We start from the raw sequence: 72,089 nt of genomic DNA on the forward strand, positions 1-72,089 counted from the left end.
GTCTGAAGAGGTTCATCGTATTATCACAACAGTGATGTCATCAGTAATGTCATTTGAGATGTCATCAGTGATGTCATCAGTGATGTCATTTGAGATGTCATCAGTGATGTCATCAGTGATGTCATTTGAGATGTCATCAGTGATGTCATCAGTGATGTCACTGACCATGTCATGAATGATGTAATATGTGACATCATCAGCAGTGGATTGCGGGTGCGTGATATATAGTTAGTACAACTAACTATATATGGAATTTCAATGGTTTTGTGTGAGTAAAATAAGGTTTTTTAAATGCTAATCCCTAACTATATATGGTCTATAACCTATGGTTTTTTCAGTGAATTTTTAAGGTTTTGTAAATGCTAATTCCTAACTATATATGGTCTATAACCTATGGTTTTTTCAGTGAATTTCATTGGTTTTTTAATAGCTAATATCAAAACCTTTACAATGTATTATTCTTTAAAAAGAAAAATATTTTTTACATGTTTTTTATACAATTTTTTTTGTATTTTTTTTGTTTCGCTCCCAGTACGCGTACCGGTTAGCTTCCCGTTAGCTCAATCCGGAGGCGCGACCCGGTACGCGAACTGGTAAACGTTCCTTTAGCGCACCTCTCGCGTTACAAAACAACATCGCGACGCTTCGCGTCAGCATGACGTTTCGCGTTCTCGCGTAATACGTCATATTACGTGCTACGTTCGCGTACCCGGAAGCGCAGCGGTACGCGAACCGGAAGCGATCCGCGGCGCGGCGCCGACCGCGTAATGTAAACATAGCAGGTCATGTGACTCGATAATAACACTTTTCATTGGTTCATTTCACTTTTGGTTTCCTAATGATGTAATACAAGGTCATGTGATCTAAAATGGACACTTTTCATTGGTTTAGAACTTTTGTTTTTCCCAAATGATGAAAACCCCTCCTTCTTTCATCACTCTGACTTTCATCTTGGTGAGAGAAAGACCCTTTATTGAGACTTTGTGATGGCTTCATTAGTAGCTTCAGCTGGTGCTAGCCCACCACCTCCACCAAATCCAAGAAAGAGAGGACCACCTGCAGAAGTAATTCTGCAAGAAGAGGAAGAACAGGAAGAGGAGGAAGAGGAGGAAGAGCATGAGTTTTTGCCAGAGGAGCCCAGGAGGTACAATCGACAGGAGAATTATATCTGGCAATTCTACAGAATTCCTGAGGGGCAAAAGAAAGTGAATGCTCGTTACGTGTTTTGCCGCATATGCGGTGACAGATTGTCAAGGGGCACTGATAAAAAATATAGTTATGGCAATCATACTATGCATCGGCATATGAGTAGGTGGCACCCAAATAACTATAGTGCTGCCCAGCTACGTGACCAACAACAAAATCCCCTCCAAATGGCAAGAAGATCGGTGGTTCCAGAGGTGTCGGGACCAGAGGCGAGGGAGGTGATTGCAAACATCCAAATGTTGTTTGGGCACGTAAAACAAGTGTGCGTGGAATGTGGCGCTTTCATCTGCTACAGAGAAAGTAGCATCACTTTGATTTTGCGAGCAATTCAAAATCATATTAATGTTTGCACAAGACGCACCAAAAAATAAATTCTTTTTTTTTTTTGCTCCTGTTGAGCCCTTTATAATGGATCGTTTTTGTTTCCCCCCCCCCCAAAAAAACCAAAAAATTTTTAAAAACGTTCAGAAAATACAAAAAAAGTAAAAAAATGTTCAAAAAATACTAAAAAAAATATAAAACAACAAAAACATTAAAAAAAAAGTTCTTTTCAGAACTAACTCCCCATTATAAAAAAATTGGTAGAATATTTGGAACTCTGCCAACCTGTATTTCTCTTAGTTCGCTCCCGGAGCGCTACCCGGTACGCGTACCGGAAGCTAACCAAAAAAATATTTTTTTAAAAAGAACAGTAACTATAAGGGAAGGAAATACACAGTTATGTTAAAAGAAAGACAGCTCTAGGGAGTAAACTAAGGATACTGTTACCTACAATCCACTGTTGATGATGTCACATATTACATCATTCATGACATGGTCAGTAACATCAACAGCAGTGGATTGTAGGTAACAGTATCGTTAGTTTACTCCCTATAGCTGTCTTTCTTTTAACATAACTGTCTATTTCCTTCCCTTATAGTTACTGTTCTTTTTTAAAAAACATTTTTTTGATCAGTCATAAACAGTGACATTAATAGAAACAGAGAGAGTGAACAAGAGTGAAGAACTATGGTCCTCCTCAGCCACCCTCAGAAAACCAAGGGGGTCAAGATACATCTACCGTGCCCCCTTCTACCTATTCTGAACATTATTTGCCCTCCATCTTGTATCTTGATTCGAACGAAACACAAAATGGTGGACTGCCATAACGCTGCTGGTTTGCGAACCGGGCAACTTCCCAGGAAGCGGTCCCCAAAAAAAAAAAGTTGGGAAAGTAATTCACAGACACTAAGAGTAATAGAGATGGAGTGAGTGAACAAGACTGAGGAACTATGAGAACAGAGGGACTGAGAAAAAGAGTGGAAGGAGTTGAGTAAATAGGTAATAGAGAAAGGAATGAGGAAAGTAGCAAAGGCAGGAAACTGAGGATTAAAGAAGTGAAGCAGTGGATCTAATAGTAGGTGAATGTGATAGAAATGTAACGAAAAGAGTACAACTATTTACCTTGTAATTGCCGTTAAATTAATCACATTTTATTTCTATACTTTCAATCTGTGAAAGAGAGAACCAACATTTGAAAAAAATTAAAATATGTATTTAAAAATTACAAACGACAAGGGAAAATATTGAAGGACAAATAGTTTTTCAACAACTTTGACACTGACAGAAGCTTCTGCTTCTCCAGGTCCTCTACACAATGCTAAAGATATACATTTTAAACTAACAGTATCTTGATGCAGATGAAGTGAGGCCTATCTTAAAACATGGTGCATCTTTTGCATTGCTCTTGTTTCAGAAAAGTGTCGCTTCAGTATGCCAATAACATGTCTCCTATCCAGAGATTTGTTTGAGGTGAGGCCTACTCAGAGTTCAAGATGAGATTTACACTTGTTGAAGTGTACAGAGGAGATAATATCTGTGAAAGTCTACTAATGAAGTGAGTCATGTCCACTGCACTCTTCAACAAAGTAGAAACCTCCTATGTTTCCCTGGACAGACCTAAACTTGATCTGCACAATGTGATTCGTAATGATAGGAAACTCAGGTGATGTAATTGAAATATGTGCAATTTATTTTGCTCATTTCACAATCACATCACTTGTGTTTCCTTTGCTTAGGTATCTCATTGTGCAGATGTAGTCCAGCATATGAAAGAATACGTAGAAGTGCAGCACTGCATACAATAAATTTAACACTTACAGAAAACTCACCTTCTCCATGCCTCCTACACAGTTCTACATATACATCATAAATGCAAACAGTACAGAATTAATTATACATGTTAAATGGTTTATTTTTGCTGTTCTCAGAATGTATCAAAATTCACTAAAAACAGTGACTTGAAGGTATTCATCATGTAACAGCGGGGAAAAAAAAACACAATCAAAATGATTGTGTTTAAAAAACCCATACAACATCAGAAAATAAAATTCAGAACTCCTTAAAGTTAACTTACTTTCCATGACGTCCAAGGATGTCCTATGAACAGCTTACACTCTTTTGTGCTGTTATTACTTTCAGCCCGCCACTTTCTGAAAGAAAACCTCCATCGTTTTTAAAAACACGTTACATGCAATAAATGACTTCTTGCTCTCTACCACTATTTTCCACAAGGCCAAATCTAGTCAGAGATATTTATAACTCTTGGATTTCTTGTAAGCCAATCCCATCATTTGGCATTTCCGCAACTTTCAGAATTAAAATGTTGAAGATCATTTTCACAATCCTGGAATAGTAATATCTTCCCCTTCTTGGTCAGTCATGTTCTACATTTCCTATGACACTGATACTGCTTAATATGAAGCAGACTTACACTACCTCTATGAGTACTACAATTATTTAATTCTCTACATCACTTTTAATCACAAAGCAATGTAAAACAGTAGACAGCATTGCAGACTTACATTCCCTCTACTCCATGTTTTGATTGGCTGCTTCAATTAGCTTATGAAAAGAAACAGTTTTTCTGAACTCATTTAAAGTGCACATACATCTCCATGATGTCCAATCCTTTGATTAGAAGTTATGTCTCTGAACTACACTTATCCTCAAGGCCAAATTGTGTAGGAGCCATTAGAACTTCTTGAAATTCCACAGATCATATCCCGAGATTATTTTCCTAAAATTTTGGTTTTAAAAACACCAGGTAAGAGTTTTTAAGGTCATACGGCAATTTTTTTTTGAAAATTAAAACAGAATCATTGCAGAATGACCAGCCATTTCTAGACTTTAAATAAGCTGTGTAATGTCCTGATGATATTGAAGGGCCGTCATGATATATAATTGCTGTAGTTACAAAAGTCCTTCCTGATATTGACAACTGCGAAGCTACAAAATTTTTTATTAAAGTTGTCAATTTTGTTCCATCAGGCCTACATCGTTGGAACATTAAAATGACGTACTGGCCATATGTTCGTATAAATAATGTGGACATCATTTCAGATTTACATTGGCTACACTCCATGCTGTGATTAGCAGCTTTTACTAGCTTATTAAAGGAGACTGATTTACTGTCTGGCAAAGTTAAATATATAAATCTTTCTGAGTCTACACTAGTAGTACTTGATACCATACAGTTCTCGCAGTCATGCTGCCATTGATAAGAAAGCCCAAACAGCTGATCTACATCTACACCTTCAGCATGTAATACATCAAGCATATACATTAAAAACTCCTGACAATCTTGCTGAATATTTTGAGAGAATTGTGTTTACCCTGAACATCTGTCTAACAGGTTTCGAATTTCAGACACACTTTCTATTTTTGTTCTATCTGTGCTACATTTCTCTAACACAGAATTCAACAAACTGCAAAATCTTTGATCAGAATTGACCACAATCTCTTCTTTTACATTTTTTAGAGAAAACAAAACATTAATTACTACATTAGCATAGCAGTTGACACCAGAACTGTTTTCAAACTGAAAACCAACAACATCTTCAACAGAATCCTCTTTGTTTCTGCTTGTAATTTTAGGTTCATTCACTTTTTGTCTTTTTGCTACAACCTCCCCAGTATTGTTCTCATTTCTTCGTTTCCGGCCTACCAGACGTTTCTCAAACAAAGGAAACTGAGGCAAATGTGGCGCATACTCTCTTCTTAACCTATTGTATTCCTTAACACAATCTAGATCTGCACAAATGTTTCTGACATCACACTCAATCAAGTACAATCCCGATAAAGTTCTAACTCGTGACAATGCCACATATGCCATACCCTCCTTGAACACAGAACTGCCAATATTCACCAATGCAGTGTCTACACTTAAACCTTGCGATTTATGAATTGTCACCGCATATGCCAAGCAAACAGGGAACTGCTTACGGCGAACATATAAGTCTTTTACAAGCAAAAATCTAGCAGAACAACGAGCAATTAGCTGTACTTCCTCAATGCCATCAAATTTAATTTTTAAAAATTCAATTCCATCTCTATTTCTGTATTTCACAAAATCAACAACATTACCCATTGATCCATTTACCAGACCTCTTTCAACATGTAAATTCCTTCTTAAAATTATACGGCAGTTCAAGCACACATTCAGAGTCTTTTCAAAACCTGCAGTTTTAGATATAGTCTTCTCTAATGAATCCAATTTTGATTTCAGATTCTCAGACAAAATAATTGTTGATCCCATATGCTCTACTCTATCAATAGCTTCCACTTTCACAATCTCTTGCTTTTCTAAATGCAACATTTTGTTGTTAAATTTGGCACATTCTGCAAGAGTTGGCATCAAACATATTCCAGATTTCTTATCAGTAATTTTCTGAAAAATATTCTCAGGCACAACATCTTGTTCTGGATATAAATTTGACAGTAATCGTGCATGTAAAGCTTCTTTCCCATGCTCGGTCACTTTTCCAATTCTAACATCTTGTAGAATAGTCTTGTAAACTTCATCCTTTGCCTGACGCATATTTTCATGCAGTTCAGCATAATTGAAGTTTAACCATATATTGACGTTGCCAATGCTGCCTAGGCACTTCCTGGTATCTTCATGCGTGAGCATTTTGAACACAGGTTGCCCTTTCACTGGTGTCAGCTGCAGAAGATCTCCGAAAACAATGATGTGTTTGCCACCAAATAACACATCATACTCTGTTTTGAGAACTTCTTGCATCCTCAAATGCACAAAGGCAAGCATGACATTGGAAACCATGCTTACTTCGTCAATGATAAGAAGTTTCATTTTCCTCAAGATTCTTGAAACTTCAAAACAAGCATCTCCAGATAGCTTGTGATATTCTAATTTGTTGTCATGCTCCACTGGCAGCATCAGTAAACGATGTAAAGTAATCCCTTTAATATTATGTGCTGCCAGTCCAGTTGGAGCAGTGACAACACAAGACAGCGATGACTCTGTCCTTTCCTGCAAATAGCATGAAATTGCTTTAATGAGGAAACTTTTTCCAGTTCCCGCTTCTCCACTCACGTACAGTCGGACAGGCTTCAACGACGTACATGAGCACTCTTTCTTATCATGACTTAATCCATGATCAATTTGCATGGTAACTTCGTCATATATTTTCCTCTGCTCAACGTTGAGTTGCCTTTCCAACTCTTCTAAGTTAACCGCATCCTCTTGAGCATGTGCCATGGCTCTTTCCACCTCATTCATAGCAGTGGCAGCTTCATTTTCAATAAGAGGTCCTCCTAGTGGATCCTGACTCAATGAAGCAGAACTCTGACTGTCCTGAGAACTGTCTCTGGCAATCTCGGCTGCAATCGTTGCTTCCTGCTCAATTTCCGCATTCAACATTTCTACATATTTGGGAAAAGCAGGACATTCTATGGTCTCCTTGGCGGCATTGAAAGAGTCTTCATAACAGAGGAAATCTCCAAGCAGTTCCTCTTCTGCACGCCAAGGCTTGAAAAGTTGCAAAAGTGCTAAATAGAAAAACTCCTTTTTTTCAGGAGATTCGCCACTCAATTTTCGATGGTTTATCAAGTGGCATTTTCTTTGCTTCACCAGACATCCCTCACTTCCTATTACAGCATACACTCCTTTCTCAGTATCTTCTTTGATGTTCCTCTTGAACATGTAATTTTGCAGAACCTCATACAGACAAACATTCTCTAGGTGACTGCTTCGATTTGGATAATATGTATCCAACATGTTTGTCTTCAAAATGTCGGTACTGTTTGGCTCCTTTTCCGCCAAATACTCAATTTCCCGCACAGGTTTGAGAACTCGATTACGCGTTGCAGCAAGACCAAGACTCGCCCAAACGATACTCCTGGACTTGGCATAGAGACTTGCTGAAGACAACCGGTCAGAACATTCGTACGCTCCGATTTCTCGATGCGACAACATCTTCAGACTGAAACTGTACAACTTCTTGCTGAGGCTCTTTTCATGGGAAATGTCCTCCCACATATCCTTCAATTCTGTCTTCTCTTTTTTGGTGATGTAAGACGTCACATACCGAGCCACAGCCATACAGTTATCAGCCACAAACTGTATATCCATGTTAGCATTCCACATGGACAAAATCACCGGGTTGTAGTCGTTGATGTACTTGGACTCTTCGTTCCTCTTCAAATTGTAAGTGTTTTTAGGTGATTTCTTCATGACATTGTGTCGCAGCGAAGACATCAAACTGTTTACTCTTCCTTTAGAAATCACCGGTCGTGGAAAGCCGAAACGACATTTAGTGTAGAACTTGTCCTTGTTTCGGAATTTACGACGGCAGTACTTTCCACATCGATGGCTTTGGAAACGCAGAACTTTTTCTCTTAGGCTTTTCTTCTCCTTTGCGTTTGGAACAGCACACGTAGAATACTGTTGGATGAAACTCATCACTGAGTCATCTGGATCCGTTCCAAATTTAGGTGCATCCTTGATCCACAGCAACATATGTATATGAGGAGCACCTCTTGCTTGGTACTCCTTTCTCCAGAAGAAATCCAACACCTCTCCAAGAGGTGGATTCTTCTTATTCATGATGAAAGACATCATAGCTTCAAATCTATGATTGAAGTACCTACATACATTGACTGGATCCAAAGAGCACAGTTCTCCGGGTGTCTTGAATTCGATGTTTTCTACGTTAGCATTTGCCTCTCGTAGAAATTCAAGTAAGTCTTCCCAGCCATACTCGGCACAGCTCAGAGTGAGGAACCATGTGGGAGTACCTAAGTTCCTCAGCATACATTTTAAATCACCATGACGACGGTACCAGTACTCATTAGTACCACGCTGACACGCCATGAGATTAATCAGGTGAGAATCCAAAATACTATCTTGGACATTCACTTTATCCATAAAATCACTTGCCGAGATGTTTTGCATGTGTATACCACTTTTCAAGATGTGGTTCACTGCATATGACAGTCCAGACAGATCGCTTTCAAACAGGAGATGAAACAAATAAGGAATGCATTGTCGAAACCTAGCATCTCCTGCATACAATCGCAAAGTCCGGTATTCAGAAGCAGGAATTTGATGAGGTCGCTCATCATATCTTCCTCCCTGACCTGTTGGAAAAAGCTGTGGGAAACACCGAGCTTCCAAACTTTCCTCCCAAACACTAATGGGACTCCCTTTGGCTTGTTTCATTTGAAACAACTCAATAGCATTCCCCATGACTTCCTTTGAATGCAAAGGATGAACACTATAATGTTCATATATTTCCTCACTAGTAGAGGGTTCTACTTTCTCAATTTGACCAGCACACAAATCGCTATCCTCTTCCTCACTTACTTCCTCTTCTGCAACATATACATTCTTATAGTATTTATTATTTTTTTTCAAATACAATGTTGCCTTTTTAACTTTCCTAACATCTACTAAATCTTGCCATATTTTCTTATTCTTTGTCGGAACCCCATTAACTAAGATAACCAGAGGTTCCTCTTCCACTTTTTCAACTCCAATTGTGTTAATGTTTTTCTTCAAATCTAGAGGCAAATAAACAACTCTTCCCTTTAATCCTCTCTGTAAATCTGATGGAGGCAATTTCCCTGTCTTTGGCTCCATTCTTACAATAGCCTGAAAGGGATGGATACTTTGAATCAAAATAGATTCATAAGTATTTAAATCCTTCAATTCAGAAGGAATCTCAACCAATTCCAGATTATTATGAACTGCTCTAGCAGGCATCTGGTTTTGTTTTAATTTGTTACAACAATAAGTACACACACGTTGATCCAATCCCAAATCAAAACAATTTTCTACCATCAAGTATGTTGCAAAATCCTTCCATTCACTATTATTTTCCCTTTCACTTTTTGCATATAAATCCACTAACTTAGTCTGATTCTTATAATAAGTGCGTCGACAACACACACAAGTGAAATTAGGCCTCTCACTTGATTTCATGTCAAACGTCGCAATTTCCCTCTGGAAATTATCTGTACTGGAAACATGTACAGTATCTTCCAAATGACCCTCTATTTCTTGCTCAATTTCAACATTCTCCTCTTTACTTCCAAAGTAACAAAACTCAATTTCTTCACATATATTCCTCACATCTATTTCAGAACCATGCAAAAGAGCAGCGCATAATTGTTTCAGCATAATTGCTGGACTCTTAGCATAATACAACAGTCTAACTAACTTCCTCACTTTGTTATGATGCACTGCTAGCATCCTGAAATGATGAAAAACACTCTGGCATACTCTCCTGGAAAGACAAGCCAGTGAATGACCATGCAAACCTATCACTTCTCTCACTCTGCAAGGATCTAATTCTTGCAACAACTTCATTTTCTGCTTCAAACTTTTCTTACTAAATGACCGTATAAAATCACAAAGCAAATTGATGGAATCCTGTCGTACACTGCAAATACTACTACACTTCCAGGTGTACACAGGACCCTTAGGACGTCTCCCTAAAACCTCATTACCTAACACCTCTTCTATCTCTGTTCTCACAAGTTTTTCTTTTTCAACTGGACAACCATCTTTCACTTTATAAGCTCGACCACTGGTGTCAACTGCATGCACCAAATCATTATCCTGGAAATAACTCTCCTCATTAAAAAATGCCTCAGAGCTTGAACTATGCATCCATTCTCCAGAAAAAACTTCACAAAAATTACTACGATTAACTATTCTCTTCCATCTACTATTTCTTTTGAAATCATAAATTACCTTGTTTAGCTTCCTAATTCTATTGATTGTCAAAATAAATAACTTACGTTTAATTTCAAATGCCTGATCAATAACTTTCTCAACTATTTTTTTTCTCTTATAAAAAACCACTTTCTGCTGACCTTTCTTAATATTTTTTAACAAATTCCCAATTATCCTGTTGCCGAACATTCGTTTACGAATATCCCTAAACTGTTGTTTCCTTCTACTTTCATGCATAGAGTTATCTCTTACTCTAGCAGTAACATTTCTCATTGGCCTTTCCTTACCATTTGAATTCTTTCTCCTTTTCTGGACTGAAACATTTTCTGTAGTAATAATTTTTTTTACTACACATATTTCTTATGACTGTTTTTCGACTCTTACCCGGTGCTTTCTTGGTGACTTGACAAATCTTTTTGTTAGAGGACTGCTGCATTATTCCATGGTCCTGCTGTCTTTGACGTTTTGCAGCCTTTCTCACTCTTTCTTTGCTAGGCATCCTAAAATCTTGAAATAATCTGCAGTTGAATCTGTGGTAAAATATAATAAAAAATGTTATTAACCACTATTACCCAACAGTAAATTAATAACAGTCATCAAAAACTTAACACACTACTTAAGTATATAATATACTGAAGCCTATCTCCAATTTTTCACTGAACAGGACTCATCTCTTCTTAACCTTAACCTGCGCGTTTCTTTTCTTTTTCCGACGCGTTTCAGGGCATCAAGCCCCTTCTTCCTGGGCAGGTTGAACAACACACACGAGCCCCACAGGTTCTTTTTCTGGTTTTATTTAGCCATATCCGCCCCCCATGGGTGTGTGGGTTTTACTCTTTCCCTTGAATAATTTTAACGCGGCTGTCCTAGCCGTGGGAGGTAGCATCATCGACAGTTGGGACTTACAAATGTACCAGCAGATCGAGGCCGGTATTCTGAACTCATCAGGATTAAAAGCGGCACGATGTTCTATATGCGAATTGAGCAAGCTTTGAAATGTGTGACTCACTCAGAGTTTTAATGGACATGAAACGTGAACAAACGCACAAACTTACTAAAAGATAATTTTTTGTACCCACAGGTAGGACACCATGTCCCATAATGCACCAAGGGAAAGAGTAAAACCCACACGCCCATGGTGGGTGGATATGGCTAAATAAAACCGGAAAAGAATCTGTGGGGCTCGTGTGTGTTGTTCAACCTGCCCAGGAAGAAGGGGCTTGATGCCCTGAAACGCGTTGGCAAAAAGAAAAGAAACGCGCATGGACAAGCAGGCTGCATCTACAGGCCGGATGGTCGAACATCGTTGAGTGCGCCTCCAATGCTTTAGGGCGATTTGTGGAATAATATATATATATATATATATATATATATATATATATATATATATATATATATATATATATATATATATATATATATATATATATATATATTACCTACTGGCGGTCGCCAGTAGGTATATATAGTTAGGATTTTTTCCCTATGGGATTTTTGAAAATTCTATGTCTAATAACTTTGGCGTTTGTGGACGGAATTGGCTGAAATTTTCTGGAAAATGGAACATTTTGTTTCTGAGCAGCCACTGGAAATTTGGGGGGAGTTGGTCCAGGGGGGGCCGAGAAAAAAGGGGGGTCCCAAAACGTGTTTTTAACATTGAGTTTTCCATAGGGCGGTTAGCCTCACTTTTAGCCCGAACGGCTGAATGGATTTGCACGAAACTTGGCAAAATTGTAGGGACTGGTAGCCCGATGTGCCTTTTGTAGGTCTCAATATATGTGCTGCAGTGGATTTTGAGAAAATAACGTTCAAAAAAAGATATATATCTGTAAGCGCGGACCAGGCAGCGCCCCGGTACGCGTACTTGACGCGTAACGGAACTTCGCGTAGCGAAGTTGATTGGCTCTCCGGTGTCTGTCAACATTCTAAACAGTCCGGAGCGGCCGCCATCTTGTCTCTCGGTAGGATCGAGAGACAAGAGGAGGTCAAAAGCGAAGGGGCAAATGACCTTAAGGGGGCATAGTAGATACTCCCTGACCCCCTAGGTTTGATGTGGAGGCTTTAAAGGGGCCCCGCTAAGCAAAAAAAAAAAAAAATGTTTTTTGTTTTTTTTCGTGGTTAGCGCCCGGTACGCGAACCGGGAAGCGTACTGGGGAGCGTATCACAATAAAAAATGAATGATAGACTTTTCAAATGCTGTATGTTAATTGATTGTTGGTTTTGTTGATTATTTATTTTTTTTTTAAAACTTTTTTTATTGTGTTTCATAATTTATTAAACTTTCTAACATTTCATTGTCAGAAATTTCATAATCATGGAATATAGATTGTAGTCTCTGAGGTTGTAAAATGTCCTCATTTGCAAGGAGGTTATCTACTGCTTGCACACATTGCAGTAGTTCTTGGTCCCATGTTTCATCCATAAATTCAATCTCATTTGGATCAATGATTTCTGTGTTGGACTCTGGAAGGACAATTTCAAATGAAATGTTTTGTTCACTTTCCATTTTTCCTGAAATTTGCATAAAAAAAATATATATTAGTAGAGGTAGGGCACTGTTGGGATTAATTTTAGATAGGCAGTTTTTATCAGAGAATTTATCTTTGGGCAGTGTATAGTATCAGAGTGGAAGTAGGAATATAAAAAAGTGTATCTAAATTTATAAGTACTACAGAGGGATAGTATATAACTAACAGAAAAAGTTTGCCATATTAACTTAAAGTGCACAATATACTTCAGTTTTAAAAATAACAACTTACCTTTAAAAAGAAGTTGAAGTTATTAATGAAAATCCAAATGAAATGTACACCAGGAAGTAGTAGTCAAAATGGCTGTGTTTCCTTCTCTTCCTTTATATATATTCGGGTACATAACCAATCAAATGTCAGGTAAAAAAAGTAGAAAATGAAAGTAACATTTTAATTGGTTGTCAATTCCAACACTTCAGATGTGTTTTGTGAAGTAATTTACCTCACGGTATTTAGAGAGGACTACAGGCTAAATTGCTAAATGGAATTCCAATCAAATTTGTGAAAATGGTAGGGATTGGTATGTAGTATGAGCTATTCTATATTTGGTGAAATTGTCTCCAGTGGCTTTTCTGTGAACTATTTTCCCACCTTTTTTGATGGTGCGCTTCCCAGGAAGCGACCCGGTACGCGAACCGGTGAGCGCCCTGGTACGCGAACCTTAAGCGTAACGGGAGTCCACCATTTTGTGTTTCGGTCGAATTATGATACAAGATGGAGGGCAAATAATGTTCAGAATGGGTAGAAGGGGGCACGGTAGACTTATCTTGACCCCCTAGGTTTTGTGAGGGTGGCTGAGGAGGCCCATATGTGCGGAAAAAAAAACATTTTTTTTAAAAATTTCGCGAGGTTAGCTCCCGGTACGCGTACCGGGTAGCGCACCAGGGAGCGTATTTTGTTGAAAATTAGTGAAAATAGTTAGAGTAAAAAAATAATTGTGAGTGATTAGATGTAGGGTAGCTCTGAGAAGAGCTTTTGGGTTTATGGTACATTTAGGTACTTATAAGTAGGTACCAATGCACATTTTTAAATTCAGAGTGAAAACTCTGTTGCCCTCATCTGAGAAGTGAACTCCATCTCCTCTGTAGATATCTTGCATGTAGTAACGCAAGTTATTGTTGTACAGGGAGCCCATTCCATGGTCTCTCATGTAAGCTGAAACAGATTTGTTTACATGCTTCCTCGACTTCTCAATTTGTGGACAAAATTGGTTTGACCACCTCCATTTCTGTCTTTGGCATATATTTGAATATACCAAGGCAGTCTGAGGAAAAAGTGCCATTAATTGCTCAAAGGTGTCCTTTAAAAGCATTTCCAGACCTACACCAGTCAAAGTGCCCAAGTCATTACCTCCACAGTGCACAATTAACAGGTCAGGTTTTGGCAAATGCATAAAGGTTTTCACCAATGGTATCAATTGGTGACATTTTAATCCTCTCTGGCCAAACCACTTAATTTCCACATCTTGTAAATTGAGGTTAGGTAAATTCCTGCTTTCAACGTACCTTTGAGCCCAGTGAATATAACTATGACCAACAATCCAGACAGAAAACATGGTGAGAGAAGGTTCTCCTGCAGTCAGATGAAGTGTGGCAATGAAATGGCAGTTGAAAAAATGTGAGTTTGAAATGAAAAAAACTGTGGAGTTTCTGTGTTCATGAAGTAGTAACAGTGATTGGTGGATTTTGATTGATGAAAACAGAAAGTTAGGGTGTAGAGATGTGTTCTTTGAAAGATGTATTTTGAGTGGTCAATAAAAATCATTAAATGAAAGAAAGCACTGGATATGCAGGTGCACTGAGAGTTCAGAGTTCAATTGCAACATTGTTGTGTGAATTTGCAAACACCAGAGTTTCTCCAAGAGGTGGTTGCTATGGAAAATAGGCAGAAAGGGCAGAGGGGGAAGGGTTTTCATTTGAAAAAAAGTGAGGGAAGAGTTTTGATTGGGTGACATGAGAAATATGTGTGAAGAATTACACCATTTCTGTGCTTTTGATAGCTGCAGACTCTGGAGTGCATACCTTTTGCTCTGCTGAAGACAAATTGGTGTGTTTCTTAGACTGTTTTCAAACTCAAAGTATTTGCTAAGGTGAGAAAATATTTCTTTACTTTAGATAGAGAATAGTGTGCTTTAAGGAGAAAATTATGATTTATGTGGCGCAATTTGCTAGTAAATATGCTCTCACATGTGCATGGAAATTTTTGATTTTGAATGTTTTTGTTATATAGCCATGTTAAAAGTGACGCAACCATGCTGGAAAGCCAATCAAAAAATGCTTTCATGTGTTTTAATGACATTTTAAGTCATTTTCTGATGTGCAGTGTTTAGAAATTATGATTTGAAAATCGTTTTTGTGGAAAAGGAATTGTTTTTAAATTCATGACAAGGATATAATGGTGTATGGTTATTTATAAGGCAATTGACTGTCCTTGATGTTATTTTTCTCATTTTAGTGTAAGACCTTTCTCTGTGGCGCAAATTGCTTGTAAATATGCTCTTACATGTGCATGAAAATTTTAATTATCAATGTTTGTGTTACATAGCCATGATAAAAGTGAACCAACCATGCAGGAAAGCCAATAAAAAAACGCTTTCATGTGTTTCAATGACATTTTAAGTCATTTTCTCATGTGCAGTTTTTTGAAATTATGATCTGAAAATCGTTTTTGGGAAAAAGGAATTGTTTTTAAATTCATGAGAAGGACATAATGGTGTATGGTTCTTTATAAGGCAATTGACTGTCCCTGATGTTATTTTTCCCATTTTAATGTCAGACCTTTCTTTGTGGCGCAAATTGCTTGTAAATATGCTCCCACCTGTACATTGAAAATTTTGATTTTGAATGTTTATGTTACATAGCCATGTTAAAAGTGACCCTACCATGCAGGAAAGCCAATCAAAATACGCTTTTATGTGTCTTAAGGACAATTTAAGTAATTTTCCCATGTGTAGTGTTTTGAAGTTATGATTTGAAAATCGTTTTTGAGGTAAAGGAATGTTGTTAAAATTTATGTTCGCCATATGCCCCCAAATTTCTTTCTCAGGGTTGCAGCAGGGTGTTCTTGAGACACCCCTGCACTTTTGGAATAAATTCCTAATTTGTGATGAGCAAATTGTTAATCGCAAATTGCACCTTCATTTATATGAGCCTCCTAGCCCATGGAAATGAATGGGTAATTTGCAATTAGCAATTTTCTCATCGCAAATTTGGAATGGTAAAGAATCGCTATTTATTCCTTAAAATTCGCTTTTTTGGAAATGCAAAATAGTTATATGATACATATGGCGGTTGATGTCTAACAAGATAAGAAGCTTATGGATACATTTATGATGACTGGTGCAATGAAGTAGAAATCACTTACTTCATTGGTAGGCCTTTACAATAAATTATCTCCTCTGTATTCTTCATCAAGCATAACTTTAATCTGCAATCCTGAGTAGGCCTCACCTTAAACAAACCTCTGGATAGGCCACATCTTATTGTCATCCTGATTTAATCATTTATAATTCTAGGGACAGATTTATGATAGGTGTATACCTCTTTTGTGCCACTTAGAAAACATTGTCCATGGGGAAATGACTTAAAATGTCATTAAGACACATGAATGTTTTTTTTTAAAACGTTTGCAATTTTTTTGGGTCACTTTCAACATGGCTATGTGTCTGAAACAGTCAAAATCTAAATTTGCAATGCACTGGTGGGAGCATATTTACAAGGAATGTGCTTCATGGGGAAAGGTCTTATAATGTAATATGGGAAAAATGACATTAGAGATACTGAAATGCCTTATAGAGAAGCATACACCATTATGTCCTTGTCATAAATTTGCAAACCATTACTTTTCCCCAAAAACGATTTTCAAATTATATTTAGAAAACAGTGCACATGTGGAAATTACTTAAAATGTCAATAATTCAAAATTTGTGATTCCTTAAATGCAATGTATAAAAAAAAAATATGTAAAAAATGATATTAAGGATTTGGAAACTACCACCAACTTGTAGTTTGTGGTAATTTGCGAATTCTTTTCAAAAAGCATTTTTTTTAAAAAAAAAAAAAGGTCCCATATGACGCCCATACATGCCATTAGGGCATGTAGGTGTGCCATGTGCTCCCAAATTTCTTTTTCAGGGGTGCAGCAGGGTGTTCTTGAGATACCCCTGCACGCTTGAAAAAAATCCTATTTTGTGATGAGCTAATTGCTAATCACAACTTGCAACATTAATTCCTATGAGCCTCCTAGCCTATGGAAATGAATGGGTAATTTGCAATTAGCAATTTGCTCATTGCAAATTAGGAATAGTAAAGAATCGCTATTTATTCCTTAAAATTTGCTATTTATAATATGTAAAATATTTTGATGATACATATGGCAGTTCATCTGTAACAAGATAAGAAGCTTAGGGATAGATTTATGATGAGTGGCGCATCCCCAGGGATGTGACAGTCATCCTGCGCCACTGTTCCGCCACCCATGGTGTGCTGCATTTACAATGCGGCGCAGCATGGGGCAAAAAAGGCACAGATGCGTGACGCATCTGTGCTGTAAAGGTGGCGCATTGCTGGAGTTGTATCGTAAGTGCGATGCAGCTCCAGCAAGGATCAGGGGTGCCCCATCTATACAATGCTGCGTCAAGACCTATGCCAGCTTCAAGCAGGCGCAGGGTTTTGAAGCAGCTTTCTCCTATCTGATTGTAAATGCGGCACACCATGGGTGGTAAAGCAGTGGTGCACATTAACTGGTGCATGCCTGGGGATGTGCCATTTAATATAAATCTGCACTTTAACATTTGAGTATGTGCAGGGGACACAGAGTCGTTGAGGCTTATCCAAGGTTAAGAACAGATGAGTCCTGTTCAGTGAAAAATTAGACATAGGCTTCACCTGCTCAGCATCGCTGGACATGGCTAAATAATAGCTGCAAAATGTTACTCTTGTTAAATAATTTTACTATTATAATCTGTGAGATTTGTCTCTTACTCTGCAACATCTCATTGTTGTTGTCTTTCTTTAAAGATAAAGACAACCTCAACATGAGCGACAATCTGCAATCAGTTGATTTTGACCTCATCATTGAACTTGTAATTGAAACATCAGTGGATGTTGATCCATTGGATGATTTAAATCCTGAGGATGAAGAAGAGCGTGATGAGGATGCAGATTTGTCCGAATTATATGATATAGGATGGGAAGCTGACCTGCTTGAGCCTTTGGAATTATAAACATTTATTTTTAAAATTTATAATCAATAAAAAGTAAAAAGGTAAACCGTTTAATTTAAAAATAAAGACACCTTCAAAAACAGGTTATGTGTAGTGTCTTCAATAAAATATTAAAATATGCTCATAAAATTAGATCAGATTCACATATAAAATAGCATAGGTAACATAAATATAAATCTCATTTCTTTTCTGCTATTTCTGTATTGTAAATTTGCAAGGACTAAAAAATCTTCTATTTAAAATGTCAAGTAGTGTGTTATGTTTTTGATCACTATTACTGATTTACTGTTTGATAATAATGTTTAATAACATTTTTATTATATTTTTCCTCAGATTCAACTATGCCTACAAAAATAAGAGAGATGAAGGCTGCAAAACGTCAAAGACAGCAGGAGAAAAAAAAAATGCAGCAGTCCTCTAACAAAAAGATTTCTCAAGCGATGAAGAAAGCACCGGGTAAGAGCTCTAAATATTTCATAAAAAATATTTCTAATAAAAAAAATATTAGTACAGAAAATGTTTCAATCCATAACAACACAAGTAAATCAAATGGAAAGAAAAGGACAAATGAAAATGTTACTGCTAGAGCAAGAGATAAATCTGTGCATGATAGTAGAAGGAAACAACAGTTTACGGAGATTCGTAAACGAATGTTCCGTAACAGGATAATTGGCAATTTGTTAAAAAATATTAAGAAAGGTCAACAGAAATTAGTTTTTTATAGGAGAAAAAAAAAAGTTGAGAAAGTTATTGATCAGGCTTTTGAAATTAAACGTAAGTTATTTATTTTGATAATCAATAGAATTAGGAAGCTAAACAAGGCAATTTTTGATTTCAAAAGAAATAGTAGATGGAAGAGAATAGTTAATCGTAGTAATTTTTGTGAAGTTTTTTCTGGAGAATGGATACATAGTTCAAGCTGTGAGGCATTTTTTAATGAAGAGAGTTATTTCCAGGATAATGATTTGGTGCATGCAGTTGACATCAGTGGTCGTGCTTATGAAGTGAAAGATGGTTGTCCAGTTGAAAAAGAAAAACTTGTGACAACAGAGGCAGAAGAGTTGTTAGGTAATGAGGTTTTAGGAAGACGTGCTAAGGGTCCTGTGTACACCTGGAAGTGTAGTAGTATTTGCAGTGTGCGACAGGATTCCATCAATTTGCTTTGTGATTTTGTACGGTCATTTAACAAGAAAAGTTTGAAGCAGAAAATGAGGTTGTTGCAAGAATTAGATCCTTGCAGAGTGAGAGAAGGGACAGGTTTGCATGGTCATTCACTGGCTTGTCTTTCCAGGAGAGTATGCCAGAGTGTTTTTCATCATTTCAGGATGCTAGCAGTGCATCATAACAAAGTGAGGAAGTTAGTTAGACTGTTGTATTATGCTAAGAGTCCAGCAATTATGCTGAAACAATTATGCGCTGCTCTTTTGCATGGTTCTGAAATAGATGTGAGGAATATATGTGAAGAAATTGAGTTTTGTTACTTTGGAAGTAAAGAGGAGAATGTTGAAATTGAGCAAGAAATAGAGGGTCATTTGGAAGATACTGTACATGTTTCCAGTACAGATAATTTCCAGAGGGAAATTGCGACGTTTGACATGAAATCAAGTGAGAGGCCTAATTTCACTTGTGTGTGTTGTCGACGCACTTATTATAAGAATCAGACTAAGTTAGTGGATTTATATGCAAAAAGTGAAAGGGAAAATAATAGTGAATGGAAGGATTTTGCAACATACTTGATGGTAGAAAATTGTTTTGATTTGGGATTGGATCAACGTGTGTGTACTTATTGTTGTAACAAATTAAAACAAAACCAGATGCCTGCTAGAGCAGTTCATAATAATCTGGAATTGGTTGAGATTCCTTCTGAATTGAAGGATTTAAATACTTATGAATCTATTTTGATTCAAAGTATCCATCCCTTTCAGGCTATTGTAAGAATGGAGCCAAAGACAGGGAAATTGCCTCCATCAGATTTACAGAGAGGATTAAAGGGAAGAGTTGTTTATTTGCCTCTAGATTTGAAGAAAAACATTAACACAATTGGAGTTGAAAAAGTGGAAGAGGAACCTCTGGTTATCTTAGTTAATGGGGTTCCGACAAAGAATAAGAAAATATGGCAAGATTTAGTAGATGTTAGGAAAGTTAAAAAGGCAACATTGTATTTGAAAAAAAATAATAAATACTATAAGAATGTATATGTTGCAGAAGAGGAAGTAAGTGAGGAAGAGGATAGCGATTTGTGTGCTGGTCAAATTGAGAAAGTAGAACCCTCTACTAGTGAGGAAATATATGAACATTATAGTGTTCATCCTTTGCATTCAAAGGAAGTCATGGGGAATGCTATTGAGTTGTTTCAAATGAAACAAGCCAAAGGGAGTCCCATTAGTGTTTGGGAGGAAAGTTTGGAAGCTCGGTGTTTCCCACAGCTTTTTCCAACAGGTCAGGGAGGAAGATATGATGAGCGACCTCATCAAATTCCTGCTTCTGAATACCGGACTTTGCGATTGTATGCAGGAGATGCTAGGTTTCGACAATGCATTCCTTATTTGTTTCATCTCCTGTTTGAAAGCGATCTGTCTGGACTGTCATATGCAGTGAACCACATCTTGAAAAGTGGTATACACATGCAAAACATCTCGGCAAGTGATTTTATGGATAAAGTGAATGTCCAAGATAGTATTTTGGATTCTCACCTGATTAATCTCATGGCGTGTCAGCGTGGTACTAATGAGTACTGGTACCGTCGTCATGGTGATTTAAAATGTATGCTGAGGAACTTAGGTACTCCCACATGGTTCCTCACTCTGAGCTGTGCCGAGTATGGCTGGGAAGACTTACTTGAATTTCTACGAGAGGCAAATGCTAACGTAGAAAACATCGAATTCAAGACACCCGGAGAACTGTGCTCTTTGGATCCAGTCAATGTATGTAGGTACTTCAATCATAGATTTGAAGCTATGATGTCTTTCATCATGAATAAGAAGAATCCACCTCTTGGAGAGGTGTTGGATTTCTTCTGGAGAAAGGAGTACCAAGCAAGAGGTGCTCCTCATATACATATGTTGCTGTGGATCAAGGATGCACCTAAATTTGGAACGGATCCAGATGACTCAGTGATGAGTTTCATCCAACAGTATTCTACGTGTGCTGTTCCTAACGCAAAGGAGAAGAAAAGCCTAAGAGAAAAAGTTCTGCGTTTCCAAAGCCATCGATGTGGAAAGTACTGCCGTCGTAAATTCCGAAACAAGGACAAGTTCTACACTAAATGTCGTTTCGGCTTTCCACGACCGGTGATTTCTAAAGGAAGAGTAAACAGTTTGATGTCTTCGCTGCGACACAATGTCATGAAGAAATCACCTAAAAACACTTACAATTTGAAGAGGAACGAAGAGTCCAAGTACATCAACGACTACAACCCGGTGATTTTGTCCATGTGGAATGCTAACATGGATATACAGTTTGTGGCTGATAACTGTATGGCTGTGGCTCGGTATGTGACGTCTTACATCACCAAAAAAGAGAAGACAGAATTGAAGGATATGTGGGAGGACATTTCCCATGAAAAGAGCCTCAGCAAGAAGTTGTACAGTTTCAGTCTGAAGATGTTGTCGCATCGAGAAATCGGAGCGTACGAATGTTCTGACCGGTTGTCTTCAGCAAGTCTCTATGCCAAGTCCAGGAGTATCGTTTGGGCGAGTCTTGGTCTTGCTGCAACGCGTAATCGAGTTCTCAAACCTGTGCGGGAAATTGAGTATTTGGCGGAAAAGGAGCTAAACAGTACCGACATTTTGAAGACAAACATGTTGGATACATATTATCCAAATCGAAGCAGTCACCTAGAGAATGTTTGTCTGTATGAGGTTCTGCAAAATTACATGTTCAAGAGGAACATCAAAGAAGATACTGAGAAAGGAGTGTATGCTGTAATAGGAAGTGAGGGATGTCTGGTGAAGCAAAGAAAATGCCACTTGATAAACCATCGAAAATTGAGTGGCGAATCTCCTGAAAAAAAGGAGTTTTTCTATTTAGCACTTTTGCAACTTTTCAAGCCTTGGCGTGCAGAAGAGGAACTGCTTGGAGATTTCCTCTGTTATGAAGACTCTTTCAATGCCGCCAAGGAGACCATAGAATGTCCTGCTTTTCCCAAATATGTAGAAATGTTGAATGCGGAAATTGAGCAGGAAGCAACGATTGCAGCCGAGATTGCCAGAGACAGTTCTCAGGACAGTCAGAGTTCTGCTTCATTGAGTCAGGATCCACTAGGAGGACCTCTTATTGAAAATGAAGCTGCCACTGCTATGAATGAGGTGGAAAGAGCCATGGCACATGCTCAAGAGGATGCGGTTAACTTAGAAGAGTTGGAAAGGCAACTCAACGTTGAGCAGAGGAAAATATATGACGAAGTTACCATGCAAATTGATCATGGATTAAGTCATGATAAGAAAGAGTGCTCATGTACGTCGTTGAAGCCTGTCCGACTGTACGTGAGTGGAGAAGCGGGAACTGGAAAAAGTTTCCTCATTAAAGCAATTTCATGCTATTTGCAGGAAAGGACAGAGTCATCGCTGTCTTGTGTTGTCACTGCTCCAACTGGACTGGCAGCACATAATATTAAAGGGATTACTTTACATCGTTTACTGATGCTGCCAGTGGAGCATGACAACAAATTAGAATATCACAAGCTATCTGGAGATGCTTGTTTTGAAGTTTCAAGAATCTTGAGGAAAATGAAACTTCTTATCATTGACGAAGTAAGCATGGTTTCCAATGTCATGCTTGCCTTTGTGCATTTGAGGATGCAAGAAGTTCTCAAAACAGAGTATGATGTGTTATTTGGTGGCAAACACATCATTGTTTTCGGAGATCTTCTGCAGCTGACACCAGTGAAAGGGCAACCTGTGTTCAAAATGCTCACGCATGAAGATACCAGGAAGTGCCTAGGCAGCATTGGCAACGTCAATATATGGTTAAACTTCAATTATGCTGAACTGCATGAAAATATGCGTCAGGCAAAGGATGAAGTTTACAAGACTATTCTACAAGATGTTAGAATTGGAAAAGTGACCGAGCATGGGAAAGAAGCTTTACATGCACGATTACTGTCAAATTTATATCCAGAACAAGATGTTGTGCCTGAGAATATTTTTCAGAAAATTACTGATAAGAAATCTGGAATATGTTTGATGCCAACTCTTGCAGAATGTGCCAAATTTAACAACAAAATGTTGCATTTAGAAAAGCAAGAGATTGTGAAAGTGGAAGCTATTGATAGAGTAGAGCATATGGGATCAACAATTATTTTGTCTGAGAATCTGAAATCAAAATTGGATTCATTAGAGAAGACTATATCTAAAACTGCAGGTTTTGAAAAGACTCTGAATGTGTGCTTGAACTGCCGTATAATTTTAAGAAGGAATTTACATGTTGAAAGAGGTCTGGTAAATGGATCAATGGGTAATGTTGTTGATTTTGTGAAATACAGAAATAGAGATGGAATTGAATTTTTAAAAATTAAATTTGATGGCATTGAGGAAGTACAGCTAATTGCTCGTTGTTCTGCTAGATTTTTGCTTGTAAAAGACTTATATGTTCGCCGTAAGCAGTTCCCTGTTTGCTTGGCATATGCGGTGACAATTCATAAATCGCAAGGTTTAAGTGTAGACACTGCATTGGTGAATATTGGCAGTTCTGTGTTCAAGGAGGGTATGGCATATGTGGCATTGTCACGAGTTAGAACTTTATCGGGATTGTACTTGATTGAGTGTGATGTCAGAAACATTTGTGCAGATCTAGATTGTGTTAAGGAATACAATAGGTTAAGAAGAGAGTATGCGCCACATTTGCCTCAGTTTCCTTTGTTTGAGAAACGTCTGGTAGGCCGGAAACGAAGAAATGAGAACAATACTGGGGAGGTTGTAGCAAAAAGACAAAAAGTGAATGAACCTAAAATTACAAGCAGAAACAAAGAGGATTCTGTTGAAGATGTTGTTGGTTTTCAGTTTGAAAACAGTTCTGGTGTCAACTGCTATGCTAATGTAGTAATTAATGTTTTGTTTTCTCTAAAAAATGTAAAAGAAGAGATTGTGGTCAATTCTGATCAAAGATTTTGCAGTTTGTTGAATTCTGTGTTAGAGAAATGTAGCACAGATAGAACAAAAATAGAAAGTGTGTCTGAAATTCGAAACCTGTTAGACAGATGTTCAGGGCAAACACAATTCTCTCAAAATATTCAGCAAGATTGTCAGGAGTTTTTAATGTATATGCTTGATGTATTACATGCTGAAGGTGTAGATGTAGATCAGCTGTTTGGGCTTTCTTATCAATGGCAGCATGACTGCGAGAACTGTATGGTATCAAGTACTACTAGTGTAGACTCAGAAAGATTTATATATTTAACTTTGCCAGACAGTAAATCAGTCTCCTTTAATAAGCTAGTAAAAGCTGCTAATCACAGCATGGAGTGTAGCCAATGTAAATCTGAAATGATGTCCACATTATTTATACGAACATATGGCCAGTACGTCATTTTAATGTTCCAACGATGTAGGCCTGATGGAACAAAATTGACAACTTTAATAAAAAATTTTGTAGCTTCGCAGTTGTCAATATCAGGAAGGACTTTTGTAACTACAGCAATTATATATCATGACGGCCCTTCAATATCATCAGGACATTACACAGCTTATTTAAAGTCTAGAAATGGCTGGTCATTCTGCAATGATTCTGTTTTAATTTTCAAAAAAAAATTGCCGTATGACCTTAAAAACTCTTACCTGGTGTTTTTAAAACCAAAATTTTAGGAAAATAATCTCGGGATATGATCTGTGGAATTTCAAGAAGTTCTAATGGCTCCTACACAATTTGGCCTTGAGGATAAGTGTAGTTCAGAGACATAACTTCTAATCAAAGGATTGGACATCATGGAGATGTATGTGCACTTTAAATGAGTTCAGAAAAACTGTTTCTTTTCATAAGCTAATTGAAGCAGCCAATCAAAACATGGAGTAGAGGGAATGTAAGTCTGCAATGCTGTCTACTGTTTTACATTGCTTTGTGATTAAAAGTGATGTAGAGAATTAAATAATTGTAGTACTCATAGAGGTAGTGTAAGTCTGCTTCATATTAAGCAGTATCAGTGTCATAGGAAATGTAGAACATGACTGACCAAGAAGGGGAAGATATTACTATTCCAGGATTGTGAAAATGATCTTCAACATTTTAATTCTGAAAGTTGCGGAAATGCCAAATGATGGGATTGGCTTACAAGAAATCCAAGAGTTATAAATATCTCTGACTAGATTTGGCCTTGTGGAAAATAGTGGTAGAGAGCAAGAAGTCATTTATTGCATGTAACGTGTTTTTAAAAACGATGGAGGTTTTCTTTCAGAAAGTGGCGGGCTGAAAGTAATAACAGCACAAAAGAGTGTAAGCTGTTCATAGGACATCCTTGGACGTCATGGAAAGTAAGTTAACTTTAAGGAGTTCTGAATTTTATTTTCTGATGTTGTATGGGTTTTTTAAACACAATCATTTTGATTGTGTTTTTTTTTCCCCGCTGTTACATGATGAATACCTTCAAGTCACTGTTTTTAGTGAATTTTGATACATTCTGAGAACAGCAAAAATAAACCATTTAACATGTATAATTAATTCTGTACTGTTTGCATTTATGATGTATATGTAGAACTGTGTAGGAGGCATGGAGAAGGTGAGTTTTCTGTAAGTGTTAAATTTATTGTATGCAGTGCTGCACTTCTACGTATTCTTTCATATGCTGGACTACATCTGCACAATGAGATACCTAAGCAAAGGAAACACAAGTGATGTGATTGTGAAATGAGCAAAATAAATTGCACATATTTCAATTACATCACCTGAGTTTCCTATCATTACGAATCACATTGTGCAGATCAAGTTTAGGTCTGTCCAGGGAAACATAGGAGGTTTCTACTTTGTTGAAGAGTGCAGTGGACATGACTCACTTCATTAGTAGACTTTCACAGATATTATCTCCTCTGTACACTTCAACAAGTGTAAATCTCATCTTGAACTCTGAGTAGGCCTCACCTCAAACAAATCTCTGGATAGGAGACATGTTATTGGCATACTGAAGCGACACTTTTCTGAAACAAGAGCAATGCAAAAGATGCACCATGTTTTAAGATAGGCCTCACTTCATCTGCATCAAGATACTGTTAGTTTAAAATGTATATCTTTAGCATTGTGTAGAGGACCTGGAGAAGCAGAAGCTTCTGTCAGTGTCAAAGTTGTTGAAAAACTATTTGTCCTTCAATATTTTCCCTTGTCGTTTGTAATTTTTAAATACATATTTTAATTTTTTTCAAATGTTGGTTCTCTCTTTCACAGATTGAAAGTATAGAAATAAAATGTGATTAATTTAACGGCAATTACAAGGTAAATAGTTGTACTCTTTTCGTTACATTTCTATCACATTCACCTACTATTAGATCCACTGCTTCACTTCTTTAATCCTCAGTTTCCTGCCTTTGCTACTTTCCTCATTCCTTTCTCTATTACCTATTTACTCAACTCCTTCCACTCTTTTTCTCAGTCCCTCTGTTCTCATAGTTCCTCAGTCTTGTTCACTCACTCCATCTCTATTACTCTTAGTGTCTGTGAATTACTTTCCCAACTTTTTTTTTTTGGGGACCGCTTCCTGGGAAGTTGCCCGGTTCGCAAACCAGCAGCGTTATGGCAGTCCACCATTTTGTGTTTCGTTCGAATCAAGATACAAGATGGAGGGCAAATAATGTTCAGAATAGGTAGAAGGGGGCACGGTAGATGTATCTTGACCCCCTTGGTTTTCTGAGGGTGGCTGAGGAGGACCATAGTTCTTCACTCTTGTTCACTCTCTCTGTTTCTATTAATGTCACTGTTTATGACTGATCAAAAAAATGTTTTTTAAAAAAGAACAGTAACTATAAGGGAAGGAAATAGACAGTTATGTTAAAAGAAAGACAGCTATAGGGAGTAAACTAACGATACTGTTACCTACAATCCACTGCTGTTGATGTTACTGACCATGTCATGAATGATGTAATATGTGACATCATCAACAGTGGATTGTAGGTAACAGTATCCTTAGTTTACTCCCTAGAGCTGTCTTTCTTTTAACATAACTGTGTATTTCCTTCCCTTATAGTTACTGTTCTTTTTTAAAAAATATTTTTTTGGTTAGCTTCCGGTACGCGTACCGGGTAGCGCTCCGGGAGCGAACTAAGAGAAATACAGGTTGGCAGAGTTCCAAATATTCTACCAATTTTTTTATAATGGGGAGTTAGTTCTGAAAAGAACTTTTTTTTTATGTTTTTGTTGTTTTATATTTTTTTTAGTATTTTTTGAACATTTTTTTACTTTTTTTGTATTTTCTGAACGTTTTTAAAAAATTTTTGGTTTTTTTGGGGGGGGGGGAAACAAAAACGATCCATTATAAAGGGCTCAACAGGAGCAAAAAAAAAAAAGAATTTATTTTTTGGTGCGTCTTGTGCAAACATTAATATGATTTTGAATTGCTCGCAAAATCAAAGTGATGCTACTTTCTCTGTAGCAGATGAAAGCGCCACATTCCACGCACACTTGTTTTACGTGCCCAAACAACATTTGGATGTTTGCAATCACCTCCCTCGCCTCTGGTCCCGACACCTCTGGAACCACCGATCTTCTTGCCATTTGGAGGGGATTTTGTTGTTGGTCACGTAGCTGGGCAGCACTATAGTTATTTGGGTGCCACCTACTCATATGCCGATGCATAGTATGATTGCCATAACTATATTTTTTATCAGTGCCCCTTGACAATCTGTCACCGCATATGCGGCAAAACACGTAACGAGCATTCACTTTCTTTTGCCCCTCAGGAATTCTGTAGAATTGCCAGATATAATTCTCCTGTCGATTGTACCTCCTGGGCTCCTCTGGCAAAAACTCATGCTCTTCCTCCTCTTCCTCCTCTTCCTGTTCTTCCTCTTCTTGCAGAATTACTTCTGCAGGTGGTCCTCTCTTTCTTGGATTTGGTGGAGGTGGTGGGCTAACACCAGCTGAAGCTACTAATGAAGCCATCACAAAGTCTCAATAAAGGGTCTTTCTCTCACCAAGATGAAAGTCAGAGTGATGAAAGAAGGAGGGGTTTTCATCATTTGGGAAAAACAAAAGTTCTAAACCAATGAAAAGTGTCCATTTTAGATCACATGACCTTGTATTACATCATTAGGAAACCAAAAGTGAAATGAACCAATGAAAAGTGTTATTATCGAGTCACATGACCTGCTGTGTTTACATTACGCGGTCGGCGCCGCGCCGCGGATCGCTTCCGGTTCGCGTACCGCTGCGCTTCCGGGTACGCGAACGTAGCACGTAATATGACGTATTACGCGAGAACGCGAAACGTCATGCTGACGCGAAGCGTCGCGATGTTGTTTTGTAACGCGAGAGGTGCGCTAAAGGAACGTTTACCAGTTCGCGTACCGGGTCGCGCCTCCGGATTGAGCTAACGGGAAGCTAACCGGTACGCGTACTGGGAGCGAAACAAAAAAAATACAAAAAAAATTGTATAAAAAACATGTAAAAAATATTTTTCTTTTTAAAGAATAATACATTGTAAAGGTTTTGATATTAGCTATTAAAAAACCAATGAAATTCACTGAAAAAACCATAGGTTATAGACCATATATAGTTAGGAATTAGCATTTACAAAACCTTAAAAATTCACTGAAAAAACCATAGGTTATAGACCATATATAGTTAGGGATTAGCATTTAAAAAACCTTATTTTACTCACACAAAACCATTGAAATTCCATATATAGTTAGTTGTACTAACTATATATCACGCACCCGCAATCCACTGCTGATGATGTCACATATTACATCATTCATGACATGGTCAGTGACATCACTGATGACATCACTGATGACATCTCAAATGACATCACTGATGACATCACTGATGACATCTCAAATGACATCACTGATGACATCACTGATGACATCTCAAATGACATTACTGATGACATCACTGTTGTGATAATACGATGAACCTCTTCAGACTCTAATATAACCTTAGATACACTCAGTGTAAACACAGACTCACAGATTGTCACTCATCCATGAAGTTACACACACACCTAGACAGTCATGCAAACAATCAATCACACCTCCATTTCCTTAACTATACAGTTAAACACACCTTACTTACTTATTCAAACAAATACTAAAACATATTTACTCACTTATACAATCCTGGATACAAGTTCACAATGATCCATACAGCCACTCACACATTCACTGGCTCTTATGCACAGTTATTTATATATGTCAACTCTCACATGTACTGTATTTTACATATGTACTTAATTTGACATGTAGCACTGAGATATCTATTCACTCACCAATACAGTCATGCACACAGTCAACCGCCCATACAGCTGTTTCCAACATGCACTTTTGAACCCATACATCTATGCACAGAGTCATACACTTCCCAGCCACTCACACACACACTCAGTCTCCCATACAAATGCTTGGGCAACCAATCAATAACCTATATAGTTACTCATATAGCTACTGATCAACACATGCAGCAGTTTACAGAACAACAGACATAATGATGCACAAATTAAGACAGTTTAGTCACTAACCCATGCACTCAGTGAGACACATTTAATCACTCACTCATACAGTCAGTCACGCACCTACTAAATCCTTCATCCAGACACTTCTACATCTACTCATTCTTCAATATGTAAAACATATTTAAACTTTACAGAAACACACAGTCACTGGATGATGTCATCAGTGATGTCATCAGTGATGTCATTTGAGATGTCATCAGTGATGTCACTGACCATGTCATGAATGATGTAATATGTGACATCATCAGCAGTGGATTGCGGGTGCGTGATATATAGTTAGTACAACTAACTATATATGGAATTTCAATGGTTTTGTGTGAGTAAAATAAGGTTTTTTAAATGCTAATCCCTAACTATATATGGTCTATAACCTATGGTTTTTTCAGTGAATATATATATATATATATATATATATATATATATATATATATATATATATATATACATACATATATATATATATCACCAAACCTCTCCAAAAGGAAAGAAGTGAGCCGCACACATCGCGGTAAGTTTACAACCTTTATTTCATTTCTTTTGCGCTCCAATTGGCTTATGCATTTCAGCCCCATTTAGGCTTTCATCAGAGAAGGAGCACGGCCAACATCACGAAGCTGCAATTGGATTTCCAGGTTCCAAGTAACTGCTCATTTAAGTATCCATAGTTACCCTCCAGTGGGTGTGGCAATGTCTTTCAATAACAAGCCTTCTGGTACCTGTAGTCAAAGCAACCTCACAGTAATATCCCTTCAGTGGGCGATGTTGAATTCTGCCGATTTTCTTTATTTGCCGCGAATTCCTTGCAAACCATTTTCATGTTTGCTCGAGTCCATACCTGGGAACAGTCCCTGGCGGCAGCTGCTGCTCTTCTTACTTTTCGGCAGATATTTTCACGAGGTCCTTTTCGAGCAGCTGTGGCGCTCATTAGTTGGTGGTGCGTTGCTCCACGGTCGGACCAGACGGTCATAAATCACCAAACCTCTCCAAAAGGAAAGAAGTGAGCCGCACACATCGCGGTAAGTTTACAACCTTTATTTCATTTCCTTTGCGCTCCAATTGTCCTTATGCATTTCAGCCCCACTTAGGCTTTCATCAGAGGAGGAGCACGGCCAACATCACGAAGCTGCAATTGGATTTCCAGGTTCCAAGTAACTGCTCATTTAAGTATCCATAGTTACCCTCCAGTGGGTGTGGCAATGTCTTTCAATAACAAGCTTTCTGGTACCTGTAGTTAAAGCAACCTCACAGTAATATCCCTTCAGTGGGCGATGTTGAATTCTGCCGATTTTCTTTATTTGCCGCGAATTCCTTGCAAACCATTTTCATGTTTGCTCGAGTCCATACCTGGGAACAGTCCCTGGCGGCAGCCGCTGCTCTTCTTACTTTTCGGCAGATATTTTCACGAGGTCCTTTTCGAGCAGCTGTGGCGCTCATTAGTTGGTGGTGCGTTGCTCCACGGTCGGACCAGACGGTCATAAATCACCAAACCTCTCCAAAAGTAAAGAAGTGAGTCGCACACATCGCGGTAAGTTTACAACCTTTATTTCATTTCTTTTGCGCTCCAATTGTCCTTATGCATTTCAGCCCCACTTAGGCTTTCATCAGAGAAGGAGCACGGCCAACATCACGAAGCTGCAATTGGATTTCCAGGTTCCAAGTAACTGCTCATTTAAGTATCCATAGTTACCCTCCAGTGGGTGTGGCAATGTCTTTCAATAACAAGCCTTTTGGTACCTGTAGTCAAAGCAACCTCACAGTAATATCCCTTCAGTGGGCGATGTTATAATATATATTATATATATATATATATATATATATATATATATATATATAGATTATACCTTTTAAAAAACCTAGATATTCATGGAAAAAAACTAATATTATAGGAATGTTATACTTAGGCTGATAATTCACTGTTACATAACTGTCAAGAGGACTGTACCTGAACTCTGATATTCTGTGGGGACGACTTGGAGAGGGTCTTCAGAAGATTATTTCCCAACTCCCCGTCACCCCTGCTCCCAGAGGACTCTGAGCTCAGGAATGAAAGGGAAAGGGGAAGTGGATAACAAACAAGAGAGACTGCCACACCCAGGTGCCTTCACGGTTAGTTGCTGCTTTGAAGACCTGTAAGAATTAGCACATCATTAATACATTCCCACAAGAACTGGCGTGCTTCACTAATTTTAAACCACTCAATGAATACCTGCATTGGGTAAGGATTTAGCCTCTCTCTGTATAGCTGGTAATAAGCTATTTTGGTATTTAGTTGAAAACACAATTCCAGAGATGAAATAGTCTGTTGAAGTTCTATTTTCATACCACCATTAATGAATAGAGATATAAACTATATGCGCATATATTATACCCCTAGACAATACAAATAAGGTATGCCAGGCAATTGAATCGAAGGAGGAACTGAACTTCAATTATATATATATCACTGGACTCTTGGTTTGCTGAATTCCAACTGTTAATTCTCACACAAGAATGTTTGTAGATACTGTTGACTGAGCAGCTCGCCTTCTCTTGAATAGTCCCTTGAAATGACTTGTGTGCTCAGAGTTCGTAATTTAAGGGAACAATGTCTTTAGTTCAAGAAGGACAATAGCAGTCACTCTGAAATTACTTCAAAATATCAGATAACCTTTTTATTCTCCAAGAGAGTTGTACCTTCAGACTCAGTTCAGACTCAGGAACCAAAATGGATATCTGCAACAGGTTCCCCAGCTAAAATGTCTATTTACGATTAGACATCTTAGTGAAGCAACTTCACAGTTCAAGCGCAGATAAAGAATACACTCTGAAGACCTCTGCTGCAGCTGCTGAAAAAGCTCGATAGGGAATTCGTGCTCAGGAACTTCTTACCTCGACTCCGGAAAGAAAACTAACACCGGAGGAGATTCACAACAATGCCGAAAATACCTCTCGCTGCTACCAGGACGCTGATACAGATTCAGAACTCTTCTTAAGACGAAGATGAAGAACCAAGCTGATACGGTTGACTGGAATTGAGACGTCTCAACGGAGACTCCCAGGAACAACCGCTATCTCCGAAATCGGCAGTTGAAGTGCGCAGCGCTCAGGAAGCGCGCGCACGAAATGGCCGCTGCAAACTCAAAAGACTAGAACGCCAACTTCCATGCTAGCGTGGAACAAAATACGGAAGGTCTTTTCCTATATAGTTTATGCCAACAACTTCTTTCTCAAAGGATGAGAACAGTGAAACCAGGGAAACTTCTTCAGTCTTATACCTGGTAGAGGGGCAAAAGGTGATGGCACCAGGGTGGACTTGACAATAACCAGAGAAATTCAGCTGTTGTAGTTACCTCCGCTAACTATAACTCATGCCCCGCAATATACTGCTTGTGACCTCACATATTACATCACTCCTGACATGGTCAGTAACATCACTGATGACATCTAAAAGGACATTTCAAATGACATCTCAAATGACATCAGTGATGACATCATCCAGTAAATGTTTATCAGTGTTAAATATATGTACCTAGGTGTATTAGTGAATCAGTGGGTGTATGAGTGACTGTGTGGATGACCAAGTGGGTGCATGATTGACTGTATAAGTGAGTGATTAGGTGTCTCAGTGAATGTATGGGTGAGTGACTGGTTGTGTGAATGTGTGTATCTATCAGTTAATGTCTAAGTGGGTGTACAAGTGTGTTTGCGGGTACATGAAGGGCTATATGAGTGATTGATTGGTTATCTGACTACAGCTATGGTTGTCAGTGTTTGTGGTGTGATGTATTCCTATAGGTTCTGTATCGATCCCCCTATTCCTGACCCTATTCTGGTTAACAAACTAACAAGTTAACTAGCAGCCATCCCATGAGGCAGAAAACCCCCATGATGCAGGAACCGTTATCTGATAAAGCCACACTACGGCACAGGAACGTGTTATCTGATTAGGTCATAACGCTTGCCATCTAATTAGACAAGCGATATTCCTCCAGCCCCTGATAAGGCATACGGAGTTCTCAAAACAAATCAAACCTATGACAGACCTGGGAAAAACCCTGCGGCCATTGTTTTGATTTCACCGAGAACTTCAGCAAAAGAATGTGCTAACGACCTGGTCGTATAACATCCTTATTGACGTATCTATGTCCATCCTTACGTCAATCTCGGCACCTTAAAGGTATAAATATTACCGATATTGCCCTATGCAAAAACACGCGGTGGTGACGAGGACGGAGCAGCCAGACTTGCCGAAGCCCAGAGCAGACCCCGCTGGCGCAGCCCCGCCTTCTTGACGCGCTGAGAACGAGCAGCTGCCCATTTCTCCTGCCGAGAAATCCAGCTCCGGCGCTTCCGGGTAGCCCTCGCAGGCAGCCTGGAATATCGAGACCAGAGACGAGAGATACCATCCCTCATCTATCCTAAATTCCAGGTACAGAACTGAATAACCCCTTGCAGAGAATTCTTTAGTCAGTCACTTGGCAAAAACAAACTTAACTTAAACTGTAACTTTCTATTCCCGCCCACGTATTAGGCTTAGGTCAGGTACACGGGGTAGGCGTAGCTAGAAACACCAGTTGAGTACGATTAGTCAAATGTATATGTGTATGTAATATATTTTATTCATTTTAAAACCTTCATATGGCTTAGAAACCATATCAATGTTTTTACAGTATTATTTTATACTTCTGCTTTTAATGTATGCACTTTACTTAACCATAAGTATTGCAATAATATCGATCCATTTCTCTTGTATGAGAAAAGAGACTGATCAATAAATAACATCTTTTATTGAACACGCCCGTCTCTTCCTTTTCTCTACAATCTGATGAGACTAAGAATGCACGTACTGACTGAGTAAAATAAATTGCCTTTTGTTCACACGACTCTCGAGATACACTCTTGATTAGGGGAGAGCAAAGTTGTCATGTTCTATGGTTGTCAGAAACTAAATCCCTTCTTGTCTATCCAGGGAGGTTCAACTCCTCCTTGCCTATTCGAGAAAGTTTCTAGTGAACTCTGAGCTAGCTGGCAAACCCAAAACTTTAAGTCTAATATCGACAGTAGTAGACCTAGTTAACGTCCTGTCTAGGCCTATACTATTGAAGGTATTATTCCAATGCGCAGAGCCTATTGGGATAATAGGAACTACACTACATGGCGCCCAACGCGTTTGGAAGGGCGATAAAACTAACGTAAGACATTTAGAGTAACTCAGTCGTGCTTTCTCACTCAGACCCCTTTTCCCCATAATACTCCAAAGACGTCTGGAGTGGGTAAAAGGTAATATCCGCCAAACCTCACAGGAGGAAACTCCTATGTATGGTACTTGGTTTAGTCAACGTTGAAGGATACACCGTTCCAAAATATTGTGCATCTAATCTTTGTTTCCATAAGAAACCTGATCTGCAAACAAACAAAGTAACCATCCTGTCGGTAAAATGGTAGACAGTGATGATGAAAGAGAGGCAGTTAGATTAGCAGCTGAAATAGCAGAAGCTGATACTGCACTACAAGAAGCAGACCAGGATATAATACTCATCCCGGTCATCAAAAGGAAATCTATAACTTTAAAACTTATAGAAAATGGACTGACACCTAGAGGTGGCACAGTCATATTCGTAATAGAGGCACACGAATATCGGCAGACAGAGGTATACTATTCATGGATACATTTTCCAGCAGCAAATGCTGTAACAAAGTACTTCCACTATTACAAAATAGAGGAACCTCCTGAAATGTACACTCCTTTCGAGGAGGTGGAAGTACCACTTAAATTTCAAGAGCATTTGCTCTTATTTAATGGCGCCCTAAAACATAATAATCACATCACCAGGCTCGGTCCTTTAGGTAGACCAGGAGCAACGTGGCCGGTCCTAGCCGGATACACACCACATCCAGACATCAATGGGATGTCTGGAGCAGATCTTTTAGTACAACTAAAACAATTAATAAAAATACATAGACAATTAGTCCAGTATGTGATGCGGACTTCAACAATTCAGCCAGCAATTAAAATTCCACAGCTGACCCCTCACCAGGGGAACACAAATAAAATTACACCACAGAACATACAATCCTGCCTAGGTAAAGTACCAGCTAAACGGGAACAAATACCATTCTGGTTAGCACAAAAAAATCACCCAAATAGAGGCTGTGTTTCCAGATACCACCCCGTTAGAAAAACACAGGATTCTGACTATCTGTCTTCCAACGGGAATCGCACCACACATTGAGGACTGTGACACTTGGGGTACAGTCTTTGCTTCCATCTACACAAAAACGCACGGTGTTCCATCCATTTCAGTAATACCAGATGTGCTAAAACAAATTCAAGACGAATACGGTCCAGAACCCGCTTTAACTCTTGGTATGAAATTACTAAAAGACTTCAAGCAGGTCTCGGCTATATTATTAGCCAACATAAAGGGAGAAGCAGCAAACGTGGCGATCCGCCAGAGGTTAAAGGAGACAGATATAGCAGACCAACCAGCTGAGATTGCCAGAATCATAGAAAAATCCTATGAGGAACTAGGCAGAGATAGTTTAGGTGGAATACCAGTAAAACCACAACTGATTGAAAGTCCTGAAAAAATATTTTTTAATAATAATTCAACATCACAAAAAAAGAGCTGGGATGGAAACAAACAATCCAATCCTAAAGAAAAGAAATTCCAGTCCAGAGGAAGGTATCCTAGGCGAAGTGAAAAATCTCCGAACCAAAGACACAGGTCACCTCAGAGTGACCCGTCTGGGAAAAGATATAACCTTAGAAATAGGGATAATATAAAGAAGCCTGATAGATATCAAGACATTGATACACGTCCCTCTCAATCTTTTCAGACTTCTTCGCAGAAATCGGAAAGAAGAGGACGATCAGAACAAAGAGAAGAGCACGCCAAGTCCAAAGACAAGGAACCTGCTCATCTAAAAAAGAAACTACAATTTCAAAAAAAGAAGGTAGCCAGTATCAAGGTAGTTAACAATGCCGAGAATACTGAGGACACAACTGAAAAACGGAGAATGGGCTCAGACAATGCTAGACAGCGCAGCAGAAGTGAGCATAGCTCGCAAAGTCCTTATGAATCATCTGGAGACAGTGGACACGAATGAATATCTTCAAGTGGAAACTGCTGACACCAGAGTTAGCAAACCTCACAAAATATATGAAATAACTTTACGTATAGAGGGGGATAAGACTAGAAAAATAAGGGGACTATTTTGGGATAATCTCTCCAAGGGCTATGACATCCTTCTAGCTGAAAAAGACTGGCCACCAGAGTTTGTCAGGGACTGCCCTCATGGCGAAGAAATAATTATGCCTGCCTTTTCAAATCATATCCCAATTCATAAAAAATACACACTTGCTAGAAAGTGGGCAGTAGCTCTAGCTCCTGCTTTATATAAAAATCACGTAGGATGGGATGAGGACTCTCCTCCTCACAAAATCCAGTTAAAATCACAACCTAGTGCACAGAGGCAGTACCCAATTAAGCAAGAAGCTAAAAAACAGGTAAAAGAAATCCTAGATCAGCTAGAATACCAGGGGGTGATTGAAACTTGCACCTCACAAATGAACAACCCTTTGTTTCCGGTCTCCAAACCAGACAATTCATATCGTCTAGTTTTGGATTACCGACACCTTAACTCATGTTGCAAAACTTTTGCAGTGCAAAACTCGCATAGTGCTGCACTAATGAATAACATAGTGCGCAAAAAATACAAACCAACATTAGACATCTCTAATGGATTCTTTTGTCAAAACATAGCACCAGAGAGCAGATATTTCTCTGCGTTCTCAATAAATGGCACTCAAAAACAATTCTGTCGGTTAGCCCAGGGGTACAAGAACAGCCCGGGAGTATTCTCAGCGAGAGTAACAGAATTACTACAAACATATGACGACGAAGCATTATCTTATGTCGACGACATATACTTAACAGATGATGACTTGGAGACTCACTTGAAGAGAGTGAACACCATAATACTTGGGTTCGCAGCAGAGGGTTACAAATTCAACTTTAAAAAATCCAGAATTGCCCATCTGACAGTCCTGTTCTTAGGATATGAATTATCAAGTGAAGGCAAAAGCCTGGCAGACAATTTTCTAGAGAAATGTGCCGTACTCCAAGCACCTAGAACACTAAAAAACCTACAGTCAATTCTAGGCTTCCTAAATTTTGGAAGAACATACATTGCAAATTATGCAGCAAAGGGTTAAACCCCTTTATGATCTAATAAAACCTGATTTTAAAAGAACCAATTGGACTCTAATACACACAGAAATTCTGAGATCCTTACAAACAGACATGTTAATTAAAACAAAATTAGAAACACGTGATAACACACGCAATCTTGTGATTCGAGTCATCCCAGGAAGATGCGGATTCACATACCTGACCTCTAATGAGGGAGAAAAGGTACCAATTGCATTCAAATCACACTTGTACACTAAGGCTGAAATGAAATTCAGCCCAACGGAAAAAATTCTAACTGCAACACAGACAGCTATAGCAAAAGAACAAGCCCTGGCACAAGGCAAACGAATAATAATCGTGACACCGATACCAGCCCTAGAGGCGGTAACAAAGGCAAGCATTCCAAATGCTAAAGCGCTCCATCCGAGATGGATACAATGGGCTAATTCTCTTGCTGCAACAGACGTGGCATACGAATTTGATCCTAACTTAAAAACACAAGAATTTCTCCAATATGAATTTGAATGTCCTCCGCCGACCGAAATTCTGCCTCTAGAACATTACGGCTGTATAATATATACAGATGGATCAGCACAACCCGCAGTAGGGGGTAAACAAGCCTACAGTGCTGCGTGCGCGATCGTTAAAGATCACTGGCACAAAGGGAAATTTAAACCAGCTATCACTAAAACACAATCTTTAGGAGATTGTACAGCTCAGCGAGCTGAACTACTGGCGTTCAAGATGGCGCTTGAAAATACCGATCGAGAATTCCCCACACTCATAGTGTGCGATTCGTATTATTGCGTTCAGTCTTACAATGAATACTTGCAGATCTGGCTTCAGAATGGTTTCAAGGATGCGAAAGGTGGCACAATCAAGCATAAAATGCTCTGGGAACAAGTAGTTCTTTTACAAAAAGAACTACCGAAGACTCACGTGATACATACACTGAGTGGTGCTGAAGTGTCGGGGATACTTCCTCTCCCCGAGGCTGCGGTAGTGTCCGCAAGGAGAAGTGGCGGAGTGCTGCTTCCGCTGTAAGGGGCCTTTTGTTTATTTCATTGCCGAAATTATCATTCATCCAACGCTCTGAATACAATTCAGAATGGCGTCGCTTCGAGTTGTATTTTGTGGTTTCCATTTCTGCCTTTACTGACAAAACAGTTTAAAACCGCGCAACAACACACCGTACGTTAGTGTAGTATCACGCACTTTTAATTAACAAGCCACGAGTGTGTGCATTTAATGGCCCACTCAGTCTCACCCTCAACGCCGCGCTCACCGGGGCCAGGACAGCTCTCCCCGCAACCTCGAGTTACGGCACTGCACGGCGCCCCCGGGACCCTCTAAAAGCACCAGTTCCTGTATCAAGTTCCAAGCCACAGCGGTATTCCTGCGAACAGACAACAGCGTCATCAGCGTCCCTGCTCTCAGCCTACATCTCGCAGCACCCGCTCCGCGGGTGCCGCTTCGAGGGAGCGGTGAACACAGTCACTCCAGGGCCATCTTGTGGAGGTAAGGCGGCAGTGGGTGCGAGGCGCCAGCGGGGCTGCGAGTGTGCGGGGACTTCATCACCCAGAAGTCCCTGCAAGACCAAGGAAGAGCTTCCGGTCCGCTCTCCCTGCTGGCCCGCCCCCCGCCCCCCACACGAGGCTTTTAAACGGCGACTAGCCCTGAAACGGGTGGGAGACTTACTTCTGCCAGAGCACCAGTTCCTGTATCAAGTTCCAAGCCACAGCGGTATTCCTGCGAACAGACAACAGCGTCATCAGCGTCCCTGCTCTCAGCCTACATCTCGCAGCACCCGCTCCGCGGGTGCCGCTTCGAGGGAGCGGTGAACACAGTCACTCCAGGGCCATCTTGTGGAGGTAAGGCGGCAGTGGGTGCGAGGCGCCAGCGGGGCTGCGAGTGTGCGGGGACTTCATCACCCAGAAGTCCCTGCAAGACCAAGGAAGAGCTTCCGGTCCGCTCTCCCTGCTGGCCCGCCCACCACACCCCCTATATCTAAACTTCCGCCTCCCGCAGCGCGGGACGCAGCCCGGGCGAAGACAGGGCAAAGACTGGGCCGTTTGAGGCCGTTAGAGTACGTGAGAGTCCGGTCCGGGCCTCATCTCTTTCGCCTGCATTCTGACACTCCTGAATATTTTCCGTAATGTGTACACGGGAAACCAGGAGCAAAACATCCCTGCTTGCCGCGGCTGGAGCGGTCAAAGGCCCAATCGACACCTACTTTGCCAAAGCGGGATCCCTCCTGATCGAGGAAATTCAGGTTTTGGAACGTAGAATATCCCAAGAAATAGACTGGGTAAGGAGATCTTCGTTGGGCCCAATGGCCCAAGCTAGAACCCCAGATAACAGTTCAATAATACCAATGTCTTCCAGTTCGGATCAGGTAATATGTCACCCTCCGGACGCCATAAACGATATTCCGGAAGACACTCTTGATCTGCAGAGTGATCTAGATGACATGAGCCTGAGGGGTTTACCTTCTATACAAACCGTTCAACCTACGCCTACTGAGAATATAGAGATAGTTTCTTTTACAGAGGCTAACACAGAATGCAACAAGGGATCCAGAGAGGGGGCAATTCCGAAAAAGAAATTTGGGCTCCAAAATTTAGAAGAGCTCAGGCCTAATACTCCCCAATCCAAACTAGCTAAAGGTATTGGGGGGAAAGCATCTATACCTGCCTCAGTAGCGGTGAGGCCGGGTTTGATAGCTACTCCTAGACTGCCCAAACATCCGCCGTCCCCTTATTGCACTAATATTATGCAAGCGGACACCTCTTCGGATGATATTACATTAGAGGATATAGCTTCACTGCTTAGGTCTCTATTAAGCCCCCTTGAGGCAAGACTGATTAAGATTGAAGCAAGACTAGTCACTATTGAAAAGGCAACTGTGCAACGTGCTGATGCAAGCAAAATTGCTACCAGTGGGACCAAAACATCAAAAGAGGGTCTGGGGTCGGATCCCAGCAAAGATAAAAGTCACCTGGCATTTTCTAATAACAAACCCTCAGATTCAATCCCCAGAACCACTGCACCCCCAACTAAGAATGCACCACAAGCCCTGGCTGCAGATAAGGCTGTATCGCCCTCAAAGCAACCAAATATCGCCTCTCCAAAGCCAGTCCCCCCCCGTCTAAAGAAAATTCTATCCCCCCTCCAAAAACCAAGAACGACCCTCCCCTGGATGGAGAGAAATCACACACGAAACGAAAATTACAGTTCATAAACCTCCCTCCAGAAGCCTCTCCTTATACCGTAATTATGGCAGGGGTGCCTGAACTTAATCCCCCCACATCTGAATCAGTCACCTCACTTAAGAACAAAGTGATAAACTGGCTCTCGGTTAATAGACCACTTCCAAGAGGAACAGCGAGCGACATAGCCACGACCAGGAGAGTAGCTTGGGTGGGGCATACCAGGAAATCCATAAGAGGAGATTGTATTCAGGTTTCTTTTAGAGACCCCAATTCAGCTGCATACATCTGCTCCTATGTTTCGGATGAGGACTTTGGCAGTAATATACAAACACTTCCACTTGCCTTCTTTTACCCCTCCGACTCATACAGCTCTGAGGATCCAAGATGGGGGCATCATCAGGACCTATTGGAGGGCTGGGAAAACTGCCCCAGGGAGACAAATAATTATCCGCCATACAGGGAAAGATCTAGAGAGTACTTCCCTAGCAGGGGGGGTGAGGCTGGTTGGGGAAGTACAACCTCGAGGAGGGAGACAAATAACTATCCGCCACATAGGGAAAGAACCAGAGAGTATTTCCCTAGTGCTGGGGATGAGGCGGGCTGGGAAACTGTCACCAGAAGGAGGAGGGGGGATGGCGAATACAAGAGGGGAATTCCCGGGCCATATAGAACCCATTACCCTGCTTATTTACCCATACAGAACCGCTACAGTAGTTTAGATCTGGTAGATTGACAGGAGGTTGATCCGGGGAATGTTACTTGTGCAACTGCCCCTCTGGGAAGTCTTCCTTCTCAAGACCAATCACCTGCTACTATTACATCTAAAATCCCCGATTTAGATCTTAGGGCAGGTAGCATAGTTGAACTTAGCCCGACATCAAGCAGGTTGTACCCCTCCCCATCACTGGCTACTAAACTACTGGGTAAGAACCGACTTATCTTAGAGCCTAGGGTATACCCTGAGTTCACTGATACCAACATGGTTCCTATTAGTACTCCACACAATAAATCGACAGTTATTACAACTATTTCTTGGAATGTGGCAGGGCTCTCCAACAAGTTGGATTGTCCTGAATGGGGTTCCTACATTAGATCTAAAAACCTATTACTCTTCCAAGAAACATGGGCGCGTGAAGATATAGAATTACCAGGGTTTGCGTCCTTCTTTAAAGCAGCCAAATGGGGGGGCAGGGGCAGGCCATCCGGGGGACTAATGATAGCGGTAGCAACGGACCTAGGCTGCCAAGCTACCTACTCAGAGACTGCTTCGGACGATTTGCTGGCTGTCCTACTTGAATGGCCTGACTCTAAGAAGCTATTATTGATTAATATTTATTCAAGGCCGACACATTTGCAGAAAGAGTCGAGTACTGTGGACGAGTTAGCTAGTTTTCTAGAGGGCGTTCCACCTGAACTTGCTTGTTTGATTGGGGGCGATTTCAACTCCCATTATGAACCTCTGCCTGGACTACGTGATGGTCCATCGTTAGATGAAGATTCTTGTTGGTTTATACCTGAGACGGTGGCTCCTCCCCCAAGGGCTTGGACTCCTCTAGCCCTGCAGATAAATGCATTTACGCTCAACTTTGGATTCAGGGCATGCAATGGCCGATGTCAATCGGATATACCGAGTAATCCTACCTACAATAAAGTTGGTAGTGAGTCCAGACTCGATTATATCATGGTCAAAACTTTCATGTGGCCTGCAATAGTTGATTTTAAAGTTTGCCCAAGAACAGATAGTGACCATAACCCCTTGGAAGTGTTATATTCACTCACTGGGAGGGAGGACACTTCGCAGGGATCGGGCAATGAAAAGATGGGCCTCTTACTTGAAAATAACCGTAGGAAAGTGAAGTGGGAGAAGTTGGCGAATAGCACAGATAGTATACCCCGCATATATGAAAGGTTAACTCCCCTGCTTGAAAAAGCCTTCTATTTAGGAACCAAGGTCCAAGATGAAGACACCAGAGGAGAACTAGCACAAATACATAATAGTATTATTGTCTCTTTAGAACAAGATTTGTTTAAAACCACAGGGAAAAGGAACGCCCACAAGCCGAAAACCTCCTGGTATAATGCCACGTGTAGGGAGGCTAAGGCCCACTTGTTAGCTGCTATCAAGGGACACCTTAGCAAGGAAGAAATCCGTGCTAGGAGGAAAAGGTACAAATCCCTTCTAGTGAACGCGAGGGCGGAATGGGACTCTGATTACTGGGAGAATCTCATGAAAGCATTAGCATTTAGAGACTCCCGAAAATTTTGGTGCATAGTGGCAAATGGCACGGAGGACCTATCGTCTGCAATTGAGCCCAATATTGCCCCCTCTGTATGGCAGGCCCACTTTGAAGCACTGTACACGGAGGGCAGTTGGGAATTAAACAGTGTTAGAGCTGCAACCATGTCCTGCCCCCCGGATATTCCCATTACTGAGAAGGAGGTGAGGGATGCCATTAAAGGGCTAGCTCCAGGAAAAGCACCGGGCCTGGACGGGGTCCCAGGGGACCTGTTTAAACAGGAACCAGGGATATGGGCTCCGTACCTGACCTTAATATTCAATGCCATTTGGGGGGGGATGATGGTGCCTGATACTTGGAGGGGAGCAGAGGTGGTCCCAATTTATAAAAAGGGATCCCCCCTGCTCCCTTCCAACTATCGGCCCATCAGCCTGATTGACACATCACAGAAACTCTTTGGCAGACTGATCCTGAATCGTCTGCAGGCGTGGACTGAAGAGATGAACATCCTATCTCAGTATCAGGCAGGATTCAGGGAGGGAGTATCTACCATAGACCAAATCTTTAGGCTGCACCTTCTTTATTGGAGAACAGCGGTAATCGAGGGCGGAAGTTTATATACCATCTTTGTAGACTTACGTGCCGCCTTCGATTTAGTTCCCAGAGCAAGGTTGTGGAAAGTCTTGGAGGAACTGAAGGTCCCTGCGGATATATTGGCAATCCTGATGAGACTTCATTCCAACAATTATGCCCGCGTAAGATGTGGCAAAGGTGGCCAACTAACCGAAAGGTTCCCCGTTCGCAGGGGTGTGAGACAGGGGTGCGTGCTCGCACCTACCCTGTTTTGCATCTTTGTGAACGGGGTTGTCGCCCACCTTAATGGGATTGCCAATTCCGATGCTCCAAAGTTGACCGGCAACAGGGTGCCTGCTATTATGTTTGCAGACGACACCCTGTTGCTGTCTAAATCCCCGATGGGGATCCAACGCATCTTGGATGGTTTCCTGGATTTTTGCTCTGACCGGGGATTGGAAATAAACCCACAAAAAACAAAGTTTATGATTTTAAATCCCAAATCCCAAAAACGAACACCACCTATGCTAGGCACTGCTCAATTAGAAAGAGTGCATAATATTGAATACTTGGGGATTACTATAAATGAACATCTAACTTGGACGCCGCATCAGGCCCGAGTGACCATCAAACTGGCACAGTTGGCGGGTGGCACTCTGCGCCTGGCAAACAAATCATGTTATCGTCCATTTACCCCAATTATTCATATATACAAAACACAAGCACGAGCGGGGGTTACATATGGGGGTGAGCTGTGGGGTCATATCCGATATCCAAAGCTACAGACAACTGAAAATAAATTTCTGAGACAGGTAGCTGCCCTCCCCCAGAGCACTCCTTTGCTGCCCCTTAGATTAGATCTGGGAATAAAACCTATTACAGAGGAGCTAGGACTCAAACCCTTAATTTTTTGGAGGCGATTGTGGAGCAGCCCAGATCTCGTTCACTATAGGGAGGAATTACAGGATTTCCTCGAACTACGGAATACAAGGAAGATTCCGTGGTTAATGTATGTGAAAGGGAGGCTCGATGAATTGGGCTACCCGGAATTGTGGACAGACCCCTTAAACTCATGTACCAGGATTCCAAAAAAGGTCATTGCGAGTGCTTATTATGCTTTGATGTTGACTAGAACAATTAATGACACTCGAGAAGGGTCCTTGACAAACTTATTTTTGAAAGTGAAAGACTCATATTCCCTCGAAAAAACTTTAGACGAGATAGCTCCTCCATTAACGAGGAAACTGTTCCTACAGTGGCGTTATGGATGCCTCCCACTAGCTTCATTTACAGCATCCTGGAAATCGTGCTCCACTGTAGTATCCTGCCCAATGTGTGCACATCCAAAGGAGGATGATATGCATGCTGTTTTCTTCTGTAAGGGTTACGAGCGGAGCAGGAAATACTGGCTAGTACCATTGCTCAGGAACATGGGATTTAGGTCACACCAAACCGCCTATAGAGTTTTAAAAACAGATCTTTCTGCTGCTGTGGTTTTTGCAATTTCAAAATTTTTAACATCACTCTGGTTTATCCGCAGCCGAGCTATGAAAAGACTGGTATAATGCTCCCTATCACTTGATTTGTATCTACTGTCTTATATGTATTTTAATTTAATTATTTTTAACTGTTGGATCACTCTGGTTTAATAAGTTTTTAAACTGTATATATTGATATGTATCTTTTATGATCAGTGATCGAAATAAAGATTTTTGAAATGAAAAAACATACACTGAGTCATCAACGTGATGGCGTTCACGTTGCAGGGAATTCATTGGCTGATGAGGCCGCAAAGGCAGCTGTGCAAACGGCTTCCGTAGCTGCCATCACACGGTCAAAAACAAAAATAGACAGCGAAATATTACAGGCTGTCAGCGCTATAGAAAAGGATTCGATAGAAACACTCCCGAAAGGCTTTCCAGTAAAATACTCATACATAACTGATGCAAACAATGTTCCTTTTGCTCGAATCCCTGGAGTGGGGGATAGGGCAATTCCAAACATGGAACATAGGTTAGGACTGATAATAGCGGCACACGAAGGGCTTGCTTCTATACATGCTGGCGTCTCCGCCACAGTATCATTATTAAAACAGAGATACTGGTGGCCACAAATGAGAAGACAAACAAGGAACTATGTTTTAGAATGTGAAATATGTCAAAGAATGAAAGTATCAACGGTGAGACGCCCAGCGCAGACGCCCCTTCTAATCTCGGATAAACCATTAGCCTGTGTTTACCTAGACCACTGTTGTCCCTTACAAAGGGATGGTAACTATAAATATATCTTGGTTGCAGTGGACTCATGCACGAGATTCATATGGATGTGGCCCCAGCGAACGGCTGACGCCAGAACTGTTATAAAAGATTTGCGAGTCTTTATCGGCACATACGCAATTGGCATGCTGCATTCAGACCACGGTCCTGCTTTTAGCTCTAGAGCTTATAAGGAGGCCATGGTCAGCATGGGCGTGACATTGTGGTACTCTTGTCCATTTCACCCTGAGGGGAACGGAATTGTTGAAAGAAAAAAACGTGACATAAAGCAATCTATAACGGCAAAGGTATTAGGTTCGGGAGCTGGGTGGGTCAAACATCTAATAAGTGTCCAACGTAGTCTAAATAACCTGCCAAGAAATTCTCTGAAGGGATTCAGTCCGTACGAATTATTATTTGGAACTAGGATGTTAATCTCTGACCTTGACAGTCAAACTTCAGTGGTGAAGGAAAAAAGCTTTGATATCAAAGATCGTTTGGCTATTTTGCAGGACTTAAATGAAACAAGAAAAGACCTGAGCAACATAAAGTTGAAACAACAGCCAACAACCACTGAAGAACCACCACCTGTCCCAGCAAGACCTGTCTGGATTCCAAAAGTCGGGGATCTAGTCAGAGAAAAGATCGCGGTAAAGAAGGAATTTGGGCCTTCTTACAGAAAAGCAGTTCCTGTCTTGTCTGTCTACGGGACAAGATCAGTTGTACTACCGCCGCTTGCTGGTAAAAAGGAGAACCGAGTTGTATCCATCGACCTGGTAAAACCACAATCATGTGGCCGATAACAAATAGTAGGCCAAGTGGACTCCCAATAAGTAGCAGAACACCAAGGTTTGCTACCAGTACAGAGGTCCTAACAAAGAGGCTAATCACATTCGAAACGCCTACAGAAGAACAACAAGGACTATGCAACAATGCAATGGAACTTAGACCTCTGAAAACCCAAATAAAAACATTTAGCAGAGACACACCAATCTATAATGAAGTGCCAAATGATAATGCAAGGAACATTAATCCTGAAGCTATTGGAACAATTGACAGAACTGCATCCGGCTACTTCATAAACTTCGATGATTCCTCTGAAGGCTTCAGTGAATCAAAGACACAGCCATCATCAAAAACCTTTAAAGATAAAGCTAAAGAACTTTTGAAACAACTGAAAGAAACATATCTAATTTCTCCATGGATTGAATTTTGGGTGGGTTTTGGTGCATTTATCCTCATACTTTGGCTCATCATGATACTAACATTGGGACGCTTCATTGAGGGAAAATATGCTAAAATGGACACAGCAAGTCAGAAAATCAACTTGATCCTCAAACCACACACATCTTCACACGTCGAGAAAAGAGAACTTTCTTCAGTCAACTTCACAGCCAATCCTATACCGGGTGGGGTAGCATGGGACAACACAGACTACGAAATCTATGGTCCAGTTGAAATCCTGAAATATCCACACCAAATTAAGATCTCATTGAGTGACTTTGTAAAACCAAGCTCATTTGCTGATGATTGGGACTTCGAAAGTATAAATAACATGATGTCTGACTTAGTAATGTCTGCTAAATTTACCAAACATGATTATTTGCAGGGTTCTACAAATTATGATAGTATGTATTGCTACAACCACTATGGTAACCATTTTTTACATAGATCTGCACAACCTAGAAATGTTTTAAATTATAATCAATGGGAACATTGTGCAACCCCTCCAAAAGGAAGCTCAAGAACCGTTTACGACAAATATTCATATTTTTCAGGTTTTAACATAAGTAATGCTGAAACATTTTATTTCAAATTGTCAAATAAGACAGGGACAAAGACCATGATAACAAACACGAAATTGATATATTCAGACTCATTCTTTGAACAAATGAATACCTTTGGTTTTGATTATTGGGACAAAAATGTTGAATTGAAAAGTATTTGGGGCACAAAAGAATGGCAAGTACAGGGTATAGAATCTTTGTTTAGAGCCTGCATGACCCCAGAACAAATTATATTTTTAAATGACACTGTTCAACAAACTACCTGTTAGCCAAAATCAAAGACTTAAATAAACCGTCTATTCCAAAACCAACAATGAACAGCAATAGCTCTACAGATGAAGAGATAGACGTAAATTATGTATTAAACCAAAACAGAACACATCCTGATTGGAAACAGTGGTTGATCTGGCCCACAGATACTAATAACTGTCAAGACAGATTCCTGAACAAAACACAGGGGTTCAAAATGACCAGGCCAGACCCTAGATATCCTCAAAGACAACACCCAGGGATAATAACCACCTACAGTGTGGGCAAATTATGCCTTCAATGGCTACAAACTTCCACACTGGCAGAAATTAAGCAACACCTAACTTTACTTACTGATGGTGCTGACTTGCGTGATTTCACTATGGGACCACGCAAACAGCGTCAAAAGCGTTTCATAGCAGCCTCTGTATATGCAGCATACAATGAGGCCTGGAAGGTTACTCAAATTGAGACAGCAGAAAGGATACGGGAAATTGACCGTATTAATTTGGAAAAATCACTTTCTGTAGTGGACAATGGGTTAATGACTCTGTACTCCAGAATTTTTTCTTTGGACAGCATTGTGTCTTCAGCAATCGACATATTATCGCAAGACTTACTGTTATTACAACACGGTCAGTCCCAATTGCGTTCTATTGTACAGCTTGGCTGGACGTTACAAAATCTGCGTTCAGGCTATGTGCCTTGGCGTTTAATCAACACAACGTCACTATTCCATATCTTTAACCTTACTGATAGACAAATCAGTATGGCCCAGAAGGGTGCTGATTATACAATCCTGAGCATTGAGAAACTCGAAAGATTACCAGTGACAATGTCAGAACGACCTGTCAGTGAATGGATAATACATGGGATAATTAATATTCCAATATCAACCTTCAGGTTTCAATACTGCCAAAAATATATACAGGCTGGCATGTACGAAAAATTGGGAAAAGGGTACATTAAAACAACATGGAACTTGCTCTATTCACATGCATGTGTCAGTAATAAAGGACAGAAAGTGTTTCTTAGTGGCAATAATTGTGCGATGTCACTAAGCGGTAAACTTCTGTGTAACGGAATTAGTTTGCATGGAGCCTGTGAAGGGAACTCAAATAACCTTTCATGTCACCAGCAAGGCGCACCTGCAACAAAGATAAAACCATTCTTTCAAAGACTCTATAATGGGAGTTACATTCTAATTGTAGATCGCAGATGTTGTAGTCTTATGCCCGGGACTCCTTATCTCGTAACTACGACTGCGAAGGTCAAGTGCTATGGACACTCATTGTTCCCCAGCTCCTTTCCAGACAGGGAGGCAAGGGCATGGCCCAACTTGAAAATTACTTCTATTCGAATAGATACTTTAAGCAGAATGAAAACAGTGCTTCTTCAGATGCCGACAAGGCTCACGTCATCAAAAGAAACTTATGATCTCCAAGTCGCAAGGACGACTGCAGAGATACATTCATTGTTATCAACTAATTCCCCCATACATTTCGCAGAAATCCTGAATGAAATCTTAAATATTTCTGATACCAGTGGAGTCTCTAAAGTATTTAAGACAGTATTTTCGATGGCATTAACACCATTCAAAGCAATACTGGGTATTTTTCCAGATTTCGTCCATTCGATTTTTGGCGGACTTCCCCTCATTTTAGGACTGATTGCAGGAATCCTATTCCTAGTCCTTATATTTCGTTATGGCAAACCATGTCAAAGACAGAACACCTGCGACAAGGGAGGAAACAATCCTAGCCATTGGATACCGGGACCGGATATCAAAAATCCTGGGACTATCCCGGCTTAGAGACCTGAACATGACTTGGTTTCTATCATTTCGACCAATGTGGCAACGATGTGTTTTACCTGTATTAAGGTGCCTGCTATACCGAGAAGAATGCGTGTTAGACACCTGTCTGACGCTACAATCGGATGCGCCAATGGATGCAGAAACATTGTTGAGTCCAACAAAGGCTCATGCTTTGTGCTGCCCTCAACGGCTACCAATCCTGATGACGGCATTCGTGGAAGCTTCACCACTACGATTAAGGGGTAGTGAAGTTCAAGATGAAAGCAGCATCGATCAGGTACGACCTTCTGTCAGCAATCCAAATCAGAATGTCAATGGAGACAATCATGCGCACGAATGCATGGTTACACCTATTTCCGAGTTAGTGGAACTCTCCCAGGAAGCTGTTGACAACTTTTTCGAGAGTCTAAATGATATGATGTTCTCACCAGAGCAGAAATAGAGACTTTTGAGCAAGCTCGTACACGGCGTTCCCTGAATTTGGCCTTCAACTAGAAAAGCAAAATACCATGAACAATTTTCCCTCCAGTTCACGGACAGCAGTTTTTTCAGCAGCCCCAAAATATTTTTGCATATTTTTCGGGACACTATCTTCTGCTTAAAGTAAGAACTATTCTTAGAGAACAAAAATTTCTAATTGTAGATAGCTTATAGACATTAGCTGCCCGCTGGTACGTTCATAATTATTTTATTCTGTGATGGAATGGTCTCGAACCTTTTTTTCTGTATTAAGAGCCATTTCATGTGTAATTTCTCATATACCAATTAGCAATAATGTATACAAATGCGTGATTACTTTAGCATTATTTCACAGCTTGAGTGCATACAATACATATAACTGCTTTTTTCCGTATATTTGATAATTTCAAAATGCATTTATGTATTTTGGGGTGGTAAGGTATACACAATACTCTATAGTATGTTTTACTATGCATAGATTAGTAAATATGTCCATAGTTAGCGTGGAGTGGGTGTGATGTATTCCTATAGGTTCTGTATCGATCCCCCTATTCCTGACCCTATTCTGGTTAACAAACTAACAAGTTAACTAGCAGCCATCCCATGAGGCAGAAAACCCCCATGATGCAGGAACCGTTATCTGATAAAGCCACACTACGGCACAGGAACGTGTTATCTGATTAGGTCATAATGCTTGCCATCTAATTAGACAAGCGATATTCCTCCAGCCCCTGATAAGGCATACGGAGTTCTCAAAACAAATCAAACCTATGACAGACCTGGGAAAAACCCTGCGGCCATTGTTTTGATTTCACCGAGAACTTCAGCAAAAGAATGTGCTAACGACCTGGTCGTATGACATCCTTATTGACGTATCTATGTCCATCCTTACGTCAATCTCGGCACCTTAAAGGTATAAATATTACCGATATTGCCCTATGCAAAAACACACGGTGGTGACGAGGACGGAGCAGCCAGACTTGCCGAAGCCCAGAGCAGAGCAGACCCCGCTGGCGCAGCCCCGCCTTCTTGACGCGCTGAGAACGAGCAGCTGCCCATTTCTCCTGCCGAGAAATCCAGCTCCGGCGCTTCCGGGTAGCCCTCGCAGGCAGCCTGGAATATCGAGACCAGAGACGAGAGATACCATCCCTCATCCATCCTAAATTCCAGGTACAGAACTGAATAACCCCTTGCAGAGAATTCTTTAGTCAGTCACTTGGCAAAAACAAACTTAACTTAAACTGTAACTTTCTATTCCTGCCCACGTATTAGGCTTAGGTCAGGTACACGGGGTAGGCGTAGCTAGAAACACCAGTTGAGTACGATTAGTCAAATGTATATGTGTATGTAATATATTTTATTCATTTTAAAACCTTCATATGGCTTAGAAACCATATCAATGTTTTTACAGTATTATTTTATACTTCTGCTTTTAATGTATGCACTTTACTTAACCATAAGTATTGCAATAATATCGATCCATTTCTCTTGTATGAGAAAAGAGACTGATCAATAAATAACATCTTTTATTGAACACGCCCGTCTCTTCCTTTTCTCTACAATCTGATGAGACTAAGAATGCACGTACTGACTGAGTAAAATAAATTGCCTTTTGTTCACACGACTCTCGAGATACACTCTTGATTAGGGGAGAGCAAAGTTGTCATGTTCTATGGTTGTCAGAAACTAAATCCCTTCTTGTCTATCCAGGGAGGTTCAACTCCTCCTTGCCTATTCGAGAAAGTTTCTAGTGAACTCTGAGCTAGCTGGCAAACCCAAAACTTTAAGTCTAATATCGACAGTAGTAGACCTAGTTAACGTCTGGTCTAGGCCTATACTATTGAAGGTATTATTCCAATGCGCAGAGCCTATTGGGATAATAGGAACTACACTACAGTGGGTGAGGAGGTGTGAATGCTTGTGTGGATCCGTGAGTAGGTGAGTCAGTGGCTGTATAGTGTACTGTTGTGTGTGTGAGAAGTTGTATGGGTGAGTGAATGTCTGTTTGGCTGTGTCAGTGATTGCGTGCATGTATCAGTATGGATGAATAACTGAGTATGTGAAAGGCAGTATACATGAGTGACTGGGTGTATGAGCAACTGTAATATGCATGAGTGAGTGAATGTGAGAGTGGCTAAACAGATGAGTCCATGCTTCTTTCTGTTACTGTAGAGATGAGTTAATATATATTACTATGTATATGAGTAAGCAAGTGGGTGGATCTGTAACTGTTTGGGTCAGTATGTGGCTGTATGATTGACTGTAAGGGTGAGTGTCTAGGTGTGTGAGTAGTTCTATGGGTGTCTCACTGGGTGTGTCAGCATCTGTATGCCTGTATAAGTGGATATGTCAATAGCTGTATTAGTAAGTGAGTCGGTCTATGAGTGGCATTATGGGTGGGTGGTTGGATGTTTGTATAGATCAATGAAACAGTGAGTGGGTGTGTACGTACTGGTATGGCTCTGTGAATGGGTTTGTGAATGGTATGTGGAGCTCGCAGTGGGTGTATAAAAGATTATATAAGGCTGGGAGTAGGTGTGTCAGAGATGCTGTGGATGATCTCATCACTGATGTCATCAGTGATGTCATTTGAGATGTCATCAGTGATGTCCTCAGTGATGTCACTGACCATGTCATGAGTGATGTAATATGTGCGGTCATAAGCAATGCATTGCGGGGTGCGAGTTATAGTTAGCTCAGCTATAATGGCTTTATTTTTCTGATAGTGTACAAGTGAAATGTCAACTATAACATCCCTTGTAACCTTTGGTTTCTTCGATGAACATCTAAGGTTTTTCAATGCTGTTTTCCGACTATAATGTCAGTGAAACCTGTGTATTTTTAGTGACTTTCTAAGGTTTTTTAAGTAGCAGCCATGTTTGCAGAGTGGTGAAGAAAGGGTTCTGGGCATCCGACCAGCTCTCAGGAATTCCGTTGCAGAGGACTTACAGGAGGTACCAGGAGGGCTCCTTGAACCCCAAGGTCCCTCTGAAGTAAAGTGGACTTCATCCCCCAACCAGTAGTGCACCAGTAGGCGTGTTTGCAGAGTGGTGGGCAAAAGGGGAGTGGCCTCCGAAGATCCCTTAGCAAACCCACTTTGTGGGACTTAATGGAGGTAACAGGAGAGGTAGTTGTCCCCCAAGGATGTCCTTGGGGGCCAACTACCATTCTTATTACCTCCAGTAAGTCCCACACAGCTGGATTGTTGAGTTCTGATAGCAGGCCACACCCCCTTTCTCCACCACTCTGCAAACGAACCTCCTGGTGCACTCTTCAGAAATGCTTTTTGAGTAGAAACAAGGTCCTAACTATAACTATCTATACATACAAGGTACAGGTAAACAAGCCTGCTGTGTCTGCCAAAATGCATTATGCCATACTTGAGGAAGTGAAATAAAATACATAATGAAGAATTGATCCCCAGCAGGAGTCAGGAGCATATACATATATATAAATATACATATATTACCTGCCCCCAGAAATGCGGGCAGGGAAAGACATTAAACTATTGCTCCTGCACACACGGATCTGCATTTCAGCAGCTCCCTGTGTGCAGCAGCAATGTTGACTGCTGCTGGAGATGGGAGTCAGTTGGAATACAGGGGCCTTGAGGGTCCCCCCCACTGTCATCATGCTGTACACTAGGTGCCCTGGGTAAGCTCTAGGGCACCCAGGGATACATAGCACGGCACTAAGGTAAAAGGTCCCTCGGGATGTATGTGGCCAGGTAGGGGGGCTCCCACTTTAAAGATTATATTTGACCTGGGATGATGGTAGTCCCCAAGGCTCGTGGCATCCGTGCGACCACCCCACATCATTTTTAAGTTAGCCCCAGAGAGGAGTTAGTACCAGAGCCATATGAAATCCCCAGGAGAGGGGGGTCCCTGTAGACCCCGTCCTGTAGTTTAATTAATTAATTTGTAGGGAGGCTGTTGTCCCCGGGACCTCAATAGATGGGGTTCCCTTTGCCCCCCTCCTTAATATCAGGCTCAAAAAAGGGAAACAGAGAAAATAAAAACAAGAATAAAAGCAAAACAGAGTATAGAAAAATGAACAGGAAAGGTAAATGAGAACAGAAGAGGGCAAAACAGAGGGAAGAAAAATGAGCAAGAAAGGCAAAACAGGGAGCAGAAAAACAAGCAAAAGAGGCAAAACAGAGCAGAAAGTGGTAAAACAGAGAGCACTCAGACACACACACCCACTCATTGACCCACTCAGAGACTTACATACCCTCACAGACCCAATAAGATACTCATACACCCATTCACAAAATCCACTCACAGACCCACTCTGACATTACTGCACCCAATCACAGACCCACTTAGACACACACACATCCATTCATATTCCTACTCAGAGACTCATGCACTCCCTCACAGACCAACTCAGATACTCATGCACCCACTCATAGACCCATTCCATTACTCACACACACTTAGGTGCACACTGAAATACTCAGACCCTCACACACCCACTGAGACACCCACTCAGATACTCCTGCTCCCAGGAGACAGCTACTCAGACACTCATGCACTTAATCACAGACTGGCTCACACATACATGGAAGCACTACCAAACTCACTCAATCTCACAGGCCCACTCAGACATTCATACACCCTCTCACAGACATACTTAGACCCTCATGCACCCACTCTCTTTCTCCCAGACCCATGCACCTGATAGAGCGCGCAGGTTATGTTATGTTAATTGGGGTCTTATAAGGGCTCGGCTACTCGGACAGAGTGTCCCGGCGCCATACAGATCTGTAGAGGAATGACCGAGAAAACACATGCAAATTATTGTCCAAACAGCCAGGTCTTAAGCCCCTTCCTAAAGGACAGCAGGTTGTCTAATTCCCTGAGAGAAAGGGGCAGTTTGTTCCAAAGTTGAGGAGCCAACAGTCTGTATGATCTACCTCCAATGCGCGCGCGTTTAGTTGCAGGGACAAAGGCCAAAGCTTGAGAGGAGGAATGAAGAGATCTAGAGGGAAGATAAAACCGCACTCTTTTCCTTAAGTAAAGAGCACCATTGCCGTGCAGAGATTTGAAGGCCATAATAAGAGTCTTGAAATAAATACGTTTGCACACTGGCAGCCAATGAAGTGAATTCAGAAGAGCCGAGGTATGAGCCCTGCGGCTAAGGCCAAAAATGGCCCTTGCCGCCGAATTCTGTACAGATTGGAGGCGCGTGAGAAGGTATTCCGGGAGGCCCAAATAAAGTACATTTGCGTAATCCAGCCTAGAGCCGATCAACGACTGAACCATAATCCTCCTATGGCCAAGGGAAAGAAAGGGAAGAAATTTCCTGAGGGTTCGTAAAAGGCCAAAACACTGGCCGACTACGCCAAGAATCTGGGGTTTAAGAGTTAGGCCATTATCAATTTTTACACCCAGATGTTTTGCCAAAGAAGTGGCTAATGATGGAGGGTTCATATCGGTAGGCCACCACGATTTCCAGTGGGCGTCAGGGGAACAGCCAAAAAAAGGATCTCTGACTTATCAGGGTTGCATCTTAACTGGTTTAATTGAAAACAAGAAAAAACAGCCTTGAGGCAGCTCCTGATGGTATCACCGGCAAAATCGGTGTTCTTATCGCAGGTAAAAAGAAGCTGCGTATCGTCGGCGTAGGACACAATCCGAGCTCCATGAGACTCCACCAAGTCTACCAGAGGGGACATATAAATATTAAAGAGAGTGGGGCTCAACACCGAACCCTGTGGAACTCCCACCTCCAACGGAGGAACGGTAGCCGAGAAAGGGGGTGCCCAAATCGATTGTCGGCGACCCGACAAGAAAGACTCAAACCAGTTGAATACTGTCCCTCTCAGTCCAATCTCCCAGAGTCTTGAAAGAAGACGTCCGTGAGGGACGGTATCAAAGGCCGCCGACAGATCGAGTAGAACCAACAATGCCCTTCCTCTGCCATCCAGAACCTCCTTTATTGACTCTGTGACTTCCAATAATGCAGGTCACCTGACTATTATTTTACCAATAAGCACACTTGGGCACATAAAACAATTTAATCACACTTACTTAATCGGGTAACCTACATTCTACTACCAGCAATTAAAATTCTCTAACTGATTCCTATACCTTTGACTTACCAATCCTTGTCACGGGTACCTATGACCACAATGGATCAGGGAGTTAGTGTGGAGATAAGCAGTCAATAATACAACAACATTTGCACTCATCTAATGACCACAGACTCAGAAAGTTTTGAAAACCTTTATCTAATCTTCATCAAGGTTTGAGAGCCAAAAGTTTCCAGCAAGCAAGCTATCAATAACCAGAATGATGAAAAGAGTATAACTATGCAAAAAAATAGATTATGCCAACCATTTAGAAGTCTAAAGGGAAGGTAAGGAAAAGGAACATACTGAAACAAACATCTAGGAAATCAGACTTAAAATAATATTACTAAAGGACGGGGAAAATAAGGGACATGCTAGAATGTCACAGTTTATCGTTTTCCTAAGGGATGGGGAAGAAGAAGGAACATGAAACTATAATGACAAAACTGAGTTTACCATGTAGCTATAGGACGGGTAAGAAATTGGAACACGCTAATAATTCAAAATGACCACTTTTAATTTCAGTAAAGGGAGGGTAAAGAAAAGGAACATCTATTTATTCGAAGGAAAACGGTACTTAACACCCAGGACTAAGTAGGAGGGGAGATAATGGAACACCCTAAAATGACAAACTCAAGACTTTGTTCTTTGTCACAAAGGAAAGGGAAAGAAAAGGAACATGTGCAATTATACCTTCAGCAAGAGAAAAAGAGGATAGAGAAAGGACGCAAAGGTGTTTCCCTCTCAGATTTATATTTACCTAGAACGGTGTGGAGACCAACCCTGGCCACGGGTCAGTTAAGGACAGAAGTGAACCCCAAAGAATGCAGTTGCCAGTAGGCCAGCAGGTGCAGTATGGAAACCAGGACAGGAAAACCAGATTTGGATCAGAACTGGACCACCAAAGTTAAGACCAGCACCCGCAGTTCAGTTTCAACGCATGCGCTACACCCTCTCTGCAGCTATCAGTCAGAACCCCGATTGGGTTATCGAATTCCCCAGCAAAGTGCTTCGCCAGCGCTTAAGGTTCCCAAAACCTCGATTGGGTCACTGAAAATTGAGACAGAGTGCTCCGCAGCACCTCTGTTCTCGATCAGCTATTGAGTGCGTTGGGTCAGTGACAGGTCAGCTATTCGGATAAGTCGGACAAAATCTCTAGCTAAACCTAGGCTAGTTATACTGTTTTCAGGTCAGTGTACAACCCCCCAATGTTGCAAGTATAAGGATTCCCAATTTTGGTTGGGCAGAGGAAAAGGACAGGTCATCACACCACCTAAAATTTGAACTTTCACAGGCTCATAATTTCCATTTCGAATACGCCCATTGAACTTCGGGTTCTCATGACATATGCTTTACACATAACAATGGTGAATTTAACATTGTATACATTGTTGAAACTTCGGTACAGTTCAGCCTTTTCGGTTAGGTAAAAGTTTGTCTTCCGAGGCGCATCTTGGCCGGAGTTGCCATCTGGCAAAATTTCAAAGGTCATTTCTGTGGAGACTCGCAGATCTCGCGCAGACACAGTTTCAGGCAAGATGGAGTGCAGCAAGGGATAATAGGCCAGATTTCGTAATGTGCCATGAAATGGAAAAGAAACAGTTTTAGAACACAGAAAAAATGAATACACTGTATACCATGAATCTCTACACGATTCCCATTGCTTTATAATAGACTATAGCGTTATGGTTTAGGGAGAACAAACAGCTTGGCGGAAGCAGCAATGCAAGCTTCAGGCATGTGAACACACAAACCAGCCATCTTAGTTCTACTGCGCAAGTGCAAAGAGTTTCCCACCAAGACTGCGAGTACGCCACGTCACATGGGTATGACCGACGCATATGCAGAAGAAATTCCCGCGTAGCAGCAGCCATTTTAAGTAGCAAGCGTATAAGGATTAGAGAAGACATAAGCAAGCTACTCTCGGACACCCAAAATGTCAGAACAAGGGGTAAATTAATAAGACAAAACAGGTTGATTAATTAATTAGCGTTAAATGAGGTTCATGAATACAAGCAAGTCGATTTACGTGCAAATCCTTGCTCCATCAATCCCCTCTTTGATGATATTTTATATCATCACAATTAATGGAACCAGATGTCAACTTCTCACATTTCACCCATTTCAATCTCTTCAAACTTTCTTTTTAGCTTTTTCTCAGTATCTTTATTAGGATGAGAATTTTTCACCCTTTTGTAAATCTGATTATTCAATTCTTCTAATTCAAGCTCATCGACATTTCTTTTCACTCCTCGCCTATTCACAGAATATTTATTTTTGTGTTTTCGACATTTGCAGCAAATTATTATTATGAACACTAGTAAACTTATTCCCACTATTGGCATCAGTATTTTACTCACAAGACTCTTACCTAAATTAGAAAACCAATTACCTACAGCAGAGAGACCATCAGTAAGTCTCTTCCAGGCACTATCGACCTCCAGTGGTTTAAGCTCTTTTTCCAGATTTGTAATGTTTCTCACATACCCTTTAATTTCCACACTTTTGTCCGATATGTAAGTGCAACAATGTTGCGCTTTCAACATTCTGCAGACTCCACCCTCTTTTGCCAATAATGTGTCAAGAGCAAGCCGGTTACTAAAACCATTGATATGATCGCAACCAATTCGGTATTGACCATCAGGAAACCTCCAGCAGTGTCAGTTGATAACCCATCTACTACTGTTGACAATTTGCAGATTCTGTGTGTATTCCGAGCCACTCCCACTGTAGGTATCAATGCACTAAAAATATCACCTACTATTTCACCAACACTTTCTCTTTTACTATGTACTAATTCATTAGTTCTTTCAGTGCTTCCAGTGATTTTCCCCACATGGTATATCTTTGGGAAGACAATACCAAAGTAACAGCTCCCGTACCAATGGTCGGGCAATTTGAAATAAGCCATGTTCCCACATATATAATAAATTCCAGGAAACACAGGCTCTGACCCATCTTTGAAACCCCAACCCCCAATTACCTTGTAATTGTGTTTGCATTCACTGGAACCAATGAATATATTGTTATAATAACTGGTTCTTTCTCCTTGAAGACAAAGTTTCCCTTTCTTTTCGAAATCCAGCAACTTAGCAGCATTAGCCCCACCATTTGAGGTGCTCCATATGCTTGCAGCCCATTTAGGGGTTTTCTGATTCTTGTCCTCTGCTTTCTTTTGGAAACTTTCTCTTCTTTTCTCTACCATATTTAGGAACATTTTCTCCTTTTCATGTAATGAACAGGTCAAGTTATCTCTGTGTGCTTCATCTATATTTATTTTACCTACGGTTAGAAAATATTCACTCATGAATTTGACTACATCTCTAGTTGTGTGTACAGGGTTCAGATTTCTTCGCACAGGAAGTTCTGAAAAAATCACATCAAAGTTTGAATAATAATACTGTAAAGGTCCTCTTCTAATGAATAAACTAGTCAGGATACTACAGGAAATTCCATAGGTTAATGGCAGATGGTGGTATGTCACACCTTCAGCTACCGAGGTAGGCAACTTCATGCAGACATAACAGTCATCTATTTCCATAGCTTCTACATAATGTACTAACAGGTTTGCAAATACATTTAAATGAGTTTTGTTCTTGATTATGTTATAATGTAATCCTTCCTCATCTGGTGCTTCTAAATCTACCTTTGTTTGTTTAAGGCTAAGTGCTTTCTCTGGTGTATCTACTCTTTGTGGTGTATTTCTAGTTTGTAATTCTTCGCTGTCTTTCGGTAATTGATTAGTAGGGTACAAGTTTGGGTCTCTACTCATCATAGAAGGAATGGCTATTGTTAGTCCTATCCAAAGTATTAGTACTATTGCTACACTACATAAACATACTTTGCAGCATGTTTTTAAACAACTTCGTCTCGGTCTCCCATTCACAGAGGAATCAGACATTTTGACTCAAAAGAAGCTTCAACCCCTTTTTGTAACTTTGCACAGCTTGCTTACTCAGAGCGACTTTCAGATAGGTTTCACTTCTTCGTCAGTCTGGTCAGTAATCAATTCTTCATCACTTTCGTCACTTATTTCCAGGTTTTAAAAGTCCTCTAATACAAAGTAAGTCCACTCAGGACTCTGATACTTGTTATTCAGTCTTTTTATTCGGGCCCTCCGTCTCCTGGTTTGTATTACAGATGGATCAGCTTGACTTGAGACTTCGTTCACCTGCTCAGGTTCTTCATTATTGTCTTTAGTCGCAGTCTCAGTCTTTTGACAAATCTAGGTACCTTGTCTCCTTTTCTGAGTCTTTTAACTGGCACTGTGTCTTGGCTTTCTTCAAATGCCCTTTTATTTTCGTTCAGTTGTGGCACATTTGTTGCAAGATCGTCTTCTGCGTTTCTCCCTATCTGACTAGGTTTCTTCTGCCTGGTCACTAAACTGGCCTTGTTCAGGTGTATGCTGAATTTGGCTTTGGGTTGTTTCGATTTCTTCTTCCTGAACACAATTATCTAGTCCTATCTGATCCTGTTCAAGCACTTCGAACTTTTGATTTTCTTCCACTTGAACTTCCGCCCTAATTTCTATCTGTCCCTCTTCTGGCTCAGGAGTTCTTGGTGGAGTGTCAATTACCTGTTCTCTCCCTATCTGGTCCTCCTCAGAATCCGATTTGATTTGGATTTCGATGATGTGAGTATCTCCTTCCAAACCTGTCTCGTCCTCACTATCCCACTCTCTATCTGAATAGGTTTGTCTTCTTGTTCGCATAGGATCTATAGTCAGGTCGATTATTGGGACCCAATCATCTTGACTGGAGCTCGGTTGTTCTTCTTCAGCTACTTCAGGACCGATATCTTGGGACCCCTCAGCTGCACAACCTTCAGCCTCAGTTTCTTCAGTTTCAATCACTTTCTTTGTATGGCTGACATGGATCCACCTAGGTACTCCTGCAAACTTCACAGCTGTAGTGGTAACCAGAATTACTTGTCGTGGCTTTCCCCACCTTGGTGCAAGGCATTTTTCCAAGTATGTTTCTTTATTACGACCCAATCACCTGGATTCAGGTCATGTGCTGGAGTTGTTGGTCTGGCGACAGCGTCTTCCCCAACCTGGTGAGAGATAGAACGCACTTCACTATGGAAATGTTTTCCTCTGTTTGATTCAATTGTGACTGGAAATCCGTACCGAGGTATTAGTTCCCTAAGTAACAGTTTGGCTACAGTGAGGCTATCATTTCTGCGTGCAGGGTAAGCTTCCACCCATTTTGAAAACAGGCAGACAATGACAAGAATGTACTTCATTCCTCGACAAGGAGGTAAATGAATAAAGTCAAGTTGTAACCGTATGAAAGGGCCCTCTGCCTGCCCAATCTTTCCTGGCAACACTACAGATTTCTTTCCTGGGTTAAATTGCTGACAAACCAGACACCTTTGGCAGAGTGCCTCTGCTATGTTTCTGAATTTCGAGTTGAACCATGTCTGTCTGAAGATGCGTATCATAGCATCTCTTCCCAAATGTGTGTCTCCATGTATCAACCTAGCCATAGGACCAAGCAGACAGACTGGCAACACAGGCATACCATCAAGGTAAACAATGACACCATCTTCATCCCTTCTCTGACAACCAAACTTCCTCCAATCCTCCTTTTCTTTTGCCTCTGCTGCATACTGTAGATCTTTCACTTCCTCCCATGTGTTTGTTCCTTCTAGCATCACAAGTTGGCAGCTGTTTCCGTTTCCCCCAACCTTTTTATTAATAGCCATTTTGTACTTTGCACAATGTTGGGCTAACTGGTCAGAATATCGATTACCTGCTGTCACTTCGTCATTGCCAGATTTGTGAGCAGCACACTTGACCACAGCCAATTCTTTTGATAACTGGATTGCTTCCAGTAAATCCTGTACATAAATTCCATTTCTGATATGAGTACCTGAAGAAGTCAGGAACGCCCTTTGCATCCACAATTGGCCAGTGGCATGCACAACGCCATAACCATACTGGCTATCGGTGTATATGGTTATTTTCGAGTTGTTCCCAAATTTATAGGCTCTTGTTGATGCAACCAATTCAGCTATTTGTGCAGACTTGACTCTATGTAAATAGGATGCCTCCACTGGACCTCCCAAAGTACACACTGAATACAGCTCATAATCTTCATCAGTTAAGGGCTCTTCTTTTATGTCTGGGCGTGGTTTTGCACTAAACTCGGTCAAATCAATGCAGTTATGTTCAACTTCTCCTGTCACTTCTGCTGAGAGTGAATTAGGCAGTAAGGTAGCTGGATTCAGAATATTACATCGGGCAATGGGTACGTTTCCTGCACCTACAAGGATTCTCTTATACTTAGTCAGCTGACTAGGTGTGAGATACTGGGTTTTTGTTCTCGTCAACAAAATCACAACAGCATGTGGAACATACACAGTTACTGGATGTCCCATAACAATGGACTCACTCTGTTCAAGACTCATGCATGTTGCAGCTACCGCTTTCAGGCATCCGGGTAATCCAGCTGCAACTGAGTCCAATGTGGAAGAAAAATATGCCACTGGACGTCTGGTTAAACCATGAATTTGGGTCAGGACTGAAAGTGCACAATTGTCTCTTGTGTCACAAAACATTGCAAACTCTTTTGAGTAGTCAGGCATTCCCAATGCAGGAGCTGTACACAGACATTCTCGCAATTTCACAAAAGCTGTCATGCTTTCGTCATCCCACTCCACTGGGTCCTTAGCTCCTTTCTTTGTCATTTTTATCAAGGGTCTTGCTAGGACTGCAAATCCCACAATCCACTGCCTACAGTATCCTACAACTCCAAGAAACATCCTGATTTCTTTTTGGGTATTGGGCAGCTCCATGTTTCGAATTATTCTAATCCTTTCTGTGGTAACCTTCCTGACACCTCTCTCTATCTGGTGCCCCAGATATTTCACAGATGAGGTGCAGAACTGTAATTTGTCTGGCAATACTTTATGTCCTCCTTCACCTAAATGGTCCAGTAAGGCAATGGTATCAACAACACAGTCTTTGCGGCTTTTAGACGCCACTAAGAGGTCGTCTATTTATTGCACCAGGACTGATTTTCCAGCCAATATCAGAGATTCAAGGCACTTTTTCAGAATTTGATTAAAAATCGAAGGACTCTCCGTGTACCACTGAGGAACACGACTCCAGACTTACACATGACTGTGGAATTCAAATGGAGGTAGGAAAAATAGCCTGGAACGTAAAGACCCAAATGTCCCTACTGAGATTCTGGAAACGTCAGGAGCCAGAAGGCATGCAAAAGGTCTCAACATGGTGCAGAGAGGAAATCCTAATGAGTAGCCTTGGGTGGGCACAGGATGTAAGGAAAACCCTCCAGACTGTAGTGGTGCATCTAAAGTTGAGGATTTCGCAGCCATCCCTGGACATAGTCTTTACCAAGAGAATGCTTAGAGAACAAGGGCTCCAATACTCTAGATCACAAGACCTTGACCTTGTGAGGGAGAAAATATTGGTTAACTGGGTAAGGAGCACATGGGAAAGGGAGGATCAGTTCCCATATCTTGATTTCTTGCCCAATATCTGGCTAAGACACGAAATCCTACTGGTTTGTGTGGGTATTAATCCTTGGAAGTCGGAAGGAAAAATAAAAGCAGCATTGTTCCAAATGGATGGTATTTGTAAATGTGGCCTAGGGGTAAAAAATTATATTTTGCACATACCGCTTGATTGCATATTGATTTTAGCGATACGGAAAGTATTTTTATGTCCAATATTTTTAAAATATAAAGTGAATTCACGTGCTCAAGCGGCTTGTCTTCCTATGGATATGCTATCCCTAGATATTACAATCGCTTTGGGGAAGTTCCTGAAAGCAATACACGACTTTATAAAGGAGAAATTAAAAGAGGGATGCTGATTTAAAACTTTTTAAAATGTTCCCCCAAAAACGAGATTTTATGGATGACAATTTTATGGATTTATATATCTTTTTTGGGGGGGGGAAATTGTGTTAAAATGAAATGTGTTTTTTATATGTAATCACTATGAGGATCCAAAAGCTGTGTATGGTTTTAAAGACTATGGTCTAAATAAACAATGTTATCTCTCTCTCTCACTCAGTGCTTAAAAGTCCCTAACAGTCAAAAGGTTACTTGAAGATGTGCGGGACCGATACAAATTCAAAGTTTAGGCCAACCACAATGTAGAGCAGGTTGACTATAGGACCAATGCAGCGTCAGCTGAGAAATTACCCTGGATGGAGCAAAGCATCAATGTTAAGGGCTCGAAGCATTGATTTCTTCCATGCAGTTGGAAAGCTGTGTCATCGAAATTCCCTGAAGTGAACACAATGCCAAGCTGCACGGTGTCATCGTTGAGCCATGCAGGCTACAGAGCCGCTGTCATCAAACAGCCTCTACATCAGTGTTGAAGGGCAATTCATTGTTTCCAATCAATGCAGTGGTGACGATGCATATGTCTTGAAGAAAACAGCTGCAGAACCTACCCAGTGTACCCCAGGCAATAGAAGTACTCACAGAAGGCAGAGTCCAGAAGACCTGTAGGAAATCCTTTGCATCCCTGAAATATCAGAAAACAAGAGGCAAGCCAGCAATCCCATGGAGATCACTTGGAGAGAAGGCAGAGTCCAGCACTCCTTCACCAGAGTCAGGCAGCAAAAGACAGCAGAGCAACATACAGAAAAGCAGTCCTTCCAGAAAAGCAGTACAGTTGAGTTCTTAAAACAGTACAGCAGTACTTCTGGCAGAGGTTCAGTTCAGTTCCAGAAGTGTCTGATTTCAGGAGGTTAGAGACCCAGAACTTATACTTGAAAACGCCTTTGATGTGGGGGTGACTTCAAAGCAACTCTCTGAAGTCCACAAGAATCCCTTTCAACCCAGTCCTGGTTACCTGTGTGTGTGTGGGGGGAGAGTCTCTTCTTTGCGTTTGGATAGGACACTACCTGTTAAAGTGTAAGTGCCAGCCCCTCCCATTCCTCCCTGCCCAGGAAGACCTAATCAGAATGCAGATGAGTGGTCAGAATGCAGATGAGCCTCACCTTCTTTTTTTTTTGGGTCCTCATTAGCCACCATGGTTTCAAATGCTGACAACAAAGGGAAAAAGTACAAAAAGTGATGTCATGCTGCCTCAGTTTCAAGACTGGCAGGGATGAGAAGTTGTGAGTGGTTCCGACTCCAAACAGCAATGACATATTCTACAGAAGTCAGGCGCCCAGCAGTCTAGGCGGCAAATAAAACCACACTACCAATTTCAACCATTGCTTGCCAAAATTCCAACGGAAGAAAAAAAGGTGTAGCAGGGAGATTAGGCCATAGTTGCATAATCATCGGACCGGGAAAAAACAAAAAAAAAAAAACACGATTTGGTCAATGGGCCCAGACGAGTAGATGCCAAAAAGCTCTCTTATCTTGATTTCCAGCCCGCAGGACTGAGGCGCACCAATCATTAAGAGAAGGAGGAATAGCGTCCTTCCATCTTCTGCAGATTTCCCTTCGTGCCAGTAAGATGGAATAGAACAGAAGGTTCTTGGCTGGGCTCCGAGCATGGTCCAGAACTCCAAAGATTACGAGGGGGAGGTCTATTGTTACAGGAAAGCCCAGTGAGGCCGTAAGTTTATTGATTATTGAGTCCCAGAATGGAGCCAAGTGGGGACATTCAAAAAACATATGCACATCAGGGGCCACCTCTAAGCCACACCGTGCAAATATCACTGGACCTGCCTGGGAAAATTTTGACAGTCTCTGTGGGGAATAGTAGGCCCTATGCATGGTAAAAAGGTGATTCCTATGGAGCCAGGCCGGTTTAACAATGTCCCACAAAACTTTGCAGGACATTGACCACAGATCTTGCACATTTTGGCCAGGCATCAAAGAACCCCACAGTGACTCGGGTAGATGGAATTCACCGTCTATTTCTTCCTGAATTAGGTTATACCATAGGGAGATCTCCTTCTTGGCCGGGGGTTTATCTAACAGAAGTGATTCAAGTTGACAGCACCCCTCTGAGAGAAAACTGCTCCACCCACCAGGTTGTGAGGCAAATGCTTGAGCCCAACTAGCTATCTGCATGTACTTAAATCTAGAAAGATTGGGCCCAACTTTGCTTATTAAATAATCCCAAGGGAGCAAGTACCCTTCCACAAACAAGTCTCCCCAGACTTCTATTTCTGCCTCCCTTAACGGGACTGCTAGACTGTCTCCCAGCTAACCTGGACTCTCTGGAAGACCCCAAATCGGAGACCTGCTAGAGAAATACCCCAGCTTTATTGATGACCTCAACCTGGCCCAAGTTCTTGCCATACCCCGCAACACCTTCAGTTTGACCTTTTTAAAAAATGTAGGGTCACCAAACTTGAACAAAAAGCCGGACTGCCCGACTCCTTCCCCTTTCAATAAAGCCAAGAACATACTCCCAATCCCCTCATCTGTTGGCACCTTTAGTAGCATTCGCGCATGGGATAATTGAAACGCCCATGCGTAAATTTGCAGATCCGGACCTGCCAATCCGCCTTTCTCCCTACGACGCCTAAGTTTCTTCCAAGCGATCCTTGGGATTCGTTTATTCCAAATAAATGAAGTGATATCTCCCTGTAATTTAACCTATAAAAATGCATCAAAGTAAAGAGGAATTGTGTTAAATAAAAAAGAAATCCTTGGTAGAATAGTCATTTTTACCAAGTTGACTCTACCTAACATAGATAATGGGAGATGTAGCCAAGATCACATTAATTTTTGGCAATCTTTTGCAACGGCAGCAAAATTGGTGGTTACAATCTGATTGATGTCCTTAATGATGCTAAGCCCTAGATATGGAAGATTTGTACTGGGTTGCAGGTTTATTTCGCTTGCATCATCATTCCACACCAACATTTTCAGTCTTCGAGGCATTTACCTCGTATCCTGAAAAATTCCCCGAACTCCAAAGCCAGCTTGATGGCTGCAGGAAACCCGGTGCAGATCTTGGATGAAAAGATAAGGATATCGTTCGCATGTAGGACCACCCTCCTCTCCCAATCTCTATAAATGAAAGGATTGATGTTGATGTCTTCTCTTAATCTTTGAGAAAATAGATAGAGATCAAATATAAGAGGGGAAAGAGGGCAGGCCTGCCGCGTCCCCCTTGTGATCTTAAAAGGGTCTGATAAGTCACCATTCACCAGTACACAAGCTGTGGGGCTGTGATATAAAAGACAAACACCTCTACAAAAGCCCTCGCCAACGTTGAACTTTGCCAAAGCCCCAAACAGGTACAACCAGTTGACCCTGTCTAAGGCCTTGGTGGCATCCAACGTGAGGACAGCTAGTGGTATGGAGTCCGTGGTTGCCATATCAATTGCCCCTATCAGGTCGTACGTGAGTTCGTGGAATTGACGACCCTAAACAAACCCCTTCTGGTTTGGGTGTAGAATATCCGGCGCGACCAAACCTAACCTCTTCGCTAAGATAGATGCAAAAATGTTGTAGTCTGCGTTCAATATTAAAATTGGCCGATATGACCCACAATTAGAGGCAGGCTTCCCGGGCTTTAAAATAAGCGTATTTGATGCGTAGACTCACCTTCTTGTCTAGAGGGAATGTGCAAAGTGTAGCTGTCATCAAACCCAGACGTGTATTGGAAACACGATGTCAGGCACAAAGAACTGCAGGTACAGGAATTCCCAATATTGGATAACAAGAGGAGTTGGCTTCACAGTAGTGAAAAACAAAATAGGCTGTTTGTTACTGCCAGGACATTCAAAACATAAAATGTACATGTCCCACCTTTTACTTACATGGCACCCTGCCCTTAGAGTTACTTAGGGCCTACCTTAGAAGTGTATGTTTAAGGCCTAGCATCTAGTTTTAAATACCAAGTCAAGGTGGCGGTAAACTGCGCACACAGACACAGCAGTGACAGGCCTGAGACTGGTTTGAAAGGCTACTTCTCTGGGTGGCACACTCAGCCTAAAACCCATGAGGGATTTAGAAGGAGCTTACCAGTACAACAAATATACGAATCAGGTATATACCAATGTCACCAGGTTTGAGGAGAGAAGCACATGCACTTTGGCGCTGGTTAGCAGTGCTTTGAGTCCTAAGGTCAACATAAAGTAGCAGCAAAAATGAGAGGCAAAGGCAAAAATCTGGGGAAAGAGCAGCCCAAGGATGACAGGTCTTACATTTGCTTAATATGTAAACGTTTGTGTGTAGTAATCAGATATGATGAATAGTGAATATTGATGTCAATACATTTTCAATCTCACTCAATTGGAGTGGTGGACTACTTCATACTGCATGGCAATTCAATCAGCAGCAGTGATTGATTTGTGAAAAGTATGAACACTAGTGCCCAAACCTCTGCCCTGTCAGCCCGGTAATAAATTGGGGACCCAATACCAAAGCTGCTGGCTTATTTTAATTGTAAATACAGCCAAAACAACAGCAGAAACCCTCTACATTAAAATCCAGACCGGTGAGCAGGGCCTGAAAACAAGCATCCTACTGGCCACCTACAAAAAGAAATTAGAAGAAGCAAACAGTGAGATAGGGAAATATAAACTCCATCTTTTAAGATCTAAGATAGATCAACTACAAAAGACCTGAAGAAATTTTCAAAAGAAAAGTTTTATCCCAACATAAAAGAGGAATAAATCCATGAAAACTGGAGGACATAAAAAGGAACCTAACAGGAAAGGTAGGAACTCTGACAAGACGAGTACTAGCGGCGAGGGAAATGACTATGAGAGGAGAATGTGTGAAAGGGGGAGAGGGAGTGGTTTCAAGGATGGAGCTTCGGTTGGCCACCCATGTGTCATCAATTCTAACTGATGCAGGGACCATAAACCCCACAATACCCACAGATGCCAAAATCTTTTTTAAAGAGAGGCAGAAAGAGAGGGAGGGGCAAATAGAAGGAGACCACAGGGGTACAATGAGAGGATCTGAACCAGAAGGTAACCAGGAGCATAGCAAGAGACCCCTAACTGGGGATGAGCGGGAGTAACTTTGGTGATGAACCTAACAGGTTCATCACCAAATTCTTGCCTCCCCTTCCCCTTTTGGAGGCCATCTTAGACTAGTCTTCCACCCTGGATATTATATTACTTTATCTAAGGCTAGTCTCCCACCCTGATCATATCATCATCGTATCTTCTTCCAACAGCGCGCTTCTATACCTAACCGTTCACACCCCCCTCACCTACCTACACCTTCCGCTCCATTATGTTCTGGCAGTGTGATCTTTTTGTGTAGTGTTATACCAATAACTGCTTTGTTCCCTTTTGCAATTTGCACCCATCACTCTCCGTGTAACACAGTGTCTACTACCTCACACACTGGTTACCGGTCTTTGCAGTATTTTTACTCCTACATTTATGTTATACGCGTTTTCTCTGTAACCTGCACACATAACACTTTTCTGCTGTAATGCACAGACTGCTACCTCATGTATTTTGGTCACGCATGAGTGTCACTTTTATCCTTGTAACTTAATGTTGTCCTCCAATTTGTTCCTTGTGATAAGCTCACTGACATCGCTGGGTAAAGTCCGCACCGCCCTACATGGATCCCACGGGCAAACACACCTATAAAATCACCTACCCACCCGAGCTCACCAAAAAAAATGCCAAACGCTTCAAACACAACTTCCTGAAGGCCCACCCGGAAGTCCCCTTCGTGGACACCTACCACTCACTGATCAATGGAGCCACGAGCACCAACATCATCTTCTACACCACACGTAGAGCACAATGGAGGAAAACGTTCCTCGCCTCTCTCTCTGTCTCCACCACTAGAAAATCCGCCCATGGTCTAACACTGTCCATCACACCATCCTTGCTCTTCCCAGGCAAAGCTACCATCACTATCTACAACAACGGGATCATCCTCTCTCAATCCACAGATAGGAACCTTGAACTACTGGACAATGTGTTCCCCACCCTCAAAGATCATATCTCCAACCATCGGATCTCCTATCCGAGCCCCTCAGACTACACAACACCCCCCACCTCTAATCGACTATCTGACTCTCCTAACCCAGCACAGCATCAGAACGTCATGCACCTTGCCCCTCCCCCCAACTCGCTTGTCACTCACCCACTCACTGTAACTACTACACACCCCTCACCCACAGGCATTGAGCACTCCTCTTCCTCCTCCTACATTCTCCACACCCACACCCCCCCACCCACCACCTCACACCACCTACTCGTCCCGCAGAACCCCTCACCTCCCTTAACTCATCTCCCCTTCCCCGCAGCAGCTTCATCTCTCACCCGATCTCACGATCCACGCTCAGTCCCCACTTCCCCACCCTCCCAACAAGTCTCTTAGAACACACCAACCCCTCTACCCTATCCCCTCCTCCTCTCTCCCCCCCATTCTCAGCCCCCACTTCCCTCCATGCACCCCCACCATCGCAATCCTTTACTCATCCCCCAACTCGCCTTCACCGCCTCCCGCCAATGCCCTCACCATTACCACCAACGTCCCCCCTAGCTCACCCACACTTTTCACCCCCAAACTCCCTCACCTACCGAATTTCATACCACTCACTGATTCCACAGAACCCTGCACTAAAACTAGCGCAACCATCCCCCCCTCGCCTATTCCCTACTCAATCATTCACCCGCGGCTCTCCTCCCCACCACCATCCCTAATCCCACACTGGACATGATTATCTCCACCCTCGTACAAGTCAAAGAAGATCTTCACACCATCAAAGAACTCCTCTTCGCACACCCAAGACATCCCCGACCCACCTCTACTTCCACGCTCAACAAGCACCCCACCCGCCCCGCGCTCAAGAAACCCCCCACCCGCCCCACTGTCCCCTTCACTCAACACACCCCACATTGGTTTTCTATCCCTAATCGCAATAACACCAACCGCCCCCAACGCGCCCGTTATCCCTTCTCGGACCACGACATACACACCCTCCTCCGTTCTTATGCCCCAGCTCCCCTAAAGAACACAACCACCACACACCTTTCCATACCCACGATTCTCTCAAATCCCCTCAGGTCCCCCACACAAAACAACAGAAGCTCCGTCCCCAAGAACCTCAGAAAAGTCCCTCTCTCACTAGTACCCCCCACCACCCTCTTCACCCCCAGACTCAAATGCATTCTACTCAACTGCAGATCGGCCCCTAGACAGTCCTCCGCCATCGCAGATCTCATCATCTCAAGGGACCTCGACCTAGCTATTCTGACCGAAACCTGGCTATCCGAATCTTCTACACCTATATTGGACATTCTGGTTCCCCCCAATTACCAAATCACTAGACTCGACAGGAACAGCAAGACGGGCGGGGGAATCGCATGCATCTCTAGGAACAACCTTGCTGTGACTAAAGTCACCGTCCCCTCACTCACCTCTTGTGAACTCTTCTGCCTCGAGATCACCAGCGGGGGCAAACCTGTATGCTCCTTACATGTCATCTACCATCCACCCGGGGACAACCTCACCTTCTCCTAACAACTCATGGACACGATTTCAACCAACTCCGGCCGGCAAAACACTCAAATCTACCTGGGTGACTTCAACCTTCACTGGAATGATCAGAAAGATGCAGTGGTGAATAGTCTCAAATCTTTCCTTAATGCGCTTGACCTCACCCAAATTTGCAACAGCCCGACACATGACAAAGGATTTATCCTCGACCTTATCATCGCCAAAGAGGAATCTACCCAACTGGAGGCAATC

This window comes from Lissotriton helveticus, chromosome 7, assembly GCF_964261635.1.
Source record: "Lissotriton helveticus chromosome 7, aLisHel1.1, whole genome shotgun sequence".
Taxonomy (NCBI): domain Eukaryota; kingdom Metazoa; phylum Chordata; class Amphibia; order Caudata; family Salamandridae; genus Lissotriton; species Lissotriton helveticus.